Here is a 72,089-nt window from a genome sequence, read left to right as displayed (position 1 = left end):
CTTTGTTTTAAAAATAGAGATATATTGATGTGTAATTATTAATATTACAAAATTAATAAATTTAATGTATTTTAGATGATAAACAAGTTTTAAAAATGAAAAATGTGAAAAAAAAATGATTATCAAATAATGAGCTAAAAAAGTTATAAAAATGTAAAGTATTTTAAAAATATCATTGAAGTAAAAAGATATAAAAGACTAACAAACTATCATTTTTGTTTTTAAAATACATTTAAAGACTAAATGTATAAAAAACTATAAAAAACTAAATGAATACAAAGTGAGAAATATATTATCTTATTAAGTCATTTTATCCGCTTAACATGAAGTAACCGGTCATAAGGACTGAATGTGTATAATTTAACAAGTTAAAGGGTAAATATAGACAGAAAAAAAAACTCAATAACCAAATGTTTACAAATAAAAAAGTATATTACCTTTTAAGTCATTATCCCTAAAAAGATCGGATTAGCGGAAAAGGTCTCACAACTCCCAAGTCCCAACTAGCGAGGGAGGAATCCGAACGGCAATGGCATGCACGAGGGCTTATTCCTTGCTTTGTTCTAAATAATAGAATGACAAAATTGGGTTTGAGCCTTTGAGGCGACAGGTGCACATAAGAGCATGTGCAAAGAGCAAACAAGGGCTTTTTAGTAATGGAAGATGTGTTTATTTCCTAAAAGAAATCAGATGATAATTTATTAATTTAAGTTATCAATCATGTCACTTGACATCTATTGACCCAAGAGACTCATTGCCTTCTCGAGTTCTCGCATTTTGCAAACTTTAGTAGATTTGTTACGTTTTTTTTTTAACTTATCAATTAAAATGGACAAATAGAAAAATTAAATGCATAACAAAATATATTCTTTTATCAATTTTATAATAAATATATGATAAAATTGCAAATTTAACCTAATACACTAATTATTTTGTGAAAAATAGCTAAAAAAAACTAAATCGCATTTTTAGCCACTAAAATCGCAGATGAGTATAAGTCATCTACGATTTCGCCATGCCATCTGCGAACGTATAAGTGGTTAAAGCACAGACGTGTTTTAACTATTTGTATGTTCACAGGTAGTTTTTTTCGCTATATATATACCATTTTTCCAACTTAAAATCGCAAATGGACATAGTCCATCTGTGATTTCCTCTCGTTTCACCTGCGATTTTTTGAACTTTTTTTTTGTTTTTTGTTTTAAATTTTTTACTACGAAATTTATAGGGTTTGACTACGAAATAACCTTATTATATATAAAAAATTTCAAGAAATTATCATTTTTGTTGTTATTTCGGTGTATATATACTTATTTTTGGGATTGTTGATGAAATCGTCCATTATGGATCTAAGGAAATCGCTAGGAAAGAGTTTCTCTAAAAAAATAGTGAAAAATGAAGAAAAAAAATCATTTTTATACTAAAACTCTACGAAATCACAGATGGAAAACACCAAATCATAGATGGACTGTTCCATGTGCGAACGTATAAGTGCCTAAAGCACAGATTTGCTTTAGGCACTTGTACGTTCGCAGATGGAAATGCGAAATCACAGACGGGCTTAATCCATTTGCGATTTTAAAGGCTAAATTTCTAATTTATGTTTTTTTTGTCCATTTTCCATAAAATAATTAGTGTATTTGGCTAAATTTGCAATTTTCTCTAAAAATATTTAAGATGTATGCTCAAACTGATATCGTATATCATTATATGGTTCATAAAATACAAATTTAATCACTATAAATTAGTCATGTTGGTAAAAGAGTCTTTAGTCAATCATAAACTTATAGCTCGAGTTATTAAATATTAATTTTGAAAATATTTTATTTAAAGTAAGATTACATTTATATAAAATTACAAAAATGGTCTTTATGGTTTGCCAAAGTAACAAAGTCAGCATCTCATTTTTTTTTTTTGATACAAATGGTCCTTTTGGTTTGCAAAACTTGCATAGATGACAATTTTTACTAATTCCGTTAGTATTCAGTCATTATGGTAAGGTCATTTTCGTCTTTTCAGGTATAAAGGGACTAAATTCGTGATATTTGGTAAACTATATGGACCATTTTTTAAATTTGTTTGAAAAGTAAATTTTTTAGAAGAAGGATGGGAGAGGGCTCAAACCCGAAACCTCTACCTCTTACATAGCCAAAGCTTTAACTAGTTAAGTTTTATACACATTTGGTTTAAACTTTTCAAATAGTAATTTATATAATAACGAAAACGTTACAACATAAAAAATAAATAAATTACAAAAAACATTTTTTACACATTTTTTTAAATAAAACAAAATGTATTTTAATTGTATTATAAAAAAAATTTACAAACAATTTGTATGTATTTATTTTACATAAAATGTATTTTTTTTTTTCTGTAAAAAATATGGCTTAGTATAAAAAAATACGTTTTCACAAATTTTCTTTTTATATCTTTAAAAAATACGTTTTCGTAAATAATAATAATTAACATTACTGATGACATAAAAACATGTAAAAATTCTTTTGGATCGATAGTTCTAAAACCGGTGTTAATTAATATTATACGAAAACATATTTTTTAAAGACAAAAAAATATATTTTACAAAAGCCTATTTTTTATACGAAGACATATTTTGTAAAGATATAAAAAAATATTTTACGAAATCGTATTTTTTATAACAAATCGTATTTTTTAAAGACAAAAAAATATATTTTATGTAAAATAAATACATAGAAATACATAAAAATTGTTTGTAGTTTTTTTTAATAATATAATTAAAATACATTTTATTTTATTTTAAAAAAAATATGTAAAAAATGTTTTTTTGTAATTTATTGTTTATGTTTTAACGTTTACGTTATTATATAAACAAGTATTTGGAAACTATAAACCAAATATGCATGCGGCTCAACTGGTTAAGGATTTGGTTATTTAAGGGGTGGGGGTCTCGAGTTCGGGCCCTCCCCCCTTCATTCAACAAATAAATTAATTTGTTTAAAAAAATTTCAAAAATGCTCCATGTGGTTTACCAAATATTACCAATTTAGTCCATTTATACCTGAAAAGACAAAAATTTTCTTACCCTAACGGCTGAATACTAACGGAGTTAGTAAAAAGGGTCATTTGTGCAAGTTTTGCAACCCACAAAGACCATTTGCATCAAAAAAAAAAAATTAGCAGGGACTGACTTCGTGACTTTTAGCAAACCACAGCGATAAATTTTTGTAATTTTGTCTTATATTTTAGCCCAATAGGTCTTTAATAAATATTTTTGTTACACTTGATATACAAACGAGTGTGTTATAGGTTTTTCGATAAATTATAGTTATCCTTTAACGAGATTTAAGCTGGGAATTATGTCTAATAGGATGTGTTTTTTTGGAACGACAGTATTTTTTTTAAAAAGCAAAAACTAGCAAGGAGCTAGAAAGTGATTATATCAAAGAAGTAGCTAGAGAGGGGTTACGAAGCCACTCAGTCCAACTTAACTTTGCCCTACTACATCTATTAGAAATCCAAAAAAGGATTTCTCAATAACATCTTAAAAAATTACCGACTTTTTTGATAAAACCGTTCCAAAAATAGATGTATTACGAAAATTACATAAGCACCAGAAGGAAGTAATAATGACCACATCAAACGCCTTTCTTTGACCTCTACGCAAATTTACACCATCTGACCAGTTGATTAAGGACTGCACCGAGATCTGAGATGGGAGAGATAGACCCCAACATATAGCAACCCTACCCCAAATATCCCATAAGTCACGACAACCAGCAAAAATATAGTCAATAGTCTCGGCTGCAATCATGCAAATTGGGCACATGATAGAAGGGACCATAACACCTCTAATCGATAATCTCTCCCTCATATGAATACTAGAAAGCTGAATCCTCCATACTAGAATATTGAGCTTAATAGGAACCAAATTATTCCACCGAGTACCCTGTCTCCCAAAGGAACCAAACCACTATCCAATGTATACCTAACAGAGGAAACATAAAAACAGTCAGAACTATCAAGAGACCCACCCAATCTATTCGGGATCTGTTGTAGCTGAACACCCTGCACCACTTCCAAAAAAGAAAGCCATTAAGTTTCCTCAATCCTACATCTAGGCATACGTCTAAGGTCATAGGAGGTTTATGGTGTTTTTCATTGTTTATTTCAAGCGTTTATTCACATATTACAATTTGACATATTTAAGAGTTTTTGATAAATTATTTTTGATAAAGAGCTTTAAGGGTTTGTATATGAAGATTTCATAAATATTTATTGGCTTGAATAAAGAGTTTTTGATAAATTATTTTCACTTTTACTTATTAATTTATTTAATGAGTTTTTGATAAGTTATTTTCTAATTATACATATAAACACCAATAGCCGAATATTAAAAATTAGGTTATCAACTTATTACGTAGATAACCTAATCTAAACATTTAAAAAAAAACTTTCAAAGTAATAAACCAACCTCTTAACTATTAAAAATGATAAAATAATAAATAAAAAAATTAAGCAAAACTGAAGTAACTAAATTTAAAGAATAAAATTTACAAAATTAAAAATAATTTGGACATATTTTAGAGAATAAAAATTTCATTAAAGTGACTAAGTTTATATAAAAGATCGATTTTGACACTCTAGTATTTTTTATCAATTAAAATGAACAAATAGACAAATTAACTGCACAACAAAATATATTCTTTTATTAATTTTATAATATAAATATTTTATAGTTTAGCTTAAATTAAATATATTCATTTATTAATTTTATAATAAAAATATTTTAGAGTTTATGCTTAAATTGATATCTTATAACGTTCATAAAATACAAATTGAATCATTGTAAATTAGTCGTTTTGGTAAAAGAGTCTTTATTAAATATTAATCATAAACTTATAGCATGAATTATTAAATATTAAATAAGAAAATATTTTATTTAAAATAAGATTATGCGTAATAGTTCTTTAATAAATATTTTTGTTACATTTGTTATGCAAACTAGTGTGTTATAGGCTTTTCGATAAACTATAGTTACCTTTTGACGAGGTTTACGTTAGAAATTACGTCTGACAGGAGGTTAGGGGTGTTTGTCATTATTTATTTGAAGTTTTATTGATTTATTACGGTTTGACATATATTAAAGTTTTTGATAAATTGTTTATTATAAGAAGTTTTAAGTGTTTGTATATGAATATTTTAAAAACACTTAGTAATTTAAATAAAGAGTTTTTGATAAATTATTTTTATTTTTACTTATTGACATATTTAAAAAGTTTTTAATAATTTAATTTCTAGCTATACATATAAACACAAATTGCCAGACACTAAAAATCAATTTATTAATTTATTACGTTTTAATATCAAATAAGGTAAACTAAACATTTAAAAAAATAAATTGTTAAGCCAACCTCTTATGCTAATAATGATAGAATAATAAAAACATGTAAGCAAAACTAAAGTAACTAAATTCAAATAATAAAATTTACAAAAATTAAAATAATTTGGACATATTTTAGAGAAGGAAAATTCCCTAAAAATCACTAAGCTTACATAAAAATTCCATTTTGACATTTTATCATTTTTTATCAATTAATATGGACAAATAGACAAATTAAATGCATAACAAAATATATTATTATATCAATTTTATAATAAACATTTATCAGAGTTTATTCTTAACGCTATATGGTTCATAAAATACAAATTAATTCATTGTAAATTAGTCATGTTGGTAAAAGTGTCTTTAGTCGATCATAAACTTATAACTTTGAGTTATTAAATATTAATTTTGAAAATATTTTATTTAAAATAAGATTATATTTATGCGCAATAGTTTTTTAATAAATATTTTTGTTACACTTGATATACAAACTAGTGTGTTATAGGTTTTTCGATAAACTATAGTTACATTTTGACGAGTTTAAACTGCGGATTATGTCTAAGAGGGGGGGGGGGGGGGGGGGGGGGGTTAAGGGTGTTTTCATTGTTTATTTGAAGTGTTTATTGACTTTTGCAATTTGACATATTTTAGAGTTTTTGATAAAGTATTTTTGATAAGGAGGTTTAAGTATTTGTATATGAAGATTTTATAAGCACTTATTAACTTAATTAAAAAGTGTTTGATAAATTATTTTCACTTTTACTTATTTATTTTTTGAAGGAGTTTTTTATATGCTATTTTCTAATTATACATATAAAAACCAATTGCCAAATATTAAAAATTAATTTATCAACTTATTACGTTTTAGTATCAGATAAGCTAAACAAAACAATAAAAAAATAAAAAAATCAACTATTAAGCCAACCTCTTAACTATTAACAATGATAAAATAATAAATTAATTTATCAACTTATTACGTTTTGTGTGTTTTTTTAAATTCTAACACGTTAGCATATCATATCAACATGTTATATCATCAAAACTTACACATCAACAGAGAACCTGGTTAACCGGTCAAGTGGTTAGAATTATAACAAATTGATAAGCAAAATGTCAAATTTAAAAGAAAATTGACGAAGTCTCAAAAACCGAATTTTCGTGTAAACTTAATGAGTTTTATGGTATTTGCCCTTTAAAAATGCCAGCATTTTGATTTTGTTTTTCTTTTTCGTTCTCGTTTTCTAACATAATACATATAAAAATATAGTCATGTTATTGGTATGTTTGCTAGGGATTGGTTTGCAGCTCAAAGCCAGAAACTAAACTACACCAACTTTAATTTCTTTGGGAAATATTGTAATGATTTAATAACCATTGTGTCAATTTAGAATAATAAGAAAAGTTATTAATATTATACGATTTGGAATTTAGTATATATTTACAGAGAGAAAATCATAGAGTATAATCAGTGTATGTACGTTTTAGATTATAAAAATCAAATTCATTAGGGTGTTTTCATTGTTTATTTGAAGTGTTTATTGACTTTTGCAATTTGACATATTTTAGAGTTTTTGATAAAGTATTTTTGATAAGGAGGTTTAAGTATTTGTATATGAAGATTTTATAAGCACTTATTAACTTAATTAAAAAGTGTTTGATAAATTATTTTCACTTTTACTTATTTATTTTTTGAAGGAGTTTTTTATATGCTATTTTCTAATTATACATATAAAAACCAATTGCCAAATATTAAAAATTAATTTATCAACTTATTACGTTTTAGTATCAGATAAGCTAAACAAAACAATAAAAAAATAAAAAAATCAACTATTAAGCCAACCTCTTAACTATTAACAATGATAAAATAATAAATTAATTTATCAACTTATTACGTTTTGTGTGTTTTTTTAAATTCTAACACGTTAGCATATCATATCAACATGTTATATCATCAAAACTTACACATCAACAGAGAACCTGGTTAACCGGTCAAGTGGTTAGAATTATAACAAATTGATAAGCAAAATGTCAAATTTAAAAGAAAATTGACGAAGTCTCAAAAACCGAATTTTCGTGTAAACTTAATGAGTTTTATGGTATTTGCCCTTTAAAAATGCCAGCATTTTGATTTTGTTTTTCTTTTTCGTTCTCGTTTTCTAACATAATACATATAAAAATATAGTCATGTTATTGGTATGTTTGCTAGGGATTGGTTTGCAGCTCAAAGCCAGAAACTAAACTACACCAACTTTAATTTCTTTGGGAAATATTGTAATGATTTAATAACCATTGTGTCAATTTAGAATAATAAGAAAAGTTATTAATATTATACGATTTGGAATTTAGTATATATTTACAGAGAGAAAATCATAGAGTATAATCAGTGTATGTACGTTTTAGATTATAAAAATCAAATTCATTAGTGGATTTATGTAAGAGACATGGGAAGAGGGTCCACCCTGTGAAATACGACAAGCATAGATTTTGGAATTTCTCGTCTGCATATTCTTATTATTGGTCCAAGGTTCATGTTGGATCTGCGCTGCAGGGATGAGGCTTGCAGCTTGCTATTTATGATTTATCTCATACATATGATATGAGCGTGGCAAAGTTGTGGTCTCTAATTTACTTTCTTCCTTCCTTTTTCTGTATTCTAAATATTTTTGTATCTTGTACACTTTTATGCTGGCTTCTTTTATTTGTAACATTTTAAAAAGTTAAAAAATAAATATTGGATTATAATTATCAATTACTTTATTATTATTTAGCGATAATTTTTAGTATTAGAGTTTTAGTTTACCTAGGCATTCTCTATATGTATTTATCCTTTCTGTATAAATACATTCGTGAGAGATCAATGGAAAATTGGAAATGTGAAAAGTATAATTTCTATAATGAATTAGGTTCATAAACATCTCTAGCCGATCCTATTCCGTCTTCGTTTCCTCTCTTTTTGGCTCGCAGTCTCGACAACTTACTTGCAATGAACACGGAGAAGCAAGAACCCTATTTTCTCTTCTTGTCCAATCGATGTTGAGAATTAATGGTCACCTCGAACAATTTCTCAACCAATTCAATACAATTCAATATTGATAGAATGGTGATCAAGAGAAGAACATAGTCGGTGGAGAATGATGTTAATCTCATTGCCTTCACCATTTTAGTATTTTATGATCAATGATTCACCAAGATAATGCACTCTTATAATAGAGAGAATTAGACGATTAATTGAGATTTCTAGGGTGTTGTTAAGGAGAGAAAGACAAATAACGTACACTCTCTCAAAATTGATGGCATATTTATGAAGTGCATCTCTTGGGAAATCCATATTAGGCCCCTCATGTCTTTGTTATTATTAATGTAAGACATAAATATGGGACCTAATTAGTCATTTAGGCAAACCTTAAGGTATAAATAATAATTATACATCGTGAACTTAATTAATTACACAAATGGTACAAGTACATTTACAATTGGATTATTTCCAACATTCTCCCACTTGGCCTTGTGAACATTTATATATAAGTTCTAGTTATTTTATTTGGCCAACTTAGCTTCATTTGAAACCTCAAAGCAAATAGATACAACCTGATAAGTCATTTTGATTCGGGACCCCCATCAATCATACTTTGATACTTCTTAAGGAGCATAAGGATTAAATTAAGCCAAAATGACATTTAAGTTAAGGATTTTTCATTTGTCTATAAGATAACTCAGCATGCACAAAATAACAATAGAAAAACTAATCTTCTGAAAAAGGAACAGATCATCTGAGAAAAGAATGAATCATCTGACAAAGGAACGAATCAATTGTCAACAAAAAGGATCATATAGAAGGGGGTTTGGAGCACCTGGAAGAGGTTTAGAGCTCTTGGAAGTGATATGAAGCAACAATGGGGCCTTTTCTGCCATATGATTAAGGGATGGGCCAAGAAGTATGTTGTTGCGCCAATATACTCCCTCTTACACCATGAGGTGTTCCTTTTGCACCATGAGGATCCCTCTTGCGTCATGAGGTGTTCCTCTTATGCCATGAGGATCTATCTTGCGTCATGAGGTATGCTCTTCTGCCATGCATATTCTTGTTGCGCCATCGTGGTGCTGTTGCTCTAAGCTTGATGTTGCCACACATGAAGCTACTTGCGCCATGCATACACTTGTTGCGCCATAATGGCGATGGACCATCTTGGTCCCTTATGGGCCAAGTATGCTATGAAGTCCTTTATGATGCTCAATATCGATCAAGGATGCTCAGAAGTTGGTATTTCTCCGTGATTACACCACATTGTACCACCATGATGGATGTTGGACCATTAGTGTTCATGATGCGCCACTTATACGTCATGATGCTCCACTATGGCACAAGGTGCTTTATCATGTGTGTTGTTGATGCTCATGGGTTGTATGACATGGAAGAATGTTCCAGAAGATGTTGATTGGCGGATTATGATTGGTTGACACCTTTCATGGGCGTATGAGCCAATGGGTTTGGCCCATCAGGGTTTTAGGTCTGATCCCTCAAGTATAAATAAGGATGCATGTTAGGTCATTTTGTATCTTGAATTCTAGAGTGATAGTCAAATATTCGTTTAATTGTCCTTGTAACCTCTATTTGAGAGCTCTGAAATAAAAGAATATTCCCCTCCTGCTCGTGGACGTAGGTCACCTTGATCGAACCACGTAAATATTGTGTCTTATGTGGTTATTGTTTTGCTAATTATCCACTTTACTTCCTAACTATATATATATATATATATATATATATATATATATATAGAGAGAGAGAGAGAGAGAGAGTTCGGTTCCGGTGAGGACTCTTTTTTCGGTGAGGACACCTTAAAAAGATTGAATTTTTTTAAAAAAAAATACAAATCATAAAATCGAGCATAGTACTATATTTGAGAGAAAAAAATTGGAAAAAAATTATGGATCATTAAAATTGAATCATGGATCATAAAAATGACACATCATTCAATTTTTATGATAAAAAAATTTCAATTTTGTTTCTCTAATATAGAACTATGCTCGAGAGAGGAGGTAAGTTCAATTGAGAAAATAAAAAAGGGAATCAATCTCAGTCACTCATATATATATATATATATATATATATATATATATATATATATATATTGCTGCAAAACTCTCATTTATATCGATGCACAGGGGGAAAGGTATTGTGGACAATAATTTGATCATGTAAAGGCCATGGTGTTCAAGGGAATAAAGTTTTGACCTTATTGAATGTTGATAATGTTGTTTAAGTGATCAAAACCCTTGATTTGCATTTTGGAACTAAAACGGATAAATGGGACAATATGTTATTTCAGGACTTCTTGCATGAACTAATGAAACATCCCAAAAATACGATCCAAAATTTTCATTTTTAATTTATATATAAAACCATAGTAAACCAAATCATCTCATAAAAACATCAGTGATAGTATCTCAAAATATCATATCAAAACACTGTATCAAGATCACATGTCCAAATATCAGAGTAAATCATCCTAGGCTAAACGATGTGGTGTGTGCAATGCAGTCATCCCGAGCTCTTCCCCTTACTAGCGGAAATACCTAAAACCAAAACTGAAAACTATAAGCACGAAGCTTAGTGAGTCTCCCCAAGCTACCACATACCATACACATATCACATTATCACATAACAGCATAACTTAGGCCTAGCCCACTACATCAGGGCCTGCCCGGCATCGAACCGAAATCCATCATCGGGCCCCGCCCAACATCAGATTGAAATCTGGCATCGGGCCCTGCACGGCATCGAGCAAAGCTCGGTATACAAAAACATATCAACAAATACATATAAAAATAAACACCTAACATACATATAAACATTCCTCGGGCTTGCCCCGACATCGGACCGAACTCCGGAAACATTTAAATAGACACTTGCAAGAATCACGAAGACATTAAGCATACAAACATTCCTCGGGCTTGCCCCGGCTTCGTACTGAAGTCCGTAAACATATAAACCTACATCAGGAACAACTCGACATCGGACCTTAGTCTGGCATATGCTAACATACATAAATGGACGGACATCGGTGCCTGCGACCTGTTCCTACTGTAGGAAAACTCACCTCAAATGTCGAGTGAAGTAGGTGGACGTCTCTGCTCCTTCAACCGGCTCTACTCACGCCCTATACAAAAGAACGCCTTAGATACAATTCCTTACATCAAGATCCCTTTACGTGTCAACCTTGGTCAAAGTCAAGGTCAAAGCCAAAGTCAACGCTCGGTCAAAGACAAAGTCAACACTCCGAGTTGACTCAACTTGTCGAGTCATCCCCATGACTCGCCGAGTTCCCTTGCTACACGTAGTCGTGATAAAACGAGTCAACTCGTTGAGTCCCTCCTCAGACTCATTGAGTCATACCTTCTATAGAATTGGGACAAATCAACACAACTCATTGAGTTCCTCTCCGGACCCGCCGAGTTCCTCAGTCTGTTGCTACATCTTAATGGATTAAGCCCCTACTCTTCAGATCTAGGCTTCATACTTCTCATATACACTGAAAATGTCATTTTAAGGGTAAAGTTTCCAACTTTAACCATTAATTCCATCACTTAACGGGTTTAGCTCAAACCCTTACTCTTTTGGAACTAGATCTTGATCCTAAAGCCATCAATATTCTAAACCAAGGCATATAAACTGAGATCTGGACCCTGTACACTACATGAACATGTAAAGCCTCCACCTTTCTCTCCATGCATGGACTTTTGGAGCTTAAAAGGCCAAAATGACATTCTATAGCTTGCATGGGGCTTCAATGGCCATAAAGTTTGCACCTTTATGCCATGAAAACCCTACATGATTCCAGATCTAATGGTATAGTCACTTGAGATGTCCATGTCCCAAAGATCAAGCTTCTTAGACCAAAAACCCAATAAAATGATAATAAAGAGATCTAAGAAGTTACTAAGCAAGTTTGAGACTTGCTTACCAGAAAATGATGAGAATCAAATGGAGACTCTTGATCTACTAGCTTCTTCTTGAATCCCCAAGTTTCTCCTTCCTTCGCAAGTGTCACACCCCGAACCAGAGAAACGACGGAAACTTCCAGGGGTTGGGTGACTTTATTCTTGTAATATCATCACATTGTATATAATTGAAACAAAACATCATCATCATCACACATGCAATATTACAACTGTCATTGTTTACATCAAGTATTGTATTTCAAATTACATGCCCAAATATTCAAAGTATGGTGATAACAAAACACAACAAAATTCCAGGTTTTCTTGCTGACCGACCTGCTCAATGATTTCCTGAGAATACAAGTTAATTAGAAAACGTCAACACATATAATGTTGGTGAGTTCATAAGTATGTTTGAGTAAAATGTTTTGTATTACTATGTAAACGCTAGAAAATCCGATATTTTCAGAAAAACGGTTTGAAATGTTTGTGTCCGATCTTGTATTAATGCATGTGTGTTAATGTTTGAAAGTGTATGAAGTGAATGATCCCATACAATCCGATATTGTCTGTTTATAAAACGTTGTGATCTTAACACTCTAAGACTGAGTACGAGTGCGTGTATGTTACCGTGTTATCAACAGAAATTGTATTCCGTAAATTTTATAATGGAGTTAATATCTCTAAGTTGGTTGTTATACGCATACTTGATAATGACTGATCCGCCTATCATGACGTCTTTCAGACGCCGACTTGTTTAAGGTAAGGTTTGCCACCCTAGACTGGCCTAGTCTAACTGTAGCGAAGAACTCAGGTGTGGGTGTCACCCCCGTATAGATTTATACAAAAACTCCCGCTCTCCCTCCAGGAGACTCTGGTTATAACTATAGGCTACGAGTGTACACTCGATAGGTGTCAAACAAAGTGTCTCACAAGATCCTTAACTGAATTTATGCGGATATTAAATTGCACAGTGTATATTGTTTCTATGTATGTTTTAAGTTTACGAAGCCTAATGAGTATGTACGTGAGGGTATGAGGCCCAACAAGCATGAAAAAGGACAACTAAGGCCCACTAAGCATGTGATGTATACTCCAGGCCCAATAAGCATGCAAAAGGACAACTAAGGCCCACTAAGCATGTAATGTATATTCCAGGCCCAACAAGCATGCAAGATGACAAGGCTCACTAAGCATGTAATGTATATTCCAGGGCCAATAAGCATGCAAAAGGACAACTAACACCCATGATGTGTGTAAAACCAACTAGTTTTAATCCTACTAACTCAGACACAAAATAAACACACGAAAGGCAGTGTACCTATCGATTAGTAATATAGTTCAAGCAAGTAGGGTATCGAACACAGGGAACGGTAAACAATTAAAATAAATGCTAATATTATCTAAATAAACAAATAACAAAAAGGGGGTTTTCTCTAGTTTTACAAGACTAGGAACGTAATTAGAATAACCAACACACAAATTAACTAACTAGCAACTAAAACAATTAATTATCAACTAAATTCAATAGTAAAGAGGACTTCTGTTTAGGTACGACTCATTTGTTCTCATGGATGATTTTAATGTATCAGATTAATTCTTCATTGGCTACCGATTAAGATAATTAGGTTCACGTTCGCTATTCCTAATTCTTAGAAAACAAATTAACTCAAGCAATGGCCAGTTGTCTAAATTAACGGGTTTCCTAGATTATTGATTCGGGTTAAGTAAGACTTATAATGGTTAATTAAATTGACCCTTCAATTAAACTATTGCTGATGTTCATCAAACAATCTCACACATTAACATACCTATCTTCTAGTTAATTCTAGTTTCACATTCGTTATTCCTAGACATACAACTATGTGGTCACAATAAATCATATGAAATTAATAACTAAGTGATGTTCATACAACTTAATTACTAATTTATTAACAGAAGAATAGTTATTGTCAACACATAAGGTTCTTTAACAAGCTTAACAAAACATAATTACCAATTAAAAATAATCCTACTCAAATAATCAATCCATGTTCACAAAATTGTCTACCCTAACAGAATAATAAGTTTTTAGCTCATGATTGCAGTAAACATAAACTCAAAAACAAAATCAAAGTATGTAAACATGATTCAAATCAAAAAGTTACTAAGAATAAACCAAAATTGTCTTGATTCTCTTCACAATTGAATGTAGGGTTGATTCTTTAGTTCCTCACGACCTAGCAGCACTTCCAATCGTTTCTCAGCCTCCTAGGGTTTCTCTCCATGCTAGGGTATCGATCTGAAAGTCCCTTTATATAGATTTTCACAAAACAGAGGCTACTCGGCGAGTCCAGTGACCTACTCGCCGAGTACATCACTTAAAACCCGTGTACGGCAAGTCAGCGCGTCCAGAATCGCGAAAGTTCGATACAACTCGCCGAGTAATCGACCCTACTCGCCGAGTACGTTTCAAATCAGCATTTTCTCAAAACACGAAAGTCGTCCGAAATTGTGTCTACTTTTCAGAACATTTTGAATCTCGTCAATCGGAGTTACGGTTCATGAGATATGGCGAAAACACTGACGAGGGGTCAAGCTGTCCAGCAACATCCTTCTTTCTTCAAAATCCAAGATCCAAGCTTCCAATTGCTAGTTCCACTTCCTTTTCCATCCGAGCATGTAATTGTTACTGAAAATGAAATATTTAAGCTAATTAAGCACCTTTGGTTCATTAAATGAGACAAATACAACATAAAGTATTAAGATAATGCATGAATTTTATAACTAAATATGCCCATATCAAAATACCCCACACTTGTCTTTTGCTTGCCCTCAAGCAAAACTGAATTTTAACACATTAGAATTATGTATAACAACTCCAATCTAACCCAGCCATTATGCCAAGACCGCAACGCATGCATTTGTGTCTAAAATTTTCCTAATAACCCCCATACTCCAAATACTCACAATCCTCATAAACATTCGCCCACTTTTTTCCGAACAATGCTCATTTTATGCATCCCTCCGAATCTATCCTCAGAAAACCTCTTAACCTCAAGGTATTTGTGGTTGAGCAACCCAAGCATACATAATCTAGACAATTACAATTTATGATACCACTATGGAGCTCTTTTGGAATTCTACACTTCTTTGATAATTTGATCTTTGATATCTTTGAATCCACCAACTTGTATTGACTTTTGGTATCTTCAACTTTTTTTTTTTCAGAACTTTGATCTTTGAACTTCATACTTAACTTTGATGCTCCAAAAATTCTTCAAATTTTTCTTGTAATTCTCTCACTTTTTTTTAACATGTAACTCACTTTTTTCACTCAAAACCCTACATGCTTAAGCAGGGGCGCTCAACTTCAACCCTTATTGGTTAGCGATAATAATTTTCCTGGATACATTTCTGGTACACGATGCTAAACATATTGCATCCTTCAAACTAAGCGAGGTCATGTTTTTGTCCCATGATTTCACTAGAATAAAGGGGGCCACAAATGCATTATAACGTATATAGGCTCAACTAAACATTTGGGTCCTCATGCAATTATTAACACAACTTTAATATGGAATCCTAATTTTTACCAAAATTTTCTAATTTAAGACCTAAGCATTTTAAATATTCAACAAGTTAAACATTAGCCTAAATTAAGATTCTAAGTGTTCTAAGATGTGACTAACCCCCTACCCCACACTTATTTTATGCAATGCCCTCATTGCATATTATAACAAAAAAAAATGCAATTAGAGAGAAAGTTGGAACAAACTCCCCTGGGGTAGCAGTCGCTAGGTTGACACTCTCGTCTTCAACTCCATCTTCTAGTGACTTTAACCATGGGAACAGCTCATCCATGGCATGGGTGTCATATGTCTCGTGTGGTTGATAGCTCGAAAACTCCAAGGAAAATTGGTTGTTGCACAAGTCTCAGTAGTAGTGCACAAAGAATGTATGAATGGCACATGAACAATAACCAGAACAAAGAAAAATTCCTCCTGCAGCAGGCTACTCGGCGAGTATGCGAGAAAACTCGGCGAGTAGGATGTATCGGACAAGCAGATCGCACAGAAGCAGATGTACTCGCCGAGTAGTATTAGTGCACTCGGCGAGTAGAGCATATAATTCCAGAAATTGTCTAATTGCTGGCTTTCTTTACTCTAGTGTTGTCATGCAAATATAAATGCACTCTCCAAGAACTCTCTAAACAGCAGCACTCTAATAAATTCTCGATTAGTACGGACTCAACCCTAGGAACAAAACTCCATAAGCATTCCTAAAAGTTCTCATTCCTCGCTTGACCATTCCTAAATAGCATGCATCCTAGCTTCAATACCTGAAAAGAAAACAACACACAAGTAATAGAAAATGGAAAACAAACATCAAAATTAAATTCCTAAATTACCCTAATAAACTAGAAGTTTAAAAAGAAAAGGAAAAGCAAACTCTAATGACGGGTTGCCTCCCGCAAGCGCTTCTTTTTGTGCGAGTCTTAAGCTGGACTCCCAACTTAATAAACTTCCAATATACTCAATGTCATTCCATCCATTGCATTAAATATTTTCTTTGGACCAATTTGTAAAATTTGGCTCTTTTCTTCTAAAATTGGCCAAACGAGCTTGAATACATAAAACCCAAGAATATTGACAAGGGTTGGGACCGGTTGGGTACTAATCAGAAATGGATCGCGCTTCAGAACTTTCTCCAAAGTTGGAATCGTCACCCCATGCTTCGAAACAGAAACCGGAAGAACAGGGGACCATGTCGTGGTAATGGTCAAACCACAGCTTGGTTCCTGCAATTCAGCTTGTTCTTGTTCTTCTTCTGACCTCTCTGCTAGCAATCTTTCCAGCTCCTCCAAATCTTTTTCTGGATTAAATTCATCATCTTGTAAATCTAGCTCTTGTGACTCAGATTGTTCTTGATCGTTAGACAAGATGATATCTAACCATTTATCAAATTTCTTCAAATCTTCATCCGAGTCATAATCCTCATCTTCCTGCACTACTTCCTCAAGAAAAGCATCAAAAGCATCGAGATTTGGAAAATACATAATAAATAAAAAAATAAAAACTAAACTAAAAATGAAACAATGATAACAATTAGCAATTAAAATTAATTTTAGAACCGTTCCCCGGCAACGGCGCCAAAAACTTGATGTGTGTAAAACCAACTAGTTTTAATCCTACTAACTCAGACACAAAATAAACACACGAAAGGCAGTGTACCTATCGATTAGTAATATAGTTCAAGCAAGTAGGGTATCGAACACAGGGAACGGTAAACAATTAAAATAAATGCTAATATTATCTAAATAAACAAATAACAAAAAGGGGGTTTTCTCTAGTTTTACAAGACTAGGAACGTAATTAGAATAACCAACACACAAATTAACTAACTAGCAACTAAAACAATTAATTATCAACTAAATTCAATAGTAAAGAGGACTTCTGTTTAGGTACGACTCATTTGTTCTCATGGATGATTTTAATGTATCAGATTAATTCTTCATTGGCTACCGATTAAGATAATTAGGTTCACGTTCGCTATTCCTAATTCTTAGAAAACAAATTAACTCAAGCAATGGCCAGTTGTCTAAATTAACGGGTTTCCTAGATTATTGATTCGGGTTAAGTAAGACTTATAATGGTTAATTAAATTGACCCTTCAATTAAACTATTGCTGATGTTCATCAAACAATCTCACACATTAACATACCTATCTTCTAGTTAATTCTAGTTTCACATTCGTTATTCCTAGACATACAACTATGTGGTCACAATAAATCATATGAAATTAATAACTAAGTGATGTTCATACAACTTAATTACTAATTTATTAACAGAAGAATAGTTATTGTCAACACATAAGGTTCTTTAACAAGCTTAACAAAACATAATTACCAATTAAAAATAATCCTACTCAAATAATCAATCCATGTTCACAAAATTGTCTACCCTAACAGAATAATAAGTTTTTAGCTCATGATTGCAGTAAACATAAACTCAAAAACAAAATCAAAGTATGTAAACATGATTCAAATCAAAAAGTTACTAAGAATAAACCAAAATTGTCTTGATTCTCTTCACAATTGAATGTAGGGTTGATTCTTTAGTTCCTCACGACCTAGCAGCACTTCCAATCGTTTCTCAGCCTCCTAGGGTTTCTCTCCATGCTAGGGTATCGATCTGAAAGTCCCTTTATATAGATTTTCACAAAACAGAGGCTACTCGGCGAGTCCAGTGACCTACTCGCCGAGTACATCACTTAAAACCCGTGTACGGCAAGTCAGCGCGTCCAGAATCGCGAAAGTTCGATACAACTCGCCGAGTAATCGACCCTACTCGCCGAGTACGTTTCAAATCAGCATTTTCTCAAAACACGAAAGTCGTCCGAAATTGTGTCTACTTTTCAGAACATTTTGAATCTCGTCAATCGGAGTTACGGTTCATGAGATATGGCGAAAACACTGACGAGGGGTCAAGCTGTCCAGCAACATCCTTCTTTCTTCAAAATCCAAGATCCAAGCTTCCAATTGCTAGTTCCACTTCCTTTTCCATCCGAGCATGTAATTGTTACTGAAAATGAAATATTTAAGCTAATTAAGCACCTTTGGTTCATTAAATGAGACAAATACAACATAAAGTATTAAGATAATGCATGAATTTTATAACTAAATATGCCCATATCAACCCACTAAACATGTAATGTATATTCCATGCCCAATAAGCATGCAAAGGGACAACTAAGGCTCACTAAGCATGTAATGTATATTTCAGGCCCAAAAAAAGTGGGTTTAGCGTATTTAACTCGTTTGTTATTGTAATGTTCATTCTTGTTCGATCGTTTTCCAAAATGACATAATAAGGCCACTTTTTGTAATATTGACATCTTTGGTCCAGTGGACTAAAAATTTACAACTCAGGCGTAATTTTGGTAAAAATGACACTTTAGGTCCCTTAGGACCAAAAGTTTACATTTAAGGCTAGTTTCAAATAAAAATAACATTTTAACCCACTTCTGTCAAAAATATCATTTTCGGCCCAAGTGTATGAAGTTTTTATATTTTCGGCCCAAAAGCGTAGAATTTATCCTTTTTGGCCCAAGTTTAATAAAATTATCATTTTCAGCCCTTATAACCGAAAATAATAGTTTTGGCTCAACTTTGTTTAAAATGACACTCAAGCCCACAAAAGTCCAAAATTTTGAAAACTTAGCACAAAAACCATGAAAGCCCAATATGAGGCCCATTTGTGAAAATTTACACTTTTAGCCCTTTTAAATCACAAATACCATAAAGATTCACATTTATCCAAAATAAATCCTTTTTGGTCCCTTAAAACCGTGAGTTATATATATAATAACTTCACTTTTGATTATTTTGTCATTTTTGGCCCTCTTATGTGATTTTTCTTGCTTTAAACAACCTTGAAATGTTTCAAACCTTGTCTTTACATTATAAGTTGTATCAAGTGTTATGTTATACAAAAATCATAATATTTTAGTATATTTTAGACTTTATGAAGTCTATAACACGTAATCACAACATATAACATGAAAAACAGACATAATCATGCATATACACATAGATCTGCACAAAACAACTTGTATTCTCCCCCAAAACATTGTAAAAACCGAAAACAAGGGGTATGAACTCACAATGATGATGGATTCAGTCTTGAGGAAGAGAATGAAGTCATTTTTGGTCTTGAGTGCTTCTTTGGAAGGGGTTTCGAGCTTAGATGGTTCTAGGAAGCTAGAACACAAAATGAAGCTATGTGAGGAAGAGATATTAGCATAAAATGGAAAGTAATAACTTGTATATGATGAAAACTTACCAAGAGGTTGAAACTTTGATGAAAAGTTCTTGAAATCACACACAAAACTCATGAAATTTGAAAGGGAAAATGAGGGGATTTCTTGGAGTTTTAGAGAGATATGAGAGAATCTTTAGGGTGTTTGAAGTAATAAAATGAGGGTGATGGTGGGATCCTTGGGCCAAGAGTTTAAGAAGAGAAATGAGAGAGGGATTTATCATGGTTATTGCTTAATGTTTAAACCTTCATTTTGCCTAGATATTTGGAAGATATACTTCATGGATATCCTCCATTCAAAGATTAGGTGTCACTATTAGGATAATCACATATTTTTCTCTTTTTTGTTTTTTAAAACCGAGAATGGAATAAGGAGGAGAAAAAAGAATTGTTTGGGCCATTTTTGAATATATTCAAAATTTATATGCCCAAGATGATGGTTTTCGCCCCATTGGGCCCTTCTATGGGTTTACAGCCCAAAAAGGGTTAACATAATGGGTTTTCGGCCCATTTAAGTTCAAGAAGGTTGTTCACGACCCTTTAAGGCCCATGAAAATGAAGTGAGTCATCTTAGGCCCAAAGGGGTTCCTTGGCCTAATGGGGTTCCTTGGCCCATGAAAATGAAGTGATTCATCTTAGAACCCAAATGGGGTTCCTTGGCCCATGATAACCAAATTGAGAGTTTACCGGCCCATTAGGCCCAATAAGAGGATCTGGATCCAAATCGAGTTTGAATCGGGATATTAGAGTTACGAACCCACAGTTAAGTGTGTGAAATGAATTGAATTAGGTTTTGGACTTCACGAGTGAGTTTTGATTCAATGCTTGTTTTTGGAATGAACATTTGTACATAACATCCACTTAGATTACAAGTTACACAAAAGTTGATTATATGAATACAAAATTTCCTAGCAAAAAATGCTAGTTGTGACAACAAGCTTCAACACACACACAAGTTTCACTAAAAAATGGCTCACAATCTCACAAATGCATTAGGTTTCTGAATCTAGGGTTTGGGACTTGGAGGCTGGAAATGAGACCAACATGTGGGGATTAATATGCTTAAATAGGGTGAAAACCCCCGAAATTAGGGTTTCATTCTGGAAACCCTACTCACCGATTTGAGGGCTCTCAACTCGTCGAGTAGGTTACTTAAAACCCGCATCACTTTTGGTCTCTACTCAACGAGTTTGGGGCTACCAACTCGTCGAGTCTCTCTACGAAAATGAATAAATTATAATTTAAATGTGTACCAGGAACTAGGTGTTACAATTCTCCCCCACTTGTCTTAGACTTCGTCCTTGAAGTCTGCCCAACAAACAAGGAAAGGATGCCTCTCGGGGCATCTGAGAATGATTCAAGCTGTATGAAGGGAAACTCTCACGTACAGTTTCTTTTTTTGGGGGTCTGCTGTGTTGGGAAACAACTCCTGGTAGTGCTTCCTCATCTCCTCCTTGGGCTCCCAAGTGCACTCCGAGCCCTTACGGTACTGCCACTACACCTTTACCAGCTCCACCCTCTTGTTCCTCAGCTACTTCGTCTTTTTGTCGAAAATAGCTACTAGTCTCTCGATGTAGTTCAGGCTGTCGTCAACCTGAATATCCTCTAAAGACACAATCGCTGAGTCATCCACTAAGCACTTCCGCAGCTGGGAGACATGAAAAGTGTTGTGGATCTGACTGAGCTCTGCTGGAACATGCAAACGGTAAGCAACCCGGCCCACCCAAGCAAAAACCCTCAACGGAATGATGTACCTAGGGCCTAGCTTGCCCCGCTTCCTGAACTAGATGACACCTTTCCAAGGTGACACCTTCAGCTCTAAGTATGAATGGGCTTGTCGGCATAGCTTTTCTGCCGAATTTAAGCAATCTGGAGCCTGCTACAGACCTGCTGGATCCTCTCAGCGGTCTTGAGTACTACCTCAGTACTCCACATGACCCTCTGTCTGACCTCAGCCCAACAGATTGGGGTCCTACACTTCCCCTCGTAGAGTATCTCAAAGGGAGTTCGGTCTATGCTGACATGGTAACAGTAGGTATACAAAAATTCCGCTAACGGAAGATACGTATCCCAACTGCCTCCGAAATCCAAAATACATGCGTGCAGTATGTCCTCGAGAGTCTGAATCATCCTCTCGCTCTGCCCATCTGTCTGTGGGTGGAAATCGGTGCTGAAGTGGAGACGAGTACCTATCTCATCGTGAAACCACTTCCAAAATTTGGAAGTGAAACAAACATCTCAGTCTGACACCACCGAAACGGGCACTCCACGATGTGTCACCACCTCGCGAACGTAGATCTCAGCTAGCTTCTTAGCCGATATACTCTCCTAGATCGGGATGAAATGAGAACTCTTGGTCAACCGATCCACGATGACCCATATCGAATCTACTCCACGTGTGGTCTTGGGAAGCTTCGTGATGAAATCCATAGTGATATCTTCCTATTTCCACACGGGAATGTCTAACGGCTGCATCTTTCCGTGTGGTCACTGGTGTTCGGCCTTGACTTTCCTGCAAGACAAGCACCGCTCTACATACCATGCTACGTCCCGCTTCATGCAGGTCCACCAATAATCAGGGCGAAGATCCCGATACATCTTCGTCGCCACGGGATGGATGGAGAACCTCAAATTATGAGCTTCATCCATCAGAACCTGGCGTACACCACCCCAGTATGGAACCCAGACCCTCTCATGAAGGGTCAACAACCCACAACTGTCATAATCAATTGAGGCCACCTGGGCTATGATCCGCTCACACTTCCGACACTCCTCCTTCATACCCTCGACCTGCGCCTCTCGGATCTGCTCCAGTAATGGAGTAATCACTTTCATCCTAAGACATATGTCTAGAATCAGAGCCGCCACTTCCTTGCGGCTAAGAGCATTGGACACCACATTGGCCATGCCTGGGTAGTAAAGGATCTCACAGTCGTAATCCTTCACCACATCTAACCACCGACGCTGCTTCATGTTCAGATTCGGCTGATCCATGAGGTACCTCAAACTCTTGTGGTCCATGTAAATGGTACAATGGACCCCATAGAGGTAATGCTGCCAAATCTTGAGGAAAAAAACTACAGTCCCCTGCTCCAAATTGTGTGTTGGGTAGTTTGCCTCATGATGCTTCAACTGCCTTGAAGTGTATGCTATCACGTGACCCTGCTAAATTGTGACAGCCCGAAAAACTTCTTGCATGCACTCTTCAATTCTTTACAATATTAGACTTATTTTACTATATGGTAGTACCCTTTAGAGTCTAATAAAGCGTTCTAAATATGATATAATTAAGGTAGGAGTGTTAAAAAAGGTTTAACTCGAAGTGTAGGAATCAAAACCGGGCCAAACACTCCAACACATGGAGTGTGCGGCCATACACTTGAGTGTGCGGCCACACACTCTTGTTTGTGGCCTCACACCTTCCCAACCGCACACTCTACCTATATATGTCACCCTTAGATCATTCTTGAACACTTCCTTCACTTCTTTAAGCATAGAACATGAAAATCCTCTCAAGTATCATCCATTCTCCCTGAAGATCTTTATAAAAGGTTCCAAGAACACCAAGAACACCAAGATCTTCATCTGGCAGCACACATGGCAGCACACACCACCTGGCAGCACACATGGCCGCACACAGGGCCACACACATGTGCTGGCAGCACACTAGGCCGCACACCTGGCCGCACACACACATATAGTGTGTGTTTTGGCCATACACCCCTTGTATAGCCTTATAAGCCCTCATACAATCATATATGATTATAACACTTTATTATAAGTGTTTACTAGTCCCTAAGGTGGTCCCAAAATCATCAATTAGTTGTTCATAACACTAATTAAATCCATATATGTGCCAATATATGCTAAATAGGATTCATGCGTGTACTCAAGTCACCACTTGACACCTAGCACCAAATCCAACATTGTCATCAGAACCACTCACTACAGGTGAGTTTATACCCCTTTAATTAACCTTTGAAATACTTTTAAATGTTTTAAATACTTTTATGGGGGGATACAAGTTGAATACTTATAGTTATTACATCAATCACATGTGATTAATAACTAGAAAACCAATGATTTTATCACTGTTCAAACTGTTTTACTTCAAAATGTTTTACAAACTCTTTTACTTATCAAATGCTTTTATTAAACTTTGTTTTACTTCTTATAAATTGCATGCCCATATATGTATAGATATATACGTAATGTTTAAAGGGCTTAGGAAGGCCATCCGCCCTATTTCCTTTTCCTCGATTTGGATGTGGTTTGGTGGGATGTCGGGTAGCCATCCGAGGGTCGTTTCAATATAAATTATATATCATATGTGCATATATAGACATAAAAGTACTTCTATATTCATGCGTATCAGTTACATCATTAGTAAGTTACCATCGGGGTAACACAGGATTACACTTATACTTTTGCTAAATCAATGAGTCAGTTCATTCACGAGTCAATACTTATTACTATGAGAACATATACATTAAATTACTAATGAGAACGTATACATTACATTACTACGAGAACATATACATGATATTACTATGAGAACATATACAACTATACTAGAAAGAGAACATATACAACGATACTAGCACAGAAACATTACATATACATATACATACATATACTTACATAAATGTGATCCACTGTATCGGAGCATGCCTTAAATGTCATGGCCCGAGTTGTAACCAGAGTCTCTTGGAGGGAGAGCGTGAGTTTGCGTATAGATCTATACTGGATTGACTATCCTACACCTTGTTGCTAGCTACAGTTGGACCTGCAGGTCTGCGGGTGCCAAACGTCATACCTTTTTACGACCTACATTTGTCGTTGTTACTCAGTCGATAGTATGGTACAATTAAATCACATGACACCTTAATATACATCCGGTTTAAGGTAGTTAGTACAACAGTAGTTCCTATAATACAACACTACAGTACTACAATAGTTTACCCATTACACATATTTAGTGATATTTTCACTTAAGCATTAATGTACAAACTATATTTTGTTAAATGATAGTTACACTTGGAAAATTACACATTTTTACAACAAACAAACATACAAAACAGTTAAGCCTTAGTAGAAGGCTACTTTAATGGAAAATATAGGTTTTTCTAAGAGATTCAAACTTTTACAAACACTTGCAAACATTCACACATATTTTACAAACTTACACTTGAGATATGTTCAAACGTTTTAATAACAAACACCGACACTAAAATACTTATGAACTCACCAGTTTAATGCTGATAAACTCTTTCAAAATAACTTGTATTCTCAGGTCATCAGTAGACAGGTACCGAGACCAGCTTTTGAGAAGATGGAGCGCATACAGGACTCATCTCTTTATTTTGACTTTCATTATTTTTGGTGTCTATACTGTACAGAACACACTTGTATTAAAATTATATATTTAATGCAATGGATGATGTTGTTTGCTTATTTACATTTACTGTGTTCTGATACTTTACATGACGTCCTCCGCACAGAACGTTTCCGCCGTTCTCGGTTTTGGGGTGTGACATAAATCAATACCGCACCCATGTCTATGATCAAAGTGTCACAGTAAACCACGAAGTCATCAACCCCTTTTGTCAAAATTAGAATCAGTGCCATGCGTAACCGTTGTCTGAGAGTCTCGAAGGTTGCCTGCTGCTCAGGCCCCCAGTGGAATGTCAACGACTTTTTGGTCAGTCGGGTTAGAGGAACAACGATCTTAGAGAAATCATGTATGAATCTCCGATACTAACCTGCTAGACCAAGAAAACTTTGAATCCCAGATGGAGACCTCGGAACCTCCCACTGCATCACGGCCTCTATCTTGGTCGGATCGACCAAAATACCCTTTTGTTTGACAAGGTGCCCCAGAAACTGCACCTCGCGCAACCAAAACTCACACTTGGAGAACTTTGCGAAAAGTCTCTCCCTCCTCAGTGTCTCCAGTACCTCCCTCAGGTGCTCCTCATGCTGCTCCTGAGTCTTGGAATAAACCAAGATTTCATCAATGAAGACTATCATAGACCAGCCCAGCAGTAGTCTGCACACACGGTTCATGAGGTCCATGAACGCGACAGGAGCATTGGTGAGCCCAAATGGCATCACCACGAACTCAGAAGCCTCCTATAAATAGGATGTGATGCCTCCGGGTTTAGTTTACAAATTCCATTTCTCCTTTCACTTTAAACACTCTTTTAAGCCACTTTTAACCCCCCCGAATGTCACACCCCAAAACCGAGAACGGCGGAAACGTTCTGCGGCGGAGGACGTCATGTAATGTATCACAACAATGAAAAGTAGTAAACAAGCAACAACATCATCCATTGCATTAATAGTATAATTTTAATTACATTTGAGTTCTCTCGTAGTATAATTCTACAAAATGAATATTCGAAATAAAAGACGAGTCTTGACCGCTCCGTCTTCACAGAACCTGGTAGTCGTACCTATCTATCTGTGTCCTAGGAATACAAGTTATTTTGAAAGCGAGTATCAGCAATAATGCTGGTGAATTCATAAGTATTTATGTGACTTTGATTTGTAAAGCTGTAAAGAAAGACCTGTAAATGTTTGAAGGAAAGTTTGTACCAATGAACATGTTTGTAAGTAATTGTAAACGCTTGAAAACCCTAGAAAATCCCATATTTTCTACTAGTATAAAATGTAGCCTTCTACCAAAACCCGACTGTTTTGAATGTTTGCTTCAGAAATCCAATATTTGTTTATAAGTGGGTGGTAGTTTAAAAGTCCCAAAAATGAACTACCATGGTGTTTTTCATGTCTAAAATAGTAGATTTGTATACATATATAATCGCTAAGTTATTTGATAACCCCGTAAATCAACGTGTTTTTAATACTCCATGTGAGTTTTATAACCATGCTAATGACCCAGACTGCCTGTAACAACGTTCTTCAGACATTGGAATGTTATGACATTTGTCACCCCAGACCTGCCGGTCTAACTGTAGCTAACAGTTTAGGTGCGGGATTGTCAATCCTGTATAGATCTATACACAAGTATCACGCTCCCCCTACAAAAGATTATGGTATTTAATACAGGACTTAATAATGCATACTCGAAAGTACGTGAAATGTCTCACAAAAACTAGTATAAAATAGATTTACGAATGAAAATGTCCATTTGTTCTTGTATATGAAAATATCTCTTTGATATGGTACTTGTAGTATGTAAAATTTCATGAATATCTAGTACACTATCTTATGTAATCGTATCTCTTGTAATTGTATGTCTTGAAATTTGTATGCCTTGTAATTGTATGTAATCGTATCTCTTCATATAGTATTTAATGTATTAGTATAGACTCATAAATAAACTGACTCTTGTGTGATTCCTTGTACTTGGAATGGTAAGTAGTATATTCTAACTATACCTATTATAGTTACTAGTATTGTGCGTGTATAACCGAAGTATGCCTTTGCTACCCAAAGGTACTGAACCAACTGATGGAAACTTTTATGTCTATATATGTATACATGATATATATATATATATATATATATATATATATATATATATATATATATATAACTACACATGTATAGGCGTGCATTTGACAATAAAAATACAAAAGAAGTTTTGTATAACCTTTGAAAAGTTTAATAAATAAGAAATGATGACTTGATGTCAGTTTATAAAACGATTTGAAAGTAGTTTGTTTGATAAGAACAATTTTAAGTATAAGAAGACCTTCGTTTGAAACACGATTCTAACGCTGGGCGTACTTCGGGTTTACGCGGGGCGTACCTCGTACGCTGGGCGTTCGCTTGCATCACTGCTGACCACATCCTCGGGCGAAGTGTTTGGTCGACGTGGAAGATCCGGAGCCTAGCATCCGAGTACGTTGGGCGTAAATCGTTTCGGTGTGTGTGCCACGAACTTGTAAAATCCGTAACTTTCGCATACGGGCTCCGTTTTTGACGTTCTTTATATCCACGCGAAGGTGAGAAAATACCCTACAACTTTCATTTAGACTCCGTCGGCTAATTTTGACTTTATTTTTAATTATATTTTAATTAATAGGCCGGGACACGATAAATTCGTTAAAAATCCATAACTTCTTTATCCGACATTCGTTTTCGTTTGTCTTTTTACCATCAAACTATTATTGTTGAGACCTTCAACTCTCGTTTAAGTTGTGTCGGCTAAAAATCGCTCGATCTTTATTTCGAGTTTTTAGTTGTCTACCACTGTTACGAAACTTAGTAAATTTGTATCTTCTTCATACGAAGTCCGTTTTGGGAGTTGTTTTTAGGCATGATCATGGTTTAACGTAATCTACAACTTTTGTTTAGCTACTTAAGGCTAAAAATTATTGTATTGAAACTTTGCGTTTTACGTCTATCAGCGTTGCCGGTTTTTGCCACGAATCTTAGATTGGTCATAACTTCTTCGTTATAACTCGGATTTTAGTGTTCTTTATATGTACGAAAACCTTGCTACGATTCCTACTACTTTATTTAACCCAAATAAGATTTTTAGGAAAGTTATATTTTGGCTTAAATTTGACTGGTGTTATATTTTATTGTCTCAAAATATCGGGTTGTCACACCGAAGCCTAGGGAAACCCCCTTAACACCTGAAGAAAGCCTGGAGCCCCGAAGTTCTCGAGAAAATAATCTTTTTCAGTTGAAACTCTGCCTGCATAAAGCCCGGTTTTCAACAGAAACTCGCGGTTTCATCAAGAAAAATCATTTCTAGAAACGAAGCGCTGCCCAAATCACCACTTATCAAGTGAGTTCATACCCCTACACTTTTTATAGCTTTTTCCATGTTTTAAAAGGGGGAGGGGGGAATACAAGTAAAACATTACAAACTTGTGTCAAAATACAAACCATTGTGTATGTTTTCTTATAGTTCATATAACTATTACATGAAAACATATGCGTACAAAACATCTTATGATACAATAGTTTTCAGTTCAAATGAAACATATACTGTAAACTATAATGGATATAGTTTGGGTTACATTATCATTACTTTACCCATTTCGGGGCAAAGAAACGAATATATAAAAATATGATTGTTTTTATATTATAAACATGATGAATTGGGTAACAATTTCATGCATGAATATTTTCAATAACAAAACACGTATCTCGTTGGAAATTTGTGAGTCGTTCATCTTCATTGTACCTACCCAAGGTATACATGGAAGTCATGTTTTATAACTAGAGTCTCCTCCCGGAGAGAATGATACTTGTGTATAGATCTATACGGGATTGATGACCCAACACCCTTTGTTGTTAGCTACAGCACGACCGGCAGGTTATGTGTGACAAATATCAAACACAACGACGCTTGAAGAACGTCGCGGCGGGCAATTCATTTGTTACCACGGTTACGAAAACTCACATGGTAAACGGAAATACATTATTTTTAGGTGAAATTAATATTATATTTATTTTACGTAATTACTCAGCACATCAAATGGTTTTATTTTTTTAAAATAAAACTACATGTTACAAAATTAAGTATGGCATTTATACTTATATTTTTCAGTCTTGGAATATATATATATATATATATATATATATATATATATATATATATATAAGACTGCAATTCAATTTTATAGAAAATATAGGATTTTCCAGGATAGATACGATTATATACAAACAAACAGCTTACAACTCTGTTTTATAGAAAATATCGAATTTTTTGGAAACAAAAGTGATATCATCTCACTGAATGGCATATATTTTCATACAAATGCTTATGAACTCACCAACTTAAATGTTGATAATTTTTCTCAAATAACTTGTATTCTCAGGAAACTGGTAAATCAGGTACATCTACGAGTTTTTGAGAAGACAGAGCATTATAGACTCATGTCTTTTAACTTTTATTATACATTTTGGTGTCAATATATAATGTTTTGAACACATATGTAAAAACTTATACTTTATCAATGCATGGTTGTTGTACTTTAATTACTATTATACAATTGTTGTGATACTATACATGACGTCCTCCGCCCCCGAATGTTTCCGCCGTTCAGGTTTGGGGTTGTGACACTCGGTGCGGAATGCACTCAGTCTCTCATCCAAAAGCTCCAAGATACCCTCCTTGATCATACCGAAGATCACAAGAATCTGGTCTAAAATGCTTCACGTAACCTCATATGAAATGAACTCTCTCATCTGCTCATCTAGTTGCCCGACTCCAAAGCTCGAGCCTGATCTCTCACTAGCGCCTGAAGTGCCAACTGGTCTAGTGCGTAGCGTCACCATACTGAAAATACACCATAACAAACATTAGTATCCATATCATCACTCGAGGGATCTCACACACTACAAATTTCCTGAGTTCATCTCAACCTTCCTTGATTTGAGTACGGATACTCTGCTTTCAGTAGTATGGGCCCATACTACCTTCCACATATATCCGTACTTTTCTCAAGAACTGTCTCTACTCCACCAAGTCCCTTCTAATGCTACTGTTGTTGTCATGTTAATCTCATCCTAGGCTTGCCCTAGGGTAATCACCAACTCACTCTCCGTCATCAGCTGCATAAGAAGTCTCTGCTATCTCCCCCTAACTACCATTACACATCACTAAGACTATATAATTCTCCGAATGAGAGGTCCTACCCTACAACGGTTGGACTCAAACAAGAGCTGTGAAATAGAGCTAAACCTGACCTTATGAAATTATTTAGTCCTCGCAATATGTAACTTAACATATTCATTTAGCAGTTAGTTAGAGATTATTAGAACTCCTAAAAGCACAAAGCAAGCAGCATTCGAGCATTGAGTAAACATAATCAAGCATATCCTAATCAGCCATCATATCACTGACTAATCAGTACTAGCATGCAGTTCATAAAGCTCATACACGTATAACAAGCACATAAGGAATCCTCCCTTGATCCTTATCCAAAATCTAGCATGAAATTATCATAACCATATCATAACATAAACTTGTATGGGTAATTTGGGAGCACTTACTTAAGCTCGACGGATTACATGCACCACACCCTTTTTCTCTTTTCAAAATCCTTTTTGTAAAAATGGGTTTCTTAAAAATCTTATACCAAGTCCTCAGTTTGAGTTCAGACACACCCGAGAGTGTGCCCGAATCCCTCAAACCAAGGCTCTGATACCAACTTGAAACATCCCAAAAATACGGTCCAAAAATTTCATTTTTAATTTATAAATAAAACCATAGTAAACCAAATCATCTCATAAAAACATAAGTGATGGTATCTCAAAACATCATATCAAAGCACTGTATCAAGATCACATGTCCAAATATCAGCGTAAATCATCCCAGGCTAAATGATGTAGTGTGTGCAATGCAGTCATCCCAAGCTCTTCACCTTACTAGCGGAAGTACCTGAAACCAAAACTGAAAATTGTAAGCACGAAGCTTAGTGAGTCTCCCCAAACAACCACATACCATACACATATCAAATAATCACATAACAGCATAACTTGGGCCTAGCCCACTACATCGGGCCCCGCCCGACATCAAACCAAAATCTGGCATCGGGCCCCGCCCGACAACGGACCGAAATCTGGCATCGGGCCCCGCACGACATCTAGCAAAGCTCGGTATAAAAAATCATATCAAAAAACACATATAAACATAAACACCTAACATACATATAAATATTCATCGGGTTTGCCCCGGCATCGGACTGAAGTCCGGAAACATTTAAACAGACACATGTAAGAATCACGAAGACATCAAGCATGCAAACATTCCTCGAGCTTTCCCCGACACCTAACATACATATAAACATTCATCGGGCTCACCCTAGACACTACATGGACACATAAAGCTTCCACCTTTCTCTCCATGCATGGCATTTTGGAGCTTAAAAGGCCAAAATGACATCCTATAGCTTGCATGGGGCTTCAATGGCCATAAAGTTTGCACCTTTATGCCATGAAAATCCTCCATGATTCCAGATCTAATGGTTTACTCACTTGGGATGTCCATATCCCAAAGATCAAGCTTCTTGTGTAACATCCGGATTCCCATGTATAATATTTTATTCCTTTATTTTTGGAGGTTGAGAGGGGACTCGGCGAGTTGGTGTTTAGACTCGCCGAGTATGGTCGCGGATTTTTATCCGAGTTCACAGCTGGACTCGGCAAGTTCATGAGTGGACTCAGCGAGTCCACGCTGTTTAATGAAACCCTAATTTCTTGGGTTTGGGACCTATTTAAAGGCCCTTAGGGCTGTCATTTGCGGCTACCAAACCCCAGAGAGAAACCCTAAGAGATCTAGAGTGTTTGTGAGGAATGAGAGGCCATTTTTGATCATTTTGTTGGTGTAATTGCAAGAAGGGGGTGACCAAGGCAAGAGGAGGCTGAAGGAGGTGCGATTCTGGTGATGTCAGAGTTCAGAGACTTCATCTTGAGGTATTTATTCGGACCTTCTTCTGATTTGGTGTTGATTCTTAGAGTTAGGGTTTTCTAACCCCTTTAGAGGATGGATATCTGGAGCAATTGGTCCCTTTTCGAGTTTATGCTTGGATCTGGACTCAAAGAGGTCCAAAGACCTTAACCCTTGGAACTCTATGAGTTATTTGGGAGCCATGAACTTAGGATGTTATTTTTGGGGCTAAATCACCAAGTGAGACCGTCTAGATGTTATATGAGTGTCAAGGTCTGAACTTTACGTGATTATCTTGCTTGGGAAGGTCAGATCTATGGATTAAAGGAATAGATCTGACCTCAGGAGGTCTATGGAGTTTGTGCATGGCATGAACTCGCTGAGTCCAAAGATCAAACTCGGCGAGTAGGGTTAGGGTTTCCTGTAAATCACTCAATGAGTATACATGATGAGTTGGGGAAATAACTCAGTGATTCAGAGGGCGATTAGAGGACTGGAGTTCAAGGCGGAACTCGCCGAGTTGTTCTTGAGACTCGGCAAGTTGAGTCGGGGTGGCCCCGCGATTCATGCCAGGCGTGAATCGTTGAGCAAGGGGAGGAACTCGACGTGCCAAGCGAGACTAAAGAGTTAGTGGACACGTGTAGACTCGCCGAGTCGCCCAAGTGCACTCGACGAGTCGGGTCAAAGTTTGACCGTTGACTTTTGTTGACTTTTAGGGTTTGGTCAACAATGTGGCCTTCAAGCCAAGAGAGGGGTAAAATGGTCTTTTACCCTTCTGAGGGTACTAAGAGGAGGTTGAGTATAGTGATATTTATGAGAATATTTACTTTATGTGATTAGGCGGAGGACTAGATCACATTTCTACCGAGTCAGAGATTTACCGAGACATCTGTGGTGAGTCTTCTCACTATACTTTACCTAGTATGGTAACAAGGTTATGTGACAGAGTATTTTAGAGTTATATGACAGTGTATTTGCATGTTATTATGTGTTGTGATTTATCATGATATGTGATATGCATGATTCAGAGTTTACAGAGATAGGACCAGCTGGTCCACAGAGTTATGGGACCAAGAGGGTCCCACAAAGATATTCGACCAGAGGGTCAATAGAGTTACAGCCTTGAGTGGCTGATATGTGTTTATGTGGAATTTTGGGGAACTCACTAAGCAACTATGCTTACAGTGTTATGTGTGGTGTTTCAGGTACTAGCGATGATCGCGGGAAGGCGCCGACATGACTCGTAAACACACACACTGGAGTTCATATGTTTTGATCTTGGGATTTTATATTGAGATGATGTTGATATAATGTTTTGAAAAAAAATGAATGTGAATGATATTTTATGTTTTTTTAAGGTGAAAAATTGTTCAAATTTTTACGGTGTTACAAGTTGGTATCAGAGCCTTGGTTTGAGGGATTCGGATGCATCTTCGGGCATATCTGAACTTTAACTGAGGATTTAAGGAAAATTTTGATGATAAATTAAAATTTTTGAAAAGAGTAAAAAGAGGTTTGAGACAAACAGAGCAGAGCCGTGTGTACGATCAGCCAGCGCCCGAACGGTGATTTCCCAAAATACCCTTACAATAAGTGTTATCAGATATGTTATGTTATGCTATATGATGAATTATGATACACATGCTAGAGTAGACTAGGTATTCTTATTAGGACTAGAGTGGCCTGATATATGATGCCTTAGTCTAGGGGTTTTGCTGCTAGAAATGTTTGAGAGTGTTTAGATAGCAGCGAGGTGCTTATGAGATATCTGCTAGTGAGTAGCACATGATTTAAGAGAATAGAGTGCTTGGAAATTTGGGGCTCTGGGAGGAGGACTTGGAATGAGTGCTGAGTCGGTGTGGTCGGTAGTATTGGGCCCGTACTACCGAAGGCACCGGGTCAGTGCGCAACCCAAGTAAGAATCCTTAGGGTACCAGAAACCAAGTAGGATTAGGGGTATCGAGTGTGTGTATGCTCGAGCGAGTCTTTGATATCTTGTGTTGTATTTCAAAGAGGTATCATGGTGGGGACGCGCCACAGACCAAGGACCAGTGGAGGGGGTGTGAGCGACGAGGAGCTCCTCCAGATGATTCATGATGAAGTGGCTGCTGCCATCCGCGCTGAGATTCCAGAGATGTTTGGGTCTATCAAGACCACCCTGATAGAGACATTTGATGAGAGATACGCTGCTCTTTCTGATGCTGCTGTTGCACCTCCTTTTGTTGACTTTTAGGGTTTGGTCAACAATGTGGCCTTTAAGCCAAGAGAGGGGTAAAATGGTATTTTACCCTTCTGAGGGTGCTAAGAGGAGGTTGAGTATAGTTATATTTATGAGAGTATTTACTTTATGTGATTAGGCGGAGGACTAGATCACATTTCTACCGAGTCAGAGATTTACCGAGACATCTGTGGTGAGTCTTCTCACTATACTTTACCTAGTGTGGTAATAGGGTTATGTGACAGGGTATTTTAGAGTTATATGTCAGTGTATTTGCATGTTATTATGTGTTGTGTTTTATCGTGATATGTGATATGCATGATTCAGAGTTTACAGAGATAGGACCAGCGGGTCCACAGAGTTATGGGACCAAGAGGGTCCCATAGAGATATTCAACCAGAGGGTCAACAAAGTTACATCCTTGAGTGGTTGATATGTGTTTATGTGGTATTTTGGAGAACTCACTAAGCAATTATGCTTACAGTGTTATGTGTGGTGTTTCAGGTACTAGCGATGATCGCAGGAAGCCGCCGGCATGACTCGTACACACGCACACTGGAGTTCATATGTTTTGATCTTGGGATTTTATGTTGAGATGATGTTGATATAATGTTTTGAAAAAAAATGAATGTGAATGATATTATATGTTTTTTTAAGGTGAAGAATTGTTCAAATTTTTACGGTGTTACAAGTTGGACCAAAAACCCAATAAAATGATAATAAAAGAGATCTAAGAGGTTACTAAGCAAGTTTAAGACTTGCTTACCAGAAAATGATGAGAATGAAATGGAGTCTTTGGATCTACTAGCTTCTTCTTGAATCCCCAAGCTTCTCCTTACTTCACAAGCTTCAACACACACAAATTTTCACTCAAAAATGGCTCACATGCTCACAAATGCATTAGGGTTTCTGAATCTAGGGTTTGGGACTTGGAGGCTGGAAATGAGACCAACATGTGGGGATTAAGATGCTTAAATAGGGTGAAAAACCCCAAAATTAAGGTTTCATTCTGGTAGCCCTACTCGTCGAGTTGAGGGCTCTCAACTCGTCGAGTAGGTTACTTAAAACCCACGTCAGTTCTGGTCTTTACGGGGCTCCCAACTCATCGAGTTGCTCTACAAAAATGAATAAATTATAATTTAAATGTGTGTCAGGAACCAGCCATTACAATTAATGAATACAAATTTTATATGAAACACATATTAATATTCTAGAATCAGTAATTACATTCATTCTTAAAAGAATAAAACTATGAGCATAAATTATATTCATTCTGAAAGAATACTACTAATAATGGTTAACAATTACATTTATTCTTAAAGAATATGCTTATAATATATTCTGAAAGCCTATACGGATGCATTCTGAAAGAATTATGTTGATGCACCACAATCTTCGTCTCAATAAATCACTACCTCATCGTCTTTCTTTATAGCACCACAATAAGTATCATATGTCTTTATTTTTACTTGTTCTAACTGATTATAAGAATTATGTTTAAAAAACACAATATGCAGTGAATTTGTTATGCATAATAAAAGCATTATTATAGAATATAGTATACATTAAAGTGTTGTAATGTTTCCTTATTTAGGATGACATTATTTAAAAAATGGACACCAAAAACAAGCATTCTGATATCAAAATCTATCATTATATGAACCACATTGTATAACAAATGACCAACTGTTTCACATTTGCATATATTAACATCACAAACTAAAAGCGACAAACGATATTATATCCAAACATTATATTGTCAATCTTTACAATTATTAATATTTAATTAAACAGACCCTTTTATTAGATCAAAACAATATAATAATATTAAATATTATTTTGTATAATTACTAACATCACAAATGAATCGGTTATAATTTATGAATTATAAGAAAATAGAATAATGAAGCCCACCTTCATGAACATCAGATAATGACATCACATTTAACATGTTTTCTGTAACACTCTAAATTTTCAAATAAAATTTTCATTTATAATTCCACACAAAACACAGTTTAACATCTCTCATACTCGATTTATAAAATTTTCAAACACAAGACATGAAAATTGTTTATAAAATATATCAGAATCCTCAAAACACAAATCAACCAGCTGGTGTGTACAATCATGTCGGTGCCTTCCCCCGATCCTGAGGTTTACCTGAAACACATATCACACAACAATGTAATCACGAAGCTTAATGAGTTCCCTAAAATACCACAAACAAATAATTAGCCTCTCATGGCTATATCTCGATAAGGACCCTCCGGTCATGTGTCTCAGTGAAGACCCTTCGGTCTCATGGCTCTGGTTGGACCCTCCAGTCCTGTATCTCAGTGAAGACCCTCCGGTCTCACGATTCCGTTGGACCCTCTGGCCCTATCTCAATAAATGCACAGAATAATATACAACATAAATTGCAAAGAAAAAATGCATAATATCACATATCTCAGTGAACCCAAGGCTCCAAACTATAGATCTAGTCTTCTAGGGCTGAGATACCATGTAAAGCTGCAAGGTTTACGTCTATGCATGGCATATAGGGGCTAATCTTGCCAAAAAAAAAGGCTCAACAAGGGGTTTAAGGCATGGAAGTTGGCCAAAGCTTGATAAAGCTTGAGTCCTTAGGCCTCAGGGGCCTAATAGTATCCAAATTCGAAGTCTTAGCTTCAAAGCATGCTCAAAACCATAAATGACTAAAGAAGAAGCTCAAAATGGCCATAAACTCTCTAATGGAGAGATCTAACAAACAAGTGATCAAGGTAGTGACTTTTTACATTCAAATGGTTGCTACAACTGAATGGACGCCGGATATATGGACTTGTTCTCGTTCCAAGCTCTTTGATCTTCGAGTTTCTCCAAGGAATGCACCAAAACACACACTCTTAGCCTTACACACTCTCAAAATGGAAGGTAGCTCGATTAAGATTTGTCTAAGGGTAATTAGGTGATAAGGGAGGCGGGGTAGAGGACTTAAGGTCCTTTAAATAGAGTGCAAACCCTAAAAATTAGGGTTTTCACACTCAACTCCAACTCGTCGAGTTGAGTCCATCAACTCGTCGATTTGGTTCTAAAGTTCACGCGACCATATCAGTCCCTACCCGACGAGTTGGGGCCTCCAACTCGTCGAGTTTCCCTATCAATATGAATTGAAAACAATTAAATTTATACCTGAGAGTCGGGATGTTACACTTTTAAACATGTCCTCATCAACATGTTTGATATATTCATCTGTGAATTGAATGCCTTTATCTAACTATATATATTATATCATAATGAAAGAAAATTAATTACATAATGACTGAGCATCATTCATACCTGGATAATTGTGGCATCGTAGACGAAATGGGATAAATCAAACTTCATAGAATGGACGGAAAAGTGTTAGAAATGGTTATAAACACAAATCAAAATATATATTCAAAACTCACCGAGGAAGGGGTGGTTTCAAATGTTATCATCTAGAAAAAAATACCAATCACATATCTTCAATGAATCCATGGTGAGATGGTTGGCGACTAGAGAGAAAGAAAGAGAAAGGGAAAGATAAATAGGGTTAACGAGAAAAACAAGGTAACTAACCATAATTATAGAAGATTAATATTTAATTTAATTAATCAATAGTATTATTTAAGATCTAAGATTATTAAAATAACCTTTATTGGGATTTTGAAATGATTGGTTCATATTAATCCCTACATCCACATAATATTTGTCTATCCACATTTGAACCACCTATATATACGCTTAGGTTATTGTATTCTAACTAATTATTGTGTGGATGTAGGAATGAATATATGTGTCAATCATTTTACTTATTTTAAGAAAGTGATTAATACATAATATTAAATTAAATATAATTTAAAAAATACCATTTAATTTCATTATAAAGATATTTTAGTCAATTAACATAAATTTAAAAAAGGAAAATTGCAGATTTTAAGGAATAATTAATTCTCTAAACTTTAAAAATCTGATTTTTTGGATAACAAATATATTAATTCGGACATTGTAAAAGAATGTGTTTATGATCATCTTGAAAAAAAACATTAAATTCTGACAGAATACTATAAACATATATTGTCAAGATTAATAATTTTTAATGAATAAAAATTTTATATGAAATAATTTTAGTATCTTATAATCAATAATTACATTCATTCTTAACAAATACAACTATGAACATACATAAATGACATTCATTCTGAAAGAATATAAGTAATAATCGTTAACAATTAAATTTATTCTTTAAGAATAAAACATTTAAATCTAAGTAAAACACTAATACATTATGATAGAATATATGTTGCTAATCATTCTGATAGATAAAAATGTTAATCCATTCTAAACGAATATTGTTGCCTTACTTTCCATTCTTCACCATGCTTCAAACCGAGTTTCCATTCTTCACCAAGCTTCTTTTTCTTTACTTGATGTTATTTCTTTTAGAATTTATAGCTTCATAAGAATTTATAACGTTGCTTTAGCAATGTCTGTACAAAAATAAAAACAAATTGCATCAAATGCTTCTGTGTAATTGTTTATATTTCAGTTATAAATAGTAAAATTGCTTTGATGGAATCTATTAGAATCAGTATCGGAAGATATAGCATATTCCAATTTGTGAATTCAGAAGGACATAATTTTTTTCTGCAGGTTGAACAGGTGCAGGAAGTAGGGAAACGATATATGTATGGATGGTGATATACCTGTAAATCAATCTTGGTATAATGTTTTAATACTTCTCATAAACATAGTATCCAGTAATCACAAAAAATGCACATTTTTTTTATTCATTAACATCTAAAGTTCTTCATATTAAGATTATGTTCATAGATAAATCTACAATACACAAGATGTAGCTTGAGATCTACTTTTATTCCTCGATGCTTAGACATATCTCACAATTGTTCCAGTTCAAGGTTCCAATTTGGAATGAAAACATCATTCTAAACATTGTTTTGATCGAATGTATATTTTCCCCAAAAACATCAAATTGAAATTCAAAAAAGATGAAAATTTAAATTGTACTTCCTACGTCCCAAAATTATAGTTCATCTTTCCTTTTTGGTTTGTCCCAAAATAATAGAGCAAATTACACGAATGGTCCCTATGGTTTGGGGTAATTTGCGCGTTTGGTCCCTAACTTATTTTTTTTAACTCGGAAAGTCCCTACCATTTGTTTTTGTTACGTTTTTGGTCCCTACTGTTTGTTTTTGTTATGCGATTGGTCCCTGTCTTACCTAAAAAGACTATTATTTAAATATGAAAAAAATGTGAGATTAGTAAAGTAAGGTGAGGGGGGTTGGGTTGGGGTGTGTTTATTTTTATATTTTAAAAAATCAAGGACAAAATAGTTTTTTTTAGGTAAAATAGGGACCAAACGTGTAACAAAAACAAACAGTATGGACCTTCCAAGTTAAAAAAATAAGTTAGGGACCAAACACACAAATTACCCTAAACCATAGGGACCATTCGTGTAATTTACTCAAAACAATAGTCCACTTCTAAAAATAAATAAAATTTTTACCAAAATACCCCCTTATTATTACTTAATCAACTAAACATTTAATGGAACATTAAATGCAAAGTAAGGACAAAACTGTCATTTTATTGTATAAAGTTAATGATAATTAATGTTTTCTTAATCTGTGTGTTTTTTGTCTATGCATAATAATTTTGGGACGGAGGGAGTATTTGTTAAAGGCAAAGCAAAATCAGAAATTCAAGAAAACTGCAAAAAAAAAAAAGAAAAAAAAAACTAGTTAGAAGATTAAAACAAAGAAACTTCAATGCTTGATGGAATTGAAAAGTGACAATGGCAGCGTTGATGGAGGTGAAAGCTCTGCTGGAGGCGGTGACCGACTGGTGGCGGAGTGTTGGCGAAGGGTAGCAAGTCGTCGGAAAGGGGTTAGAGCAGGGTGGAGGTAAGATGGCATAGGTTTTCTTGGTGGGTTCTTTGGTGCTGTTGTGCAGTCGACGATGGATGATTACCAGTAGAGCGAGACAGGGGAATCAAAGGTTTTCTGAATTCCTTTGGCGCCTGGATCAGGCCAAATGAGGGAGATGATGACGGAAGGGAGGGTTACTACGTCGACCTGCTATTATTGATTAGGGAAGATAGATACAATCACTAACTATGGAGCCGACAATTGAGATGGAAGAGGAATAAGCAACAATGGTGAGAGATTATGATGATGATAATGATGATAGATATGGATGTGTGTGACGATTCTAGGGTTTTTGAGAGGATCGAATTGATCGTATGGTGTAGTGATAAAAATAGGGATTTTTCAAAATTATAGAAATCAGAGACGTGAAAATAGGGATTTTTCAAAATTATAGAAATTTATTTTTGGTTTATAAAAACAAAATGACTAAACTACCCTTATTTAGGTTTTTGAAATGATTGATCCACAATCATTCCCACATTCACACAATAATTAATTAGAATACTTGAATTTACCTCTCTCTCTCTCTCTCTCTCTCTCTCTCTATATATATATATATATATATATATATATATATATATATATATATATATATATATATATATATATATATGGTTAGGTTATTGTGTTCTAACTATATATTGTTTGCATGTAGGATTCATTATGGACCAATCATTTTAGTTATTTTAAAAAAGTAATTGATGGATATTGCATGTTCAAAAATATAATGAGTATTAATTAAATCTTCAGCATTTAATATGCATTAATTACTTTATTAAAATAACGAAAATGATTGGTTTACAATCAATCCTACATACACACAATAAATAGGAGAAACATTTATATATATATATATATATATATATATATATATATATATATATATATATATATATATATATATATATATATATGTGTGTGTATGTTAAGGTAGATGTGACTTCTATTTATTTTAGTTTCATAATATATTATAGGTATGTACGATTAAAACAAGATCAACAAAATAATCTAAAAGGTTTATAAAAAGAATAAAGGAAATTTTGTGAGATATCACTTCAAAAAATATATTGAAGTATATATTTTTATTTTTTCCATTAAGAATATGAACGTGTTTGACACGGAGCTTTTGGAAACATTTAGTAGCTTCTAGCTTTTAGCTTTTGATAAAGGTTCTATTTTAAAGAAAAAGTTTCGTTTGACAATACAAGTGTTTAACTTTTAGGGCGTGTTTGGCAAAAGTAGCTGTTAGTTGGAAGCGCATAACGGTTAGCTGGTAGCGGGTAGCTGCTAGCTGCTAGCAGGAAGGTGTAGCTTTTATTTGTTATATTAATGTTTGGCAAAAGTAGCTGGAAGCTTTTGAAATATATAAAATTACATAAAAGGACAATTGATTAAAAATAAAAAAGTATATAAATATATTTTAAGGGTAATTATGGAAATTGATTTCAAAAGCTCCGGAGCGTTTTGTTAAAAGCTAGATGAAGTAGCTTTTAGAATCGGAGCGTTTTGATAAAACTAAAAGCTAAACGTTCGTACTGTCAAACGAAATTTTTTGTTTAAACTAGAGCGTTTTGTCAAAAGCTAGAAGCTCCCAAACGCTTTCAAAAGTTTCGTGCCAAACACGCCCTTAGTTAAACAAAACGCTCCAAAAACTACTTTTTGTAGCGTTTAACAAAACACTCCTGAGATTTTGAAATCAATTTCCATAATTACCCTTAAAAATATATTTAGATATTTATTTATTTTTAATCAGTTGCCATTTTATGTAATTTTATATATTTCAAAAGTTTTCAGCTATTTTTGCCAAACACTCATATAACAAATAAAAGTTACAGTTTCCTGCTACCAACTACACGCTAACCGTTCCTAGCTAACAACTATTTTTACAAAACACGTCCTATATATGCAATAAAATACCGCATCATTTACTATCATAATGTTTTATAAATACTTTATGGGTTCGATATATGGATTAAAAAGTAACTATTCACTTATTTGCTATATGTCTCGCGATCAGTTTAATAAACCATTTATAACACTATTCATATATGTAACATTATTACTCACTCTAAAAACAATTACTTAATTCTCTCTAAAAAATCAATTCAAGGAAACTGAAGGCCACATGGAATCGAGCTGTAATGGAGTTTTGTACCCAACACAACAGTACCTATCTGGGGATGGTACCGGTCTAAATGCAATAAGGGCCTTTTTATGTTTATTTTTTTTAATAAACAACTCTTAATCTAATAAACTACTCATGAATCCCTATGTTTGTTAAATGAGTAAATATTGACAGTTTTAATTAAAAAACTAACCAATATATATATATATATATATATATATATATATATATATATATATATATATATATATATATATATTATGATTCTTATAATTGCATAAATTGTACAAAATGTTCATAATCTAAATATTATTTAACAGCTCTTTTTTTAATTCATTTTACAAATTTAAATAGTTTGCAAATACTTTTGGAAATATTTCTAAACAAATTGAAAGTATAAATTCTATCTAATAGCTATCACTAGTTTATCCAATAAAGTTTTTTTTTCTAAGATCTATAACACTTGTTTTTTAAATTATATCTACTTTGTGATACTTTATTTATCATACATTCACATGTAGAATAATATGTTTATGTAATAAAGTTTATTTTGTGTATATGTTTAAAAGAAAAAAACCAAATCATGTCAAATACATTTATAGGATAAAAAACAATACACGAAATGATTAGGAATAAAAATTTCATGAAAATTGGTGCAACAGCCGTAAAAGATAAGAAGAAGTGGGGGTGTACATGACGAGCCAAGACAGGAAAGCTTCGGTGGCAATTCATGTAAATATCACCAAAATCCGAAGCCTTTTCCATCGACAGAAATACATATAAAGCAGTGCATACCCCTTCATCCATATTCACACTAAACTAGAAACATTCATCTCCTCCTTCTCTCTTTTTCTATCTCTCTCTCTCTCCATAACAGAAAAATGCAGAAGCTCTCTGCGATCTTAGTGGTGCTGCTCCTATGCGCAATTTCCAATGGTGTTCTCTCTTTCACTGATGGTGAGTTCTTCGATTCTAAATAACGAAACTAAAATCTCCTTCCATTCGCCGATAGATTTATCGTTTTCAGGAAATGCGAAGCTGTTATTCGCTTTGATTATGAATGATTTGTTAGCCTACATATCGATTTATCTGGTTTTAAATCGTAATGAGGTTTTAGCGATCGATGAATACATTTGAAATCTGAAATGATATTTAGAATCATATCAACTTCGATTAAATTTGAAAGTTACTTTCGAGAATGTGGATCAGGTAGTACAACATGATGCTGAATTTGTACGAATTTGTTATGATTTTACCAGCTGCTAACCTACTACACTATTATGAAGAGCTATCAAGTACTTACTTTCATTTATTTTTATAAGTAATTACACGTAATAATGTATGATTTATTAACCAATTTATTGATGTCACCATTTTGATCTACTACGAAAATATTCAAATATGGTAATTTTATTTAGGATAATAGGCGTTATTCAATTTCAAACGTCTCAGCTGCATTTATAAAAGATGACCTTTTTTATACTTTTTACATTTAAAAAATAACATTCAGATTTATATAGAAAGGAGTCTGTAAGATATAACTATGTCGTACTGTTAGTTGTTGCGTCCAATTTCAATGCAATAAATGCAAAATAGATATGAAATAATTTTCAAGTTTCAAGACAATCCTTGATACTTTAGATATTATTTGTATATATGGTTTTGTCATTCTCCTAATAATTTAATAATAAAATTTATGTCTCGTGAAATATCAAATTTATGTATTATTTTCTTATATGATACATTTGATAATAAAAATCCAACAAAATGTTTATACATTAGTTCTTTGGATTTATTATGAAATTCATAGTATCAACATATACCATAGTGCCCATGCTCGTAGTCACATTATTAGCAGATCAATACCCATGCCTATGCCACGTGTATCGTTTTTGAGGGTTTCATGTTACAATAATTTTTAATATCTTCTGAATTTTTAAAATGTTGATTTTCCTTCTTTATAAAATAATAAAACGAATAAATAAATATCCCTAGAATCAAGGGATCATATTCTTAAGGTCTCTATTATTACCACCAAATTTTACTCTTTCCACAATTCGCTAAAGCCGGTGTCCTCTATAATGGGCGTGTAGGCCATCACCACATGAAAGTTTGCAGTTTTACAGGTGCAAATTTTCTCTGAATATTTAATTTTTAATATCAACAAGTACGTGAGATATATATAAGTTTCATTTAAATAAATTCAAGTATAAGTCTTATAATCCCTTCAATTAATATACTTATTGTCAAAATCGATTTGGAAACTATAATTCTCACGATACCTAATTTTTCATTTTTTCCCCTGTTCCTTGAATAAGCCATGTTACTATCTTTTCAACCTTTCAAGAAAAGGACAAAAACATTCAGTCCCTCTCATCACGTGCTCTTTAGACAATCCACGTGATAACATGCTCTGTCAATTTCTTTACTCCATCTCTTATTTGCATAAAGGTTACTTGAAAAAAAGCAAAAAGTTATTTATGTCATTAAAACGCATATGTTAAAGAGTAAAATCCTAGATCTCTTCATTTTGTCATATGTTATGATTTATGATCCAAATTCCAACACATAAATTCTCTTAAATTCCAGGAATATTACCAAATGGTCAATTCGAATATGGCCCAAAACCTCACCAAATGAAAGGGACCAAAGTAATCGATCCAAAAGCAATTCCAAATTGGGAACTCACGGGATTCGTTGAGTACATAAAATCAGGCCAAAAACAAGGTGACATGTTGTTAGTAGTCCCCGATGGTGCTTACGCAGTGAGACTAGGAGAAGATGCATCGATAAAAACAAAAGTGAATGTGAAAAAGGGGTTGTTTTATTCTATCACATTTAATGTTGCTAGAACATGTGCACAAGAGGAGAAATTGAACGTTTCAGTGTCACCAAATTCAGAGCCAAATGATTGGGGGATTTTACCGATGCAAACGATGTATAGTAGCAACGGTTGGGATACGTATGCATGGGGGTTTTTGGCTCAGGCTAATGTCATTGAGATTGTTATTCATAACCCGAGCGTTGAAAAAGATCCTGCGTGTGGTCCTCTTATCGATTCGGTTGCGCTAAAGGCTTTGTTCCCACCTAGAAGAACCAACAGTAAGAAAATATTTCTTTTAAATCGTTTATCATTGAAAGCCTAGTGGTTGAGGTGCAAAATATTTAATAAATGTTTCAGGGTTTAAAATCCTGACACACCTTAAAATATTACTATTGTATCACATCTCCACATGATGAGGCTTGAAACGGGTTTAAAACGACCCGCTACAAGATATTATGCCCTTTTGTTAAGGGTTAATCACTAAAATGACGGAATCATATTGAAAAGTAACCATTTTTGAACATTAACTAGAATAAGCCTATTTTGTAAAGTGGACTTGGTAAAATGTCTTTTTTATTTTGTGAAATTACATCATTTTTCATGAAAATGGTATGTTATTTTGTAATAAAGTTGCAAAATGGATGGCAGTTTTTATGGTAAATGTTCAAAAAATAATCCTTTGGTGAGAGGACACAAACTATTTTGGTCATTTTACTTCTTAACACTTTTTTTAACCTATAAAAGAAAAATAGACTTAATTTTCATTTTCTTTTTTTAACTCGCAGCTAATATGTTGAAAAATGGAGACTTCGAGGAAGGTCCTTTTGTGCTACCTAAGACCGATGTCGGTGGTGTTTTAATCCCTCCAAATATCGAGGATGACCATTCCCCACTCCCCGGTTGGATGATAGAATCCTTAAAAGCCGTGAAGTATTTAGACTCCGAACACTTCGCCATCCCTAAGGGCAAAAGAGCCGTAGAGTTAATAGCTGGAAAAGAAAGTGCGATTGCCCAGGTAGTTAAGACTGTTGCGGGTAAAGTATACGCACTCTCTTTTGTTGTTGGGGATGCCAACAACGCGTGTGAAGGCTCAATGGTTGTTGAGGCATTTGCAGGTAAAAACACGCTTAGGGTACCTTACGAATCAAAAGGCAAGGGTGGGTACAAACAAGCGGTTCTTAAGTTTAGAGCCGTGACTACACGTACCAGAGTCAGGTTTTTGAGTACGTTTTATCAGATGAAGACTGACGGGTCTCTCTGTGGTCCAATTATCGATGATGTTAGATTGATTGGCGTCCGATATGCTAAACACGCTTGATTTGTTTTACTTCTTTTGAAGAATCGGGAAACTGTTGCATGAGGATGTTTTATCGTCGCCTATGGTGTTTATTTAGCATGTTCTGTTATTATAGTAATGTGATGTTGATTTCTGTTGTGTATTAGAGAAAAAAACATGTTTTAAAGTAAAATTTCGTATTATAATATTTTTAATCATCAAAATTCAATAGCTACTTCACCACCGAAATATCGATTGTAACTTAAGTGATATTAATTTTGTTACAACTATTATATTTATGTTTAAAACATATATGATATATATTTTAAAATATTATAAAAACATTTTAGGAGGCATGGTTCCGCCGAATGAAAATACATCAATTTCATATTTCGAAATTTTTTATATAAAATTGTACATTAAAAACATAGTTTACATAATTAAAGTATGCCTACAGCTAAAAACATAGTTTACACAATTAAAGTATGCCTAAAGCTTTTAGTTACCTATTGAAATAACAATCGGACTTAATGACTTGATTGACTTGTTAGTACATATGATTTTATTTGGTAAACGAACGATTAAAATATATAGTAAATTATTGAAATGGTCTCTATGGTTTATGTAAAATTGTGTGTTTGGTTCCTAACTTTTTTTTACACTCGTACGATGTTGGGTTTTCTAAATTACTTCTATATACTTGCAGAATTTTACATAATAACTATGGACGTATGCAACCTAGAAATTATTTGGTTTTTCTCATAATAGCAACATACTTTGAAAAACTAAGTAACCCTATTTATAATCGAAAATCACAAGGTTTGATTACATACATTATTGTTATTATCGTAAATAGCAGTGTACTTTGAAGAACCCTACTTGGAATGCTAGCCCTAATAGTATGGAAACCTCTAATCTGTCACACCCAAACCTTAGGAAACGTTAGGATCGAAATTAGAGATAGGGGAGAGGAGAATTTGAATTCTCTAAGTGAGGATGAGGGATTCGGATTTTGCTTTGGGTTAGGACCTTTTATATAGCTACTAGATAACCCTGAAACCTTAAATTTGAATAATAAAGTAATACTATTTTATTTATATTCAAATCTTGTTTCCTTATCTAAATTTAGGAGGCTTCCAGAACACTTCCAAAGCCTCTCAAAGTCGTCCATAGGCTAGAGGATTCTAGAATTGCCTTTTTTGTTCAACTATTGAACAACTGTGATTTAATCCTTGCACGTTTTAGTTAATCTTAGTTAACTTAAAATTAATTCCAATAAATTCTGATTAATTCTTAATTAGTATTAACTATTTCTAATTATGTAACATCCCAAAAATCATGAATACAAAATTTCATTTGTAAGTCAAGCAAAATCCATCAAATATTCATATCAACCATAAAAAGTACGTCAATGTGAAAATAGTTATCAGAGTATAATCCCAAAATCATAAATATGCTAAACATGGGTGGATATGCTGCGATCAGGTCAGGCCCTTCCCCATCGAGCTGGAAGTATCTGAAACATAAACTTAAACCATAAGCACAAAGTTTGGTGAGTTTCCCCAAAATACTGTTTGCTTAGTGTCTAAGTTCATAACTATTTTGGTATGTACTTGACCCGATTATGAGCATGGTCCTTTTGGGTTGCCTTCACCACAGCAATATGTAGGATGAATTAAGGAGAGAAATGTTTAATTATGATTTATTAATATGTTATGAGAATAATATATTAAAGGAGAAATTATATTGTTTAATTAATATTAGTCAAAGAATTAATTGATAATTAATTTTGTGGCTAAAAGAGATTAATTAAACTTAGGGGACTGAAGTTGTAATTATAAGATAATTATAATTGGGCTATGGATCATCTAGTAATATATAGGTTGGACGAATTCTATGGGAAGCCCATTAGAAATCGTCCAAGGGATATGTTAAAGGAGTCCATGGGCTGCTTAGGGCTTAAGCAGTCAGATTAGGGTTTCCTAGTTGAAAACCCTAATAGCCTACATGTATATAAAGGGCCCTTATGCCCCAAAAACGTGGACAATGATTCTCTAGGGTTTCTAGTCGTTTTAGGCAGCCTCCTTTCTTCTCCTCTTCATCTAAGTTGCATATTGTGTTTGTGACTCCATTAGAGGTGCAACACTTGAGGCACTAAGCTTTCTGAGGCCAATCAAAGCAAGGAATTGATTGTTATTGCAATATAACAATCAAAGGTAATTCACTAAACCCTAATTCAGTTTATTATATGTTAGATCTAGGGTTTATAGCTTTGGGTATTCAATTGCATGTTCATTAGACAAACTAGATCCAAAAGTTATTAGGGTTTGCATGTACACCATAGGAATGATGTATTGCTCAAAACCCATCAGTGGTGTCAAAGCCTAGGGCTGTTTGTTAGTGAATTTGATGCTTGTTTGATCTGAAAATCGAATTTTTGGCTGATTGGTTGATGAACTCGCCGAGTTTTCTCTAAGAACTCGATGAGTTCCAAAGGGGACTCGACGAGTTACCTGTTCTGTTGTCGGGATTTTCGAATTTCTGCCAGATTTTGATGAGGATAATTACCATAACTCGTTTTTATTGCCTAAAATCGATTTTTTATGTTTGGAATGTTTATCCTTATCGCAATTGATGGATTTGGTTAAATATGGATAATATAGGATTATTATTAGATAAATATTTGACCTAGTAAGTTTGAAAAAGTTTCAATTTACATCCTTTAGGTTTAATAGTTTAAATTTGAAGTTAAAAAGTTTTGTTTTTGAAATTTAATAGTTAAACCCTTATGTCTTGAAAAGGTTTCAAAACTTGCCCTCAAGTTTTGGAATTTAAATTTTTTGATTAAAAGTTTAATTTTTAAATATTTAAATTCTAAACACTAATGTTTTGAAATGTTTCAAAACTTGCCCTCAAGTTTTGGAATTTAAAGGTTGATTAAAAGTTTAATTTTGAAATGTTAAATTCTAAAACCCTGGTAATTTGAAAAGTTCAAATCACACCCTTATGGTTTTATTAATTAATTAAAGTGTATAATTAAAAGTGATTTAATAAACCCATAAAGTTTTGGTTTACATTTAATTAAATTAAAAGTATAATTTACTAAGTTAAACCACCTAGTATTTTAAAAGTGTAAAATACACCCTATACTATATATAACATTAAAAGTTTAATATTATATGTATGTATGAGTAAACAGTCAGTCTTACCGTTAGTAGGTCTCATTCACGAAGCTGGTCTATAAGGGGTGTTTAAGGAAATTGCCTATAAAATGGCGATTGAATGGGTATCCACTCTTACCCACCGCACTCTTGACTAGTGGAGGGTCGTTAGCCGAACGGGTAGGATAGGACAGAAACCTTCCATTATAAGTATAATGAAGTACAAAGTAACTAAATGCTTATACAAATTCCCAAATCATAGTTACTTTAGGCAAAATGTGAAATTGTATGCTAACCCATGGAATTACACTTCGTACCCTTGTCAAACGTTAGTGGAGCATGTGTGGTTAACCGGCACACTAAGGATGACATTGGTGGCGAAGGGTGGCTCGATGTGTATCATAGATCAATGGAGCATGTATGGCTAACCGGCACATTGATTAGGTGATAGTAGCATTGGGTGCACCACGTGATTCGTATGGTTATTCACACCTTGCTTGTGATCCTCGACATCCCAGTCACAAATAGTAGGGCATAATCGAGATTAAACATGTCATTGAAAAGTTCAATGAATCTCAAAAGATCTAGGAGTTTCAATTCGTTTAAAACTTAAAAAAAATTCGTTTTTCATGGTGGAAATTGGTAAATCGTCATTTACCTACCTTCAAATATTCTGCAACTAGATTACGGCATCCCTCTTCTAGGTTGTAGAATATTGTGTTGGATCCTAGACTTAATAACTCATTTGGGTGTTTTATTAAGGACTCAATCAACTTAACTTAAATTTTCTCCCATTTTGTAGATGTCTGAATCTTACAATGGTCTTCCCAAATCCTTTGGAACAAACTTTCAAATGAAGATGACGTTCCGAGATACGATCAAGGAAATGAGAGTCATGCTTCGCTTCCTCCACCTCCTCCAATTGTTCTACCTGACCCACAAGTTCAAAGGCTTGAAAAGTTCAAGCTCACTCAAGCCCTTTTGGCAAGTAAACACGAAGATGGGAAACCTGTGTGTGCACACGTCTTAGAGATGAAGTCACACATTGATAGGTTAAGCATGTTGGGTGTCGAGATTTCAAGTGAGTTGGCTGTTGACTAGGTTCTTCAGTCACTTACTGAATCATATAGTGAGTTCGTTAGAGAGTACTATATGATGGATCACGACATGACCCTCATTGATCTCACCTATTTGTTTATATTTGTTGAATCAGCAATGATTTAGCATGTTGGTCAAGCAAATTTGTCTGGTAAATCAAACTCCCAAACTTCAATGGACACTGGATACATTAGAAGTCCAGAAAGAACTAAGTCTGTGATTGTCCGATGTGCTGTGCCAAAGGAGTCCATTTGCTTTTATTGCCAAGAGAAGGGGCATTGGAGACGAAGCTGCCCTATTTACCTGAGAGATCTAAGAGATGGGAGAGTCAAGACGTATGGTTCTACTTCAGGTAAAATCCATTATCTAACTCTTTTAAGTTCCTATTCTAGATTCTTAATACATGATGTGATAAGATTACATTTTGATGTTTTGTAGGATCGAAGAAAAGAGAGGAAGCTTAAGAGAAGAAGTGAGTTGAATCTAATCGTGAAGAAATGGATTTCGATCACATTACTTGAAGATTGATTTCTTGAGCTACTACTTGGAATTAGAATAGATTGTTAAGAAATATGTAATAACATAGTTTTTCAATTGAATTGCATTGTAAGTACAAATTTTTTTCCGCAATAAAATGAATTTTGATTTTATCTTATCTATTTATCCTTGCAATGGCATGTATGAAGAATTGATGTCTGAATGTTTCTATTATTAGCAATAATGGATTTGATTCTTAATTATGTTATTTGTGGAAATGTCAAAAGTTTACCAAATAGGGAGAGTTTCTCATCGCCCAAGTTTCAAATGGACAGAAACTTGGAATCATGCAATGTGTATTGTATGATGAATGAAAAAACTTTCACATTTGGAAAACTTAGACTAATTCTTTGACAAAGTGTCAATTGAAGGACTAGGAAATCGAGTACACTAGATCGTACATTGATCAAGTCTACCACAAAAGTGACAAAGATATTCGTCATGATTTACTAAAGTTTAGTAAATATGGTTATACTTATAAGATTGAGTGTAATTCTGAGTTAAATGAAAGAGTTTCAATGGCAGACCGAATAAGAAGAATCAAGAAGGCAGAAAGATAAAAGTTTCTCCATTCTAAGAAGAAGGGAGAGTACCTTTTATTGTGTTTTATGATAAATTCTTAATGATTAAGAACCATATCACATTTGATCCTCTAAGTGAGTCTTAGTGCATTTGCATGTCTAAGAAGAGGAATCGAGAATTGTAGAAATGGTTAAATCAAAGAGTCAATCATACTTCGTTCCAATATCAAGTCTTAGAGTCATACTCCAAGATTGTGACATTGAGTGAAAAGTCTTAAGTAGGTTTATAACACTCATCAAATGTGGAATTTGGAAAAGTTTTCTCATTCTTGCACATTTGAAATTGGTAAGTTGTGCTGTCTAGGATAAGACAAAGACCAACTAGGAGCAATTATGTGAAGTATTTTGTCTTGATAAGAACTACACTAACTCTTGAATATTTGATTGTCAAGAAATGTTTCTTGACAAAGAGAATCATATATGTCAAGAGGTCAGTGGGAGTTTTAATGATCTTGAAAAAGGTTTCAAGAATAAATCAAGAATCAACCTTATCGATCATCACTAGCACACGACTTGAGGTTTACAACCTATCGTGTTGACATTATTTTGTTTCTGTGCCATTCCAATTGAGTTAATTATGCATGTGAGTTCTACGGGTTCTCATTTGAATGCGTAAAGACAAAGTTCCTTGATCGATGGAAAGTACATTGATATGTAAGGATACGTTGCTAAACCACTTGGAAGACATGGTGGGCACTCGTGTCACCATAAGGCAAGAAATCAAGATTAAGAAAGTTCAGTCCATATGAGTTTGGATTTGTCGCAAACTTTGGTTTTGGCAAATTCACATGGATAGGAACTCATACACCATAAAATCTAAGTGTCAGAAGATTCCCTCCTTCATGAAAATGACTGTGAGAAAATGCTTTCACTAAGAGAGATTTTAAGAAGGTAGCAATTGTGAAAATTGTATTCTCAAATTTGATTATGGTTACGGCGTCCCTTTCCATCGTTCGAATTGTGAGATCTGGCAATTAGTCTAACATTTGGAACTTATTGATATAAGTTCTGAATTGTTTAAACACACATATGAGCTATCTAAGGCAAAGGTGTATAAGTTTAAGAAGCTTAGGTAAAGGCTTATCGAAGCATCTGGTATTAGAAATATGAATTTCAGAAATTCAATAGGCATTGTTTTCTGGAAGTTCATTTGTTTTCTGAATACATGTCAAAGCTAGTGGGAGCATAAGTGTTATGCTTATATGATAATAACCTTCATGATAGTGGGAGCATAAGTGTTATGCTTGTATGATTATTATGGCGAGTGTTGCAAGTTACCAATATTAATTATAGAAAAACAAAGATTCAATTTGCAAAGTTGCATGGGTTGAAAAGTTGTTTGCTATAATTAAGGGAGAGAATATTATACTTTGTTTCAAAATCTAAAGCTTAGATTAAGAAATTTTAATAAATTTAGTCAAAGGATACATAGTGTGTTCTCAAATTTCGATTATGATTACGGCATCCCTCTTCATAGTTAGAATTGTGAGAACGTGACACATAAAATATTATAGCAGAAGATTGATAAAGTATCATATCTTTATGTAAGACATTATGCATCGTGTCCAATACGCTTCAGGTATAGGATCGATTGCAAATGCTATAATATTTGACCATTCTTAAAATTTTCAAATGTCTAGCACATTAAGAGGGAAAAAGGACTAGAATCGGTTTTGACTAAAATAATTAAACAACTATCAAAGGACGATCCAAAGTTCGCTGAGGATTGGTCGCTTTTGAGTAGTTGGAAGTATGGTATTGGATGGACCATATTGACATTATTATAAATAGATAAGATTCTATTAAGAATGAGTTGTCATATAGCAAATGTGGAAATGTTTCCATATTGGGAGTTAGATATTGAGAGTCTATGTCTTGATTAGAAAATTTAATGCAAAAGGATGTTCAAAGGAATGTACTTTGAGTGAGAGACATCACGTCTATAGAATTGTCTTGTAACAATTTCCGATAGAGTACTTTGTAGTTTCATTGGCCAAGTCTTGGTGACTTTTGTGCTATGATTTTGCAAAAGGATCGTTACATAAAATGTTAGAATCTAGCATATTTTAGTAGTGGCAAGAACCTTGTGTTCTTACACTAACAGTAAGGATTAAGGAATTGTGAAATGAGCATCATTGGAAAAGTTTTCAATTGATTTATTTCACAAAGCATGGACCATAGGAAACAAAGTGTGCATGCTTAGAGCATGGGACAATTGTTGTTGTAATTCAAGTAATGAGTTGATTATCCGAAACATTAAATGATAAATAATGAGTAATCAATATGGTGGATATATAGAAGTGGTTTATTTACTCTCACGAGTTTGGGCCATATAGGATTAAGTATTATTGTTATGTTTCAGTTTGCATGTTTTGACTTCCAGAATAACTAGGTTATTCAAACATCCACAGTCGGTCATACATTGGAAGTAAGTATGAAGGAAGACTGTCATGAAGAGTCTGTAGATTGTCTGAAAGGTTTAGACATAGCACAAGTTTGCTGCAGAGTTCATGAGTGCTTTGATAAGATTAGAGTATTGGATTAAACCCACGCTCACTTGGATCACTTCATGGTTTTGTCACGAGTGATCAGTGAGATGATAATATTGTATATTCTTGAAACCGAGACGTGTGAGTTGTTATTTGTTGGTCGGTTGCACATTGATGATGAGTAAACGCACCGATAACTTGGTGTTATAAAACTTATTGTTGTGTGTGATTCGATTAGTAAATGCAAGCAAGCATTTGAGTTGAAGTTTATGCATTCCTTTTACCCAAAGTGGGATAAAAGCGATATTTGTGGGCCTCTCGATGATTTAGTGATGACACCTAAGTGCTTGGCCAAGCTAGGACTAAGTTGATGTGTTTAATTGTAGTCTGTTGTCAGTCGTCGTAAATCGGAAGTTGGGAAACAGTATAGAGAGAATGATTAAAATTCATGTCTTATGTCTGTACGATATCTTGAGAATGGAGGAATATATAATCCCTTATCTAAAGGACACACGTATCTGATAAGATCAGAGTTGACAGCGGCTTTTGAAAGCTACGATTGCTGATCAGGTTCTGAAGTCATACGGAAAATAGTTATTAGACTTATCCAAGTGGGAGACTGTTGGATTAGTGTCTAAGTCCATAACTATTTTGGTATGTACTTGACCCGATTATAAGCATGGTCCTTTTGGGTTGCCTTCACCATAGCAATATGTAGGATGAATTAAGGAGAGAAAGGTTTAATTATGATTTATTAATATGTTATGAGAATAATATATTAAAGGAGAAATTATATTGTTTAATTAATATTAGTCAAAGAATTAATTGATAATTAATTTTGTGGCTAAAAGAGATTCGTTAAACTTAGGGGACTGAAGTTGTAATTATAAGATAATTATAATTGGGCTATGGATCACCTAATAATAGATTGGTTAGACGAATTCTATGGGAAGCCCATTAGAAATCGTCCAAGGGATGTGTTAAAGGAGTCAATGGGCTGCTTAGGGCTTAAGCAGTCAGATTAGGGTTTCCTAGTTGAAAACCCTAATAGCCTACATGTATATAAAGGGCCCCTATGCCCCCAAAACGTGGACAACTGATTCTCTAGGGTTTCTAGTCGTTTTGGGCAGCCTCCTTTCTTCTCCTCTTCATCCAAGTTGCATATGGTGTTTGTGACTCCATTAGAGGTGCAACACTTGAGGCACTAAGCTTTTTGAGGCCAATCAAAGCAAGGAATTGATTGTTATTGCAATATAACAATCAAAGGTAATTCACTAAACCCTAATTTAGTTTATTATATGTTAGATCTAGGGTTTATATCTTTGGATATTCAATTGCATGTTCATTAGACAAACTAGATCCAAAAGCTATTAGGGTTTGCATGTACACCATAGGAATGATGTATTGCTCAAAACCCATCAAATACCACATACAATACATAAAATGGGCTTCGCCCGACATCCATCGGGCCTCGTCCAGTACATATCTATTAGTAACATGTGATGGGCCCCACCGAACACATTCATCAAGCCTCACCTAACATCGGGCCCCGTCCGGTATACATACAAACACATACAATACATGTAAGAGTCACACAGACAACTAGCATCCTATAAACAATAATCAATGGGCCGGAATTGGTGCCTTCGACCCGCCAAACACTGTGAGAAGACTCACCTCAATCTGATGATAAGCAAACACACACAAGCTGTTGCTACAAAGGCTCCTCACACTGAACACATGCAAACCAACCCTAATCACTATTTAGGGTAATAATTCACAACTAAATGTCCAAATCATAATCCCTCTCACAAAGGGTAAAAGACCATTTTACCCTTCCTACTCTAGGACCAACAAGTCATGGCCCACAATGGCTCAAGCTAATCCCAAGTCCCAAAATGGACCAACCTAACCTCAAGCCCCAAAAGGATTTTAGGTGAGTACATTGTACGTACCATCCTTACGCCTAGCGTACTAGGCTACGTTCGAGAGGGAAATTAGGCCAAACCCCTTACGCGCCTCGTACCAGGAAGGTACACTTGGCATATACCTCTGGAGCCTAAAATCAACTTTTAAGCACTTAATGCTTTAAGACCAAACGTCCAACTCATATATTTTGTTCTTTGGAATGTCTTAAATGATAAAGTCGTCAACATGATGCCTTTGCATGGCTCAAAGAGGCCCAAAACTAATTTCTAACCTTCTAACTCCATATTAAACAAAATTCTCCCAACCTTGATTATCTTGATGCTTCCATTGGAACAAAACCAATGATCATATATAGTTGCAAAATACTTACACTTGACAGAAGGCTCAAATAATCCTTCGAGTAGAAGATTCCTCCCTGCAATGGTTGGACTCATACGAGAGCTGCACAGCAGGATCCAATCATCCACTCTGAGATTATTTAATCCAACTGTGAGCGACTTAACATACACCCCGAAATACAAGCGACTCCTCACACGAAGCTTAAATCACTGAAACCACTACGACTCATCTTGTTGCCACTTAACTGCTTCCTAAAGGCAGCTGAGACCTCCCTAGTCCGAACTTGTCTGCCGACTATCTGAATCACTAGACTCCTACCCGTTTGCTGAGCCAAAAGGCACACAAACACACAGTAACCTCGCGCGACTTCCGAGAGCAACCTTATCTAGCGATAATACCCCAAACCATATTGACACCAAACCTACTGCTAAAAGAATACCACAAGACCAACTGCAATCTCATAACATTCTCGGTCTTCAACGACCTACCTTCTCTTGATTCCAATCATGCTGAGGCCCTCTCGCAGATAGAAACAACGCAAAACACAACACAATGACTCACTTGCTATTAAAAGTAAGCTCATTCATTACCCTTGAAACCTGCGATTGATGCCTTTGGCATATAGATACCCCAATTCTTATTCCACTGAAACGAAATTCATGTGCAAATCACGTGCGATACCAACATCAGGTTCTTACCCAAAACTAATTTAATACTTCACTCATAACTCGAGATTCACGAATATACACTTGCATTTCACACCACACCCTTACGATTCCCGATGAACCCTCACTTGACCGATAAATAATTACCCCTAAACCTTTTCTGAGATTACGAGTCTCGTACCTAGCCCAACCACCAGCTTTTCAAGATTTCAAACAGCAAGGCTATCCAACCTAAAACCCCTCTACGTCACAAACTGATCCCCCACATGATCCTGCGATTCCTACAACTCAAGATCTGATACCTTGACCCAACAGTCTCTACCAGGACCCGCCTGATCTATCATAATCACACGGGCCTCACCCATGGGTCCTACTCATCTAAAGCTATATAGGATCGACTCTGACCCGGACCCCAATGATCCTCAACCCAAAACAGAGAATACTCCTCGACAACCCTGAACGATGTGCCCAAGGTACGAACTGATTCCCCATTACACTCGACCGTTTCTAATAATATTTTACCTCGATCTGGTGATTGCTACGATCCCATCGCAGTCTTACATAGGTGTTGGTGAACCCGGTAAAGTAAGGAAGTTCCCATTCGTCCTATATGCAAGCAAGTGGAAAAATGATGTAGATTGGGAGGTTCGTCCCTATGAGAAAAACATATATGTCTAAAAACAAGGATTGTGAAATCTTGTACTTACCGGTTTTTATCTAATCAAATTGTGCCATAGGTGGTAAGTAACCCCACAATCCCTAAAAAGGTTTTACAAGAACAACTCCAACGTCAATACCATATTAACATTTCGAAGATGAAGGTAATTCAGGCAAAAACAGAGAAACCAATCATGTGAGGGGTGATTATGCAAGCTAATACTCTATACTAAGAGACAATATTTTAGAACTTCAAACACGAAACCCACAAACCACCGTGAAATCAAAGTTGAAACTGAACCCAATCCCCACTTTGAATAAAGAATATTCAAGAGGATTTACATCTGCTTAGCGTCGTTGAAGAAAGGTTTTGTAGCTGGAAAATGAGATTATATTGGCTTGGATGAGACTTTTATGAAGGGTCCTTATCCAGGAACAGTCCTCACAGCAGTCGTAAGATTATACTTATTTTTTGCAAATATATATTTATTGTTTTTAATTCCTAACTTAATATTTGTATTTAGGGTCTTTGCATACGCTAAAATAGAGACCGACAACATCAATTCGTGACTTGGCTTCTGTAACACCCCGTTTTCTCTTTACAGTATAATCTAAAATAGACATTTTAGATAGAAGATTATTTAGGATAAATAATTTAAACGGAAGTCGTAGTAATCGGAAAAGCGAATCTATACATATAAAGAACGTCCAAATCTGACTTCCTTAGAGGAAGTTATGATTTTTCTAAGATTCAATGCAACAACGTGTGCACAAAAATCAAATTTTAGAATGGTAGATTATTAGGAAAAGTAATCTAAATGAGAGTTGAAGATCTCGTCTGTAGGAGTCCGTCAATATAAAGAACATCGGGAATAAAGTTCATATGTAGGAGTTATGCTCTCTGCAACAATCTCTAACAGTGTAAGCCTATCAAAAATATAAATTTTTGATATAGAGAAAAATTAGTTGTTGGGGTCTAAGGAAAAGTTGTAGATCTCATCGAGGGCTTTCCAAAAATATAAATAACGTTGAAAACAAAGCTCGTATAAATAAGTTAGGCCATTTCGAAAATCTAGAAAACCAGGCGCCCAAAGAGCCCGACGCACACTGGTGATGTGGCAGCACCAGAGAGCGTCACATGGCAAGTCGACCATTCCCCTACTCTAAGAGTCAAGGTGACATGGAACCACAAAAATCGGACACATGACATCATAGTTTTGTGACACATGTCACATTCTAGAAAGCGATGAGGGGGACCACTAGTATCGCGACACGTGGCAAACAACTAGAGGAGCCAACAAGGTTGACGTGCACGACACGCACCATGCCTTGCCCGATGCGTATTTCCTAGTTCCTATAAATAGATTTCATTCTATATACAGTCCTCACATCCAACCTGTAACGCCCCGATTCTCAGGTATAGATATATGGTTATAAAATTTTCATGATTTCAAGGTCTACTCGACGAGTTGGTTGTCCTGACTCGTCGAGTAGCAACGGATTAGTCCACGTGTTTAAGTGACCTACTCGCCGAATCCAAGAAGGGACTCGACGAGTAGGAGCTGGAGGATGAAACCCTAATTTCCAGGGTTTTGCACCCTATTTAAGAGATCGTTAACCTCCTTTTGGCCTCCTTGTAGTCCCTTGCGAACTCAGCAAACCCTAATTCGTGTGAGTGTGCTCCATTTGTGTGTTTCAAGATTTGGAAGAGGATTCTTGGTGAGAAGAGCTTGGAGAGCAAGTGTTTAGAATCAAGGAACGTGTGGGATCTGAAATCTACCTCAGTTGGCATCCTTTGGAAGGTATCAAGTCGTTATCTTGACCTCATTTCATTCTAGATCTCTTTTGGGTGAATTTTAGGGCTTTTCTAGCATCTTAGGAAGCTTTTCTTGTGTATGAGCTAAGATCTGAAGTTGCAATTTCAGATCTGAGCTCTATGGGGTCTCTAAGTCCATAAAGTTTCAGCTTTGGCAAGTATGAACCTCTCCTCAAGTGAAAAACTCCATTCCAAGCTTGGTTTTGTCATTTTAAGACTTTAGAGCCTTGCACGCACGTAAAGTTTGCAACTTTACGTGATAAACATGCCTTGGGAAGTTGTGTGACATCCCCATTTTTATGGCCAGAAAAGACCGATTTTGTTTATACTTTATAAAAATTAGAGTACCCTTTTAATAAGAATGTTGCGGAATTTATTCCCAGAAAATACATGATAAATACTTTATCAAAGCATTTCCGAAGAAATGTATTTTATTCATTCAAAACATTTGGGATGTTGTCGTCAATACAAAAACATAAGCATAAACAGAACTTACATTCATTTACACTAGTGATCCACATCTTCTTTAAATCTTTCAGTGTAAAGTTGCTTCATATCGACACCTGTGATACAAATAAGCTTGAGTAGGTCAGGTTGGGAAACCTAGTGAGTACATTGGGTTTTCAACCCATAATAATAAAGTTATTATGTTTTATCATCAAACAATTAACCCAATTACCCATCCCCATTATCTTCTTCATTTCTTAAGGATCTACCCGTAAGAATTATCTACCATTCACTCCTAAGGAATTTGCTTAAGGAATAGGCATGAAGTATATCGTCGCCAGGGTTTATACAATAGGCACTAAATCCATAGTTGCTAGGGTTCATCCAACGGGTGCTAAGTCCATAGCTCATTTATCGACAGTATTATTTTCGGCAATCCACCCGAAATACATGTCAATGGGTTTTTAGAGTACACCGGGTGAACACGTCATTCACAACACCTAAAGGTTGCGAGCCTGCTAGTTTTCGACTGGACTATCTATAATAGTCCGTGGTTGTCATCCATATTCTGCTAGATGACGGGGCCAACATTTGGGTAATGGCTTTTCTCACTTTTCACCTCTCATCCTCATCTCATGATCTATATCGCCTTTCATCTCATCTTCCAACTCATTTTTCATCACACACCAACTATTTTATCTACCCATGTTTTACCCCAACATATTTGTAGATAGAAAATACATATACAATTTAAATCATTTAAAACGTATATAAAATCGATCATCCAGCATAGACAACAAGTATTCAGATAATATGCACACATAGCACGTAATTTCATATAAAATACTTCATACATATATATATATATATATATATATATATATATATATATATATATATGTGTGTGTGTGTGTGTGTGTAATATGAAAGTAATATGCACTCACTTGTAGCGTGATTTGCTAGAATCTAACTAGAAATGGCCAGCGGTTCGTGATCGTCAGGCTCGGGAAGCGGAAACGACTTCAACAAACGAGAGAGAGAGAGAGAGAGAGAGAGAGAAGAGATTTAGGTGTAAGAATGGTTGAGGTCAAAATGGCTATTTATAGGATGATTTTTGGCCCCTAACGTTGTGAGCCAAGCATGCTCACGTCGTGAGCTCGATCCTGCTCACCTCGTAGACCCGCCATTTGGTCCCTAGCTTCGGATGGTGTCCCTTTGACTCATCACGACGTGAGAAATCCTTGCTCACGTCGTGGGCTTTTGACTTATCACTTCATAGACTTTCCATGCGTCTTCTAGCTTCGAAATGTGGCATTTTGACTCCTCACGTCGTGAGAATTAGTCGAATTAGGGTTTCTGAAACAGCTGCATATTCGGAAGGCCGTAACTTTTGCATACAAGCTCCGTTTTTAACGTTCTTTACATCCACATGAAGGTGGAGACGTACTATACAAATTTCATTTAGAATCCTAAGGCTAAAAAGTACTCTATCATAAACTCACTTTTTACGATTCCCAGTGTCGTGCCAGTTTTGTCGTGAAACTTCGACATGTCATAACTTCTTCGTTATAACTCGAATTTCGGCGTTCTTTATATGTACGGAAACCTTGTGACATATAATAAAACTTCGAAAGGATTATTTATACTAAATAATACTCTATCAAAAAGTCATTTTTGACGCTTATCGTCTCTAAATTGACTAGCCCGAATCTACGGGCGTTACAAGCTGGATCTGCAATATGGAATCTTATCATGGCTTAAAAAGCATCTGTTTGGATGAAGGACTGAAGGGACTCGGCGAGTCCGATAAAGATTGTCATGGGCTCGGCGAGTCAGCTAGGGTTTTCCCAACCTTTGGACACGAATGAACTTGGTCAGTTGCAAGGGAAACTGGACGGTTGGCCAATGAGTTTATGTCGCAAACATTAGGGACTCGACGAGTCACTCAAGTGACTTGGCGAGTTGACGAGTTATGCAAGGAACTCGGCGAGTGGTTGGTTGTACTCGACTAGTTGAGGTCAACAAAGACTGTTGACCTTGACTGTTGACTTTGACTTTATTTGACTTCTGGGGTATTTTTGGGAAATTGGAATTTATAAACATGGTTGTGTGGCGAATATAGGTGGTTGAGTTTGTGGCGGTGATCTGAGAGTTTGAGCTTATCTTTCGAATCGACAGTTGCGAGGTGAGTTACCTCACTATACTAAGGGGTCTAAGGCACCACGGCCGACCCATTGAATGTGATATCCTAGCAATTGTTAGTATGTTGAGTATGAGTCGGTGTTGCATATTAGTTGTTATGCTAGTAGGGTAGATCTGTAGGACTACCTGTGGTATTGTGTGTGATCATCTGTATGTGCATTAGTTGTGTTATATGTCGACATATTATGTGGGATGGGTTGAGGTGATACTGCTCCATGCAGTAACCAACAAACCCGGGAGCATTCCAGATACGAGCTGAGGGAGACTCGTACTGTGGGCTCGGTGGCAATCCAGATGTGAGTTGTGGGCCCGTAAGGAAATCCAGACTCACACTGTGGGTGCAGGGGTAATCTAGTATGTAAAGTTGTGGACCCAGTATATGATGTTATTTGTATATGTGTTATGTGCAGGGTATCAGTATTTTGGGGGAACTCACTAAGCATTGGGCTTCCAGTTTCAGTTTATTATTTCAGGTATATCAGGGGATCGTGACAAGGCGAAGGTGTGATCGTATAGTTCCTCATGTTTTGTTTATGTTTATGGGAGGACTCTGATATAGAATATTTTGAAAACAAATTTGTAATAATTATTGGTTTTAAATGTTTTGAAAAGTTTTAAATTGGCTTGAATTTTATGGGTGTTACAAGTTGGTATCAGAGCCTTGGTTTGAGTGAAGTGGAGGAACATTTAGGGGAATCCAGTCTCAAACCAAGGAAGGGTTTTCAAACCGGACGTCGGATGAAGAAGTTATGGATTTTTAACAGACTTTTCCAGTCCCGGCCTGTTAAAAATATAATATTAAAAATAAAGTCAAAATTAGCCGACCGAGTCTAAACGAAAGTTGTAGATCATAATCTCACCTATGCTTGGATATAAATAACGTCAAAATCAGAACTCGTATGCAAGAGTTATGAATTTATGAAGTTTGGGACACGAAACCCCACACTGTCAGGGAACTCATGACGTAAGCTTGTGATTGATGGGTGCCAGAGACGGGCTATCAGACTTCGGGTCTATGGAAGGGATAAGATCAAAACTCACGACGTGAACCACCCCAAGTTCACGACGTGAATCCCAAACTTCAGGATATAAAGAACATCAATATTTTACTATAAATTTGTTGATGTTGTTATAAGTATCATACAAAAATGTTAGCATGCAAAACATCCTACGATACCATTTTACCCTCTCGGGATGAAATATGTTTGTAAATAAAAATATGCGTTGTTTATATGTTTGCATAACACATCTTGACAAGGGTAACCATTTCAACTATAACATTACTACTATACAAGAAAATACAAATCATTGTTATGCCTTTATCAACATAGTAAAAAGGGTAATCATTTCGGACATAAACACATTCATTTCAAAAATACGTGACTTAATTTAGAATATGCGACTCATTCGTCTTCATCGTACCTATCAAGGTATACAAGAAAGCCCTGTTTTATAACCAGAGTCTCCGCCCGGGGAACATGATAAGTGTGTATAGATCTATACGGGACTGATGATCCCGCACCATGGATGTTAGCTACATCCGGACAGGCAGGTTAAGGGGTGACAAGTGTCATAATATTTCGACGCCTGAAGAACGTCGTTGCAGGCAAATTCATCTTAGTACGGTTATGAAAACAATTATTATGGTATTATGTTTTACGGGAAGAGTAATATTACAGTTATTTTTACGTAAAAATACAAGCTTCCTATAGTTTTGCTCACTAATAAGACTATAAATCATCATTTTAAGTATGTCATATTTACTTATAAATTACAGTCTTGGAGATTTAAGACTACTTCTCACTTTTAGGAAAATATAGGATTTTCCTGTTTCAAATACATCCATTTTATACAACATCGATTTATAACTCATTTTATAAGAAAATATCGGATTTTCTGGAAAAGAAATGCGAACTTTCGAATGGCATGCATTTACTCAAATAACTACTTATGAGCTCACCAACTTAAATGTTAACACTTTTTCTTTGAAATAACTTGTATTCTCAGGGAATCGCTAAGCCAGGTTAACAACTGCTTTCGGGGACTAATGCTCTGGCGTTAGTAACATCTTTTGGAACATCATATTGTATTTGACTTTTGAAACATGTAATACAACAATCATGTAAACTTTTTCAAATATATATTATGGTGTTGTGTGCTTTCTTTACTATTCAATTGTTATGATATTGTACATGACGTCCTCCGCCCCCGAATGTTTCCGTCGTTCAGGTTTGGGGTGTGACAGAGCCACTCGAGGCTTCCAGTATGGGGACTTCGATAAAATGAAGCCCCCTAATTTTGATGGGACTCAGGACCCCATCAAGGCTATGATGTGGGTTTCCGATGTGGAGGGGTGTTTCTTTACTTTCTTGTGCCCTACTGACCAGAAGGTCAGGTGTGCTCTGAACCTGCTAGGGTCCGTGGCCAAGGACTGGTGGAGATTGATGATTGGGTCGTACACTGATGATTAGAGAGCTGCTATTACTTGGGAGTAGTTCAGGGATATGTTTCGTGTTCGTTACATCCAACGGGTTGAGCAGGAACGTTTGGCTCAAGAGTTTTTGAGTTTGAGACAGGACGGGGAGTCGGTGACGGAGATGACCCGCATGTTCACAGAGAGGGCGATGTTCTGCCCAAAGTTTGCTTCCAAGCAGGCTTAGCTGAGCCGTTATCAGAGCATGCTCAAGACTGACATTCGTCAGTTTATGTCTACCCAGCGATGCGATACTCTTCTGGAGTTGCAGAAGGCCGCTAGGCAGCGTGAGTTGGAGATTGAGCTGCAGTTGAGGGAGCAGCAGCAGGCCCCGAGACATTCACAGATGGCGCCTAAGCGTCTAAGACCACTGATTCTAGGACCGGGGGTCAACAGAGTCGCACTTGTGGAAAGTGCGGCAAGGGTCATTTTGGGGTTTGTCAAGCTGGTAGTGGGTGCCACAGGTGTGGCAAGGAGAGGCATTATACGAAGGATTGTCGCCAGGCCACCCCGGCTCTGAGTATGAGGTTGTGTTATCACTGTGATAAGGTTGGCCACTTGAAGTCCAACTGCCCGTTACTTACCCCTAAGCCGGCGCAGGTTCCCGCGCTGGCTACATTGAGGATTTTCGATGGGAGGCCAGTTAAGGCAGAGCCTCTGAAGGCTTAGGGGCGTGCCTTCCCGCTTACAGCAGAGGAGGCCAGAGCAGCTCCAGATGTGGTTGCTGGTTTGTTTCTATCCCTTATCTCATTTATTATATCTGTTGTATACTTATATGTTGTACATGTGATTAGGTACGTTTTTGGTGAACTCCTTGCCTTCATTGGTTTTATTTGACTCGGGGGTGATTCGCTCTTTCATATCTCAGACATTTAGTAGGGAGTTCAGTGTTCCAGTAGGCAAGCTAGAGTGTCCATTGCGAGTCTCTATCGCCAACGAACACGGAGTTTCTGCTTCCTCAGTCTACCGAGGATGCGAGTTAGAGATCTTCGAAGGGTCCTTTCCGATAGATTTGATACCGATTCCCATGGGGGAGGTGTGCGTGATTGTAGGGATGGATTGGCTTAGTCGATTTGGTGCCATGATATATTTTGAGGGCCAACGGGTGGTAGTTCGAACCCCAAGTGGGGGAGAAATGATTGTATATGGCGAGGGCACCAAAGTGGGATCAGGGTTTTGTTTAGCTGCCAGAGTTCGACAATATATTCAGCACGGGCGTGCGGGTTATCTAGCGTATGTGGTGGATACGCGGGTTGGAGATCATACTTCATTTTCAGAGGTTCCAGTGGTTAGGGAGTTTGCTGACGTGTTCCCAGAGGAGTTACCAGGAGTACCTCCGGAGAGGCAGGTCGAGTTCCGGATCGACCTGGTGTCGGGTGCATCTCCTATCGCCAAGGCACCATACTGTTTGGTGCCACCTGAGATGCAGGAGTTGTCATCACAGCTGCAGGAACTGCTGGGCAAGCGGTTCATTCGAACTATCACTTCTCCATGGGGAGCATCGATCCTCTTCGTCAGGAATAAGGACGGCTTGCACCGGATGTGCATTGACTATAGGGAGTTGAACAAGTTGACGGTGAAGAACCGTTATCCACTCTCAAGGATAGATGATCTCTTTTATCAGTTATAGGGTGCATCTTTGTTCTCCAACATTGATTTGAGGTCGGGATATCATCAGGTCCGGGTCAGAGAGGAGGACATGGAGAAGACCGTGTTTCAGACTTTTTATGGACATTACGAGTTTATAGTAATGTCGTTTGGGCTCACCAACGTGCCAGCAGTATTCATGGACCTGATGAATCGGGTCTACAGACCGATGCTTGATTGCTCGGTCATAGTGTTTATTGATAATATCTTGGTGTATTCCAAGACCCGAGAGTAGCACAAGGAGCACCTCAGGGAGTTGTTGGGAGTTCTGAGACGAGAACGGCGGTATGCCAAGTTCTTGAAGTGTGAGTTTTGGTTGCGAGAGGTCCAGTTTCTCGTACATCACGTTAACCAGGAGGGGATTTTGGTCGACCCGGCCAAAATCGAGGTAATCATGCAGTGGGAGGTGTCGAGGTCTCCCTCAGATATCAGGAGTTTTCTGGGATTAGCAGGGTACTACCGAAGATTTATTCGAGATTTCTCCAAGATTGCAGTACCCCTCACTCGTCTGACAATGAAGGAGGTGGATTTTCGGTGGGGCCCTGAGCAGCAGAGGGCGTTTGAGACCCTCCGTCAGCGTTTGTGCAAGGCTATAGTTTTGACTCTCCCGGAAGGAGTTGAGGATTTTGTAGTGTCCTATGATGCATTCATCACAGGTGGTCTGGGGGCGGTCCTCATGCAGAGAGGACGAGTGATAGCCTACGCATCGCGGTAGCTGAAGCCACATGAGACAAGATACCCTACACATGACTTAGAGCTGGGAGCGGTGATGTTCGCTCTCAAGATATGGAGACATTACCGGTATGGGTCCGTTGTACCATATACACAGATCACAAGAGTTTGAGACACATCATGGATCAGCCAAACCTGAACATGAGGCAGCGCAGGTGGCTGGATGTAGTCAAGGACTGCGATTGTGAGATCCTTTACCACCTCGGAAAAGCAAATGTAGTGGCGGAAGCTTTGAGCCGTAAGTCAGCTGGGTCTTCCTCCCCAACAACATGTATGAGGATAGCGGTGGATTCTCCACTTGTGAGCTTGATAAGGGATGCTTAGGTTGAGGGCATGCAACCGGAGAACTGGAAGTTGGAGAGGATCAAGGGCGAGAACACCTGGTTTGTGCCGGATAGTCGTGGATTATTGACCTGATGCGGTCGGGTATGGGTTTCGATTTCTGGTGGGGTCAGACAGACAGTCATGGAGGAGGCTCATAAGTCTCACTTCTCCATTCACCCGAGGGCCACCAAGATGTATCGAGACCTGAGTTTGAGTTACTGGTGGCCATGTATGAAGCGAGAGATCACTTGGTATGTCGATAGGTGCTTGACATGTAGGAGGGTCAAGGCCGAGCATCAGAGGCCGCATGGTATGTGTCACACCCCGTCCATCGGCAGAAACACCAGGTGGTGTAACGTCATTCTTTGTATCACACTTATATAACATACATTGAACAATACTAAAGAGTTTTATTAAATACATACCTTTATTGATGATTGGAAGTTACATTATAGTTTTCCTAGTACTTATTACATAATATCCGACTATGGCATACCGCATACTTCTTAATGAACATAAAGGATAATAGTAAAACTTCTCCTGTTCGAATACATACTAGCTTTTCAAGTTCCTGAAAACACATGCATTTTAAAATACGTCAACATAAAGTTGGTGAGTTCACAGGTTTTGACTCCATATAAAAATAATACTTTTTATGAGTTCAAAAGTATAGTTTTGAAAGTATCATTTTGACTCTCCAACATTTAGTGTATATATTAGGTATAATAGTTTACTTATCAATTAAGTGTTATACCTAAACATTCCTTGAACCTAAGGTATAAATAGGAGGAACTTATACTTAACATTAATACTTGTATACGACATAGTATAAGGTTTCTAACAATTTGCTACCATGAGCCTGTAACCGCTGCTATGACATAATACCTTTGATAAAACACACTCATGATTTCCATGAGAAACAACACTCATGATTTCCATGAGAACAACACCGTACGCTTCATCGATGCCGGGACAATAACAAGTAAAAGGATAGTTCGTCACTCGCTTATGGTTGACTATAGCTAACAATCACAAGTGGGGTGGTCAACCCATATACTAATCATACATGACTTCCTCGCTCACACGGGATTAACGGTTATAGTTCAGAGGATTTCTGCTAAGATCCCCAATCTTAGTTGATGAATACAATTACTCATGTAGACTCTGACGGCTTGCTATAGCTCTAACAACAAAAGCATTTTCATGTCTAAAACCCTAAGTTATTAGACTATGCCTTTAAACATTACTCCTAAGTTCGTATTACTTTAGGCAATATAATAGCTATAACTTAAGGAAAAATCAGGTTTTGTCTTAACATAAAACCAACAACAACATATAACATACCAAGTTTTATCTTATCGTAAAACCAACAATAACAACATATAGCATACCAAGTTTTATCTTGACATAAAACCAATAATAGCAACATATTTTATAAATTAACATATAGAACCTCCGAATATAACTTCGGAACTATATCGCACACAACATATATATAGAATCCTAAGTATAACTCAAGATCTACATTAGTATAATAACATGCTAACAAGTTGATACTAGTTGTATATATTCAAAATAATATATTTAAACAACTATATCCCGGTTAATATAACTATCTACGTTGATACTAATATATATCATATAGACATAATAGTAACGTATATACAATATTTAGCATGCGTTTTCCCCCAAAAATATTAGAAAGTGGGGCCGTGAAATTCACCATAGTAGCGTGATCTATTAAATCTAAATGGTTAGAGACTCGTCGTAGTCTGGCTCGGGAAGGGAAACGACCTTCGGAAACGAGAGAGAAAGAAAGTAGAAGGTGTAAGGATTGAATGAGGTTTGATCGCTATTTATAGGCTGATTTTGGCCCATTCACGACGTGAACATGATAGGTTCACATCGTGAGTTATGGCAAGAGTCATCTCGTAGCCTTAACGCGTGTTTTCTAGCTCCGATTCGTGTCCTGCAGCATCCTCACGTCATGAGAAAACCTTGCTCACGTCGTGAGCTTTTGGGTTATCGTCCCGTAGAATTCTAGCTTCAAAATGTGGCGGTTTAACTCCTCATGTCGTGAGTTTTTATGCTCACGTCGTGAGTCCAGTCAAATTTGGGTTTCTGACTGTTGTATCTTCGGAAGGTCGTGACTTTTGCCTACGAACTCCGTTTTGGACGTTCTTTATATCCACGCATAGGTATAGACTCCAATAGCCAATTCTAAGTCTATTTTAAATTCCTCTTATTATAGAGATTTATAGTGTTTGGTTTATCATAACTTCTTCACGCGGAGTCAGATTTAGACATTCTCTATATTTTTGGAATCGTATGGACGTATAATTTGAGTTGTATCATAAAAGTTCGTATTTGTATTAGAATTTATTATGAATTACATAGTAAGTTTGTCACTTTACTAGTTTAATAAAATCACATTACATGATTGGCATAATCACATGTGATTGTTATTGACCTATTTTGACTGGTGTTACAGTATACTACAGCCCCTAGAGATTCCCATGTGGAAATGGGACAGATCATGAAACTGTCAAGGACTGTGAAAAGGTGTGATGCTATATGGGTCATCCTTGATCGATTGACAAAAAGTGCCCATTTCTTGGCTATACGATAGAGTTCATCGGCCGAGAAGTTGGCTGGCGTGTATGTTCGCGAGATCGTCGCTCGCCATGGGGTTCCGGTCTCCATTGTTTCCTACCGGGATGTTAGATTTACCTCCCGTTTCTGGCAGAATTTCCACGAGAAACTGGGCACGCGAATGCATTGTAGTACAACTTTTCAACCACAAACCGATGGTGAGAGCGAGCGGACCATCCAGACCCTCGAGGATATGTTGAGGGTGTGCGTCATTGACTTCAGTGGGAGCTGGGATTCCCACCTGCCGCTTGCAGATTTCGCCTACAACAAAAACTATCATTCTAGCATTGGCGCCCCACCTTTCGAGCTGTTGTATGGGCTGAGATGTCGCACCTTTATCTGTTGGGTGTGGTTAGATACAGGGTGATGGGGCGGATGGAGGTAGTCTTGCAGACTACCGAGAAGATCCAACAGATCAGGCGGCGACTGCAGACCGCTAAGAGTCGGCAAAAGAGTTACGCCGATCTGAGTTAGAGTTCCAGGTCGGTGACATGGTACTTCTGAAGGTCTCACCCTAGAAGGGTGTGATCCGCTTCAGGAAGAGGGAAAAATTTGGTCCCCGATTTATTGGACTGTTCAGGATCGTTGCCAGGGTTGGCAAGGTGGCATACATGTTAGAGCTACCGGATGAGCTCAGTCGGATCCACAACACCTTTCACCTTTCGCAATTATGGAAGTACATTCCGGATGAGGAGGCAGTAGTATCATTGGATGAAAATTCAGGTCGATGAGCGTCTGAATTATATGGAGAGGCCCGTGGCCATTTTGGAAAGGAAGGTGAAGGCTTTGTGGAACAAAGAGATACCTTTGGTAAAGGTTCAGTGGGAGCACCGAAGAGGGTCCGAGTAGATGTGGGAGCTGGAGGTAGAGATACGGGAGCATTATTCGGAGTTGTTCACCTCGGCAGACTTCGAGGACGAAGCCTAATTCAAGTGGGGGAGAATTGTAACGCCCCGATTCTCAGGTATTGATCTATGGTTATAAATTTTTCATGATTTCAAGGTCTAATCGACGAGTTGGTTGCCCTGAATCGTCGAGTAGCAGCGGGTTGGTCCACGTGTTTAAATGACCTACTCGCCGAGTCCATGAAGGGACTCGACGAGTAGGAGTTAGAGGATGAAACCCTAATTTACGAGTTTTTGCACCCTGTTTAAGGGATCATTATCCTCCTTTTGGCCTCCTTGCAGTCCCTTGAGAACTCAGCAAACCCTAATTCGTGTGAGTGTGCTCTATTTGTGTGTTTCAAGCTTCGGAAGAGGATTCTTGGTGAGAAGAGCTTGGAGAGCAAGTGTCTAGAAGCAAGGAACGTGTGGGGATCTAAAATCTACTTCAGTTGGCATCCTTTGGAAGGTATCAAGTCGTTATCTTGACCTCATTTCATTCTAGATCTCTTTGGAAGCTTTTCTTGTGTATGAGATAAGATCTGAAGTTGCATGTAACATCCCGGAATATCAAGAGTAGAGTTGAAGGGCT

The 72,089-nt window shown here is 35.9% G+C and overlaps 1 protein-coding gene across 1 annotated transcript; it reads left to right on the top strand.

The window, feature by feature from the left end:
• The first annotated feature begins 43,566 nt into the window (after window positions 1-43,566).
• Window positions 43,567-47,096, top strand: LOC111910225 (protein DUF642 L-GALACTONO-1,4-LACTONE-RESPONSIVE GENE 2). Its single transcript, XM_023906015.2, has 3 exons — window positions 43,567-43,724; window positions 45,357-45,869; window positions 46,377-47,096. Exons 1-3 carry the CDS (start codon window positions 43,649-43,651, stop codon window positions 46,907-46,909), a joined length of 1,122 nt encoding a protein of 373 aa, XP_023761783.1. The 5' UTR covers window positions 43,567-43,648; the 3' UTR covers window positions 46,910-47,096.
• Window positions 47,097-72,089: the final 24,993 nt, after the last annotated feature.

The sequence above is a fragment of the Lactuca sativa genome, chromosome 5 (genome assembly GCF_002870075.4).
Source record: "Lactuca sativa cultivar Salinas chromosome 5, Lsat_Salinas_v11, whole genome shotgun sequence".
In the NCBI taxonomy this organism is placed as follows: domain Eukaryota; kingdom Viridiplantae; phylum Streptophyta; class Magnoliopsida; order Asterales; family Asteraceae; genus Lactuca; species Lactuca sativa.
Note: the sequence above shows the minus strand (reverse complement) of the source record. Positions and strands in the feature narration are given on the sequence as shown.

What these genes read in the sequence shown, in the direction of transcription:
- LOC111910225 (XM_023906015.2), top strand. Translation starts at nt 43,649, where the DNA reads ATGCAGAAGCTCTCTGCGATCTTAGTGGTGCTGCTCCTATGCGCAATT. An exon ending in TGTTCTCTCTTTCACTGATG is followed by an intron (nt 43,725 to 45,356) that starts GTGAGTTCTTCG and finishes CTTAAATTCCAG; the next exon opens with GAATATTACCAAATGGTCAA. An exon ending in CCCACCTAGAAGAACCAACA is followed by an intron (nt 45,870 to 46,376) that starts GTAAGAAAATAT and finishes TTTAACTCGCAG; the next exon opens with CTAATATGTTGAAAAATGGA.